General features: G+C 45.4%; 2 protein-coding genes across 5 annotated transcripts in view; one reads left to right on the top strand and one right to left on the bottom strand.

Moving 5' to 3' along the window:
- Window positions 1-17,843: 17,843 nt before the first annotated feature.
- Window positions 17,844-35,165, bottom strand: LOC309817411 (small integral membrane protein 10-like protein 3; the record flags this gene model as incomplete). Of its 4 annotated transcripts, none has more annotated exons than XM_082645710.1 (2): window positions 34,592-34,652; window positions 17,844-18,724 (listed from the first exon to the last, which is right to left on the bottom strand). In XM_082645710.1, exon 2 carries the CDS (start codon window positions 18,642-18,644, stop codon window positions 17,844-17,846), a length of 801 nt encoding a protein of 266 aa, XP_082501836.1. In that variant the 5' UTR covers window positions 18,645-18,724; window positions 34,592-34,652. The 4 variants fall into 4 exon arrangements, 3 of the variants coding, with proteins under 3 accessions (XP_082501836.1, XP_082501835.1, XP_082501837.1); XM_082645709.1 differs by lacking the exon at window positions 34,592-34,652 and adding an exon at window positions 34,475-34,577; XM_082645711.1 differs by lacking the exon at window positions 34,592-34,652 and adding an exon at window positions 34,723-35,024 and having other exon boundaries at window positions 18,574-18,724.
- A 21,592-nt stretch (window positions 35,166-56,757) lies between these two features.
- Window positions 56,758-71,778, top strand: part of RAC1 (Rac family small GTPase 1) — a 21,048-nt gene continuing 6,027 nt past the window's right edge. The window contains exons 1-3 of the mRNA XM_082645512.1: window positions 56,758-57,002; window positions 66,530-66,601; window positions 69,383-69,500. Coding sequence (XP_082501638.1) covers window positions 56,968-57,002; window positions 66,530-66,601; window positions 69,383-69,500 — 225 coding nt within the window. The 5' untranslated portion in view covers window positions 56,758-56,967. The remainder of the gene's footprint in view (window positions 57,003-66,529; window positions 66,602-69,382; window positions 69,501-71,778) is intronic.

Genomic DNA, 71,778 nt, shown 5'->3' on the forward strand with positions numbered 1-71,778 from the left:
CTGTGCACCACAACTACTGAGCCTGCGCTCTAGAGCCCGCAAGCCACAACTACTGAGCCTGTGCGCCTAGAGCCCATGCTCCGCAACAAGAGAAGACATCACAGTGAGAAGCCCGCACACCGCAATGAAGAGTAGCCCCCGCTCGCCGCAACTAGAGAAAGCCTGCGCACAGCAACAAAGACCCAACGCAGCTGAAAATAAATAAATAAATAAATAAATAAGTTTATAAAAAAAGAAAAAAGAAAGCTGAGGAGCCCAAACTCTAGCAAGCAGAAAGCAAGGACACTAAAAACTTGGCCAAAAACACAAATGCCGTTTAAAGTAGTTTTGGGGGGGGGGGTTTAAATGTTTTTGGCCGCACCATGTGGCATGTGGTATTTTAGTTCCCCAGCCAGGGATCAAACCTGCGTCCCCTGCATTGGAAGCAGAGTCTTAACCACTGGCCCACAGGGAAGTCCCTAAAGCAGTTTTTATGTGGGACTTTCCTGGCGGTCCAGTGGTTAAGACTCCATGCTTCCACTGCAGGGGGCACAGGTTCGATCCCTGCGTGGGGAACCAAGATCCCGCATGTCGCATGGTGCGGCCAAAAGATAAAGTAGTTCTGGGGTCTCCCAGCAGGCCTCAAAGTTACTGTCCAAATAAATTCAGCAGACTTTCTTCAAGATCATTTACAAGGTATTTCCCTGGTGGCGCAGTGGTTAAGAATCCACCTGCCAATGTAGGGGACACGAGTTCGTGCCCTGATCCGGGAGAATCCCACATGCCGCGGAGCTGCTGGGCCGGTGAGCCATGGCCGCTGAGCCTGCGCGTCCAGAGCCTGCGCTCCGCAACAGGAGAGGCCACAACAGTGAGAGGCCCGCATACAGCAAAAAAAAAAAAAAAAAGCAACCGCAGGCACTTCCTAAAGGAAAATACTCTGTTTACCTGCAACCTTTGAAGACAAAGCCTGACTCTGGGGGTTGCCATCAGAGTTGAAGGAGGCTGACACCTGCACCCCTAAAACAATGAGGAGAGCCCCAAGACCAAGTGATTCCCAAAGACACAGAAATGGATCAGACCCAGTGAGCTAAGCCAGCAGATGTACAGGGTTGACCCAAAAGAGGTTAGTGGACTCTTTAACTTACATTTTGGGGAATGCCTTTCTGGGTCGGGTATATGCTGTTAATCACTGATGAAGGTAAACTTTCTAGTTTACAAAAAAAAGAAATCTTGGTTCTAGGAAAGAATTCATTGTTCATAGAAATTCTCAGTTTTTCTTCTTTCCTTTTCACCCCGAGAGCTTCATTGAACAGAAGCAGCACCTGTCTTTCCCAGATTCAAGCTATTTAACAAGCAGCTATTTTTGCTAATCTTTTGGATTACTCTTTCTAATTGCCTGAGAAACGGCGCCTTAAAAAGGAAAAATTTTTGCCTTAGAACTTATACCAGGTTGAAAAGTCATGATCGGTTAAAAAAAATAATACTGCGTAAGTACCCAAACGATTTACCTTAAAAACTGGTCCAACTGGCTAAAAATAACCTCTAAACAAATAACAAAACCTGGACAAGGACCCGTGGAAGAACCAGAGCCAACAGATTCTTCAGAAGTGAGGCTGGAGGATCGACCAGCTCTTGGCTTAGTTTGATCGGGTGCAAAGATCAAAGGCTGGTGCAGGTCCCTAACGACAACAGCGACAAAAGCAAAAATAAACCAATGGGCCACATCTAACTCAAACGCTTCTGCACAGCAAGGGAAAGCATCCACAAAATGAAAAGGCAACCTCCAAAATGGGAGAAAGTATTTGCAATCGGCCATCTGATAAGAGGTTAATATCCAAAAGATGTAAAGAACTCACACAACTCAATAGAGTAAAAAAAAAAAAATCTGATTTAAAACTGGGCACTACCAAATGTAAAATAGATAGCTAGTGGGAAGCAGCCACATAGCACAGGGAGATCAGCTCGGTGCTTTGTGACCACCTAGAGGGGTGGGATAGGGAGGGTGGGAGGGAGGGAGATGCAAGAGGGAAGAGACATGGGAACATATGTATACGTATAACTGATTCACTTTGTTATAAAGCAGAAACTAACACACCATTGTAAAGCAATTATACTCCAATAAAGATGTTAAAAAAATAAAAACATAAAACTGGGCACAAGGGGCTTCCCTGGTGGTCCAGTGGTTAAGAATCCACCTTCTAATGCAGGGAACGTGGGTTTGATCCCTAGACAGAGAATTAAGATCCCATGTGCCTCGGAGCAACTAAGCCCGCACGCCACAGCTTCTGAGCACTCGAGCCACAACTAGAGAGGCTGTGTGCTGCAACAAAGATCGTACACAACTAAGACCTTACACAGCCATAAATAAATAAATAAATATTTTAAAAATTCAAAAACAAAGAAAACAGAAAACTGGGCACAAAAACTGCATATACATTTTCCCAAGGAAGACATACAAATGACCCACAAGTACATAAAGGGGGCTCAGCATCACCCATCATCAGGGAAATGCAAATCAAAACCACAATAAGATATCACTTCACATCTGTGAGCAGAGCGATTATCAAAAAGGCAAGAGATAACAAGCATTGGCGAGGATGTGGAGAAAAGGGAACTTTTGGACACTGCGGGTAGAAATGTAAATTGGTGCAGCCACTATGAAAAATAGTTTGGAGATTCCTCAAAAGAATTAAAAATAGAACTACCATACAACCCAGCAATCCCATTTCTGGGTATGTATCCAAAGACGTTTAAGCAGGATATTTTTAAAAAGATATCTTCACTCCCATGTTCATCGCAGCACTATTCACAATAGCCAAGATATGGAAACCTAAGTGTCCATCAACAGATGAATGGATAAAGAAGATGTGGTATATATACAATGGAATATTATTCAGCCATGAGAAAGAAGGAAATCCTGTCATTTGTGAAAACATAGATGGACCTTGAGCGCACTATGTTAAGTGAAATAAGCCAGAGAAAGACAAATATGGCATGATATCACTTATGTGTGAAATCTAAAAAAAAAAGTCAAACTCATAGAAATAGAAAGTAGAAGTGGTTGCCAGGGGCTTGGGGGTGGGGAAAATAGGGATCCTCCCCGTGGGCCTCTGGAGCAACAAGGTGGGAGGTGACAGTCTTGGCCCTTTTGTGGCACACCCTCTAGGAAGCACAAAATAGTCCTTCAAGGCGCCCTTCCCTCGACAAGCAGAGGGCTCAGAAATGGGGGCCCCAGGTCTGCAGACATCTCTACAGGTGATATGTCCATTGGGTCCAAGGGTGTCCACCTCATCTCAGGCTGCTACAACACAAGACCACAGACTGCGAGGTTTAAACAACAGACATTTATTTCTCATGGTTCTGGAGGCTGGAAGTCTAAGATCAAGGTGCCAGGAGATTCGGTTCTTGGTGAGGGCCCTCTTCCTGGCTTACAGACGGCCACCCTCTTGCTGTGTCCTCCCATGTCAGAGAAAGAGAAAGAGAGATTGAGAGAGAGAGAGAGAGAGAGAAATTCCAGCTTCTTCCTCTTTTTATAAAGACATTAATCCTCTCATGGGGGCTGTACCCTCAGGACCTCATCTGAACCTAACTGTCTCCCAAAGGACCCACCTCCAAATATCACATGGGGGTCACGGCTTCAACATATTGAATTTCAGGGGTACACAGTTCAGTCCATGATAGAGGGTTAAGGTCTGTGGCTGGGGAATCAGAGGGTGGTCAGAGTTTGGAGGCAATCCAAATAAGAGAATAAGGGCTTCCTTGGTGGCGCAGTGGTTAAGAATCCGCCTGCCAATGCAGGCGACACGGGTTCAAGCCCTGGTCCGGGAAGATCCCACATGCCGTGGAGCAACAAAGTCCGTGCGCCACAACTACTGAGCCTGTTCTCTACAGCCCACGAGCCACAACTACTGAAGCCCGTGCGCCTAGAGCCCGTGCTCCACAGCGAGAGAAGCCACTGCAATGAGAAGGCCGCGCACCGCAATGGAGAGTAGCCCCCGCTCGCCACAACTAGAGAAAGCCTGCGACCAGCAACGGAGACCCAACACAGCCAAAAATAAATAAAATAAATAAATTAAAAAAAAAACAAATAAGAGAATAAGAGAAAGAGGCATAGATAGAGGCAGAGGCAAAGCAGAGACAGACAGAGACAGAAAGGGCTCAAAGGTCTTCCCATAACCAAGTAAGAAAGGAAACCTGGGGCCACCAGCCACTTCATTGAGCTCTATCTCTCAAGATCCCAGAAATTTTGCTATTTCTCCTTTCAAAAAAATTTTTTTAAGTTTTTACTGTGGTAAAATACATAACACGAAATTTACCATGTTAAAGCACATAGTTCAGGGGCATCAAGTACATTCACACTGTTGTGCATCCATCATCTCCAGGACTTGTTCATCTTCCCAAACTGAAACCCCGCCCCCATTAAATAATAACTCCCCATTCCCCCACCCCCACCCCCATTTTCTCTTTCTTGCTACCTTGCGTCCTCCTTTCTCTTCACAGTAATTACCGTGACGTCTTCAAGATGACAAGCACTCATGTTTGGGGGGATGACCAGGAAGTGGGGAAACTGTGTCTGGTCTGAAGATGGGAATCTCAAGAAATCAGAGTCAGTGCTGGCAACTCAGAAGGGAAGGACAGCAGGCTGGATCCCAAGAAGCCTGGAAGGAAGTGGGGAAAAGGGGGTCAGCCAGCAACCAGCCGGAAGTCTGGGAGCCCCTAGGGGCCAGATGGGGTTCAGGGACCCGGAACCACGGGGAAAACGTCGGGCTGCAGCCACCCAGGGAGCGGGAGGGAGCGAGAGCTGACTGGGCCTCATCCCCACCACCTGAGACACTTCCATTCTCACTCAAAGTGCTCCCAGTAATTTTCCGTCCAGCTTAGTAGCAATACACCCACTTAATAGCAAATCCAATGAACGTGGCTTTCCCCCATTTGTCATCTTAAATGGGGTCCTGCTTCCATTAGAACTCATAATGAATTACTTCAAGCAGCAAAGCAAAAATCTGACTCTCATTTCTTATTCTCAGTTTGTTTTAAACAACTGGGTGGTGGTGATAAGGGTCTTTCTTGGGCAAAGAACCGAGGATGGCAAGGCCGCCTCGGGTGCTCAGGGCTGCGGTGGGAGCTGGCCGTCAGCCACAAAGGGGAAGACTTGGACTTGGATGATGTGGTGAGGGCACGGGAGCCACTGGGTGAGGAGATGGGTACAGGCCAGGGCACAGGCGGGACCAGACTTTCAGCCTGCCTGCTTTTATAGAGCAGAGGCTTTTTTTGGGGGGGGGGGCACGGTACGCGGGCCTCTCACTGCTGTGGCCTCTCCCGTTGCGGAGCACAGGCTCCGGACGCGCAGGCTCAGCGGCCATGGCTCACGGGCCCAGCCGCTCCGCGGCATGTGGGATCCTCCCGGACTGGGGTACGAACCCGCGTCCCCTGCATCGGCAGGCGGACTCTCAACCACTGCGCCACCAGGGAAGCCCAGAGCAGAGGCTTTTAATGGCTGGATTCATCTGCGACTGGAGGGCTTTGGGTCTTACGAGTTGGAAGGACGAGGGGTTTAGGGTGCTCTGGTCCCTGCCCAGGGCAGGGAGGTGAAATCCTGCTCCTCCAGCCCAGGGACCGCATCTCAAACGGGCATGTTGCAAACTGCAGCTCCTAGTGCAGGCCTGGCCGGCTCACCACAGGGGCTCGGCAACTCGTGAACCAGTTAGCTGGGCCTGAGAGGGGGCTCCTGTGATAAAAGCATCCATCCAAGGAGCTGGCGGTATAGTAAGCAAGAGTCTGAGAGCCGCTTCCAGCACTTTCCGGGATGCCTCCGTCCCCCTCCCCCACCCCGGGAGATTTCTCAGCCCTCACAGGCAGTCTGGCTTGAGTGTCACTTTTCTCCCCAACACATGGATGTGCCAGGTCGACTCCTGGCATGTTCATCCTTAGACCCCGACACAGTTGCAATGAAATGAAGACATTCGCGTCTTACTGCAAATCCTGGAAAACCAAAATTACTGTCGCCAAACGCTTGGAGCCCTGGCCTGCCGGCTTCGGTCTGCTGTACGAAATTCTTAATCACCCGTTGGGCCAGTGAACCAAATTCTGTTGTCTGTTCTAATCGTTTGAAGGCTATGAGTGTGTTTCCCTAATGAGATGCCCTCACCCCCTTCATGAGCCTCACGGAGCCCAGGACAGAGTTCAAGCAGATGGAGGGTAGTATTACTCATACTTGACCATACTTTGTTGATGACATATAAACATCCAGGATCACCCAGATCTAGCCAGTCTGACTATTTTGCTGCACAGTTTCGAAGAGATGCCGTGCTTTCAGACTGAAGAAAGTAGGCTTAGAATAAGTGCTCTGATGTTCTATTGTGAAATAGGAGGACTGTCCTTCCCAGCCCATCTCCCGGGGACATTGCAGGCCTGGCAGGAAAGCATTCACTTCCTGCCCACGACTGGGAGATGCATTATGTCACAGCGGGGATAACTTCCAAATCCTATTTTTAGAGGTGATGAGGGGGAAGCCAAGTCCAGCCTCGAGCTGGAAGGAACCCAAGGGTTCCTCCGTGAGCCCGAAGGTCCAGGGGGCAACGGCCTCCAAGACCCGCCCTCATCCCTCATGCCGCCCTCTCTCACGTTTCGAGTCCCCACGTGGCTCTGCTGGGCGCGGTACAGGATGTTCTCATGAGTCATCTCAAGTCCATTGAACAGTCCCAGCACCAGTGCCAAGGTCGAGCTTTAGACCTGAGTCTGTATTTCCTTCACAGTGTGAACTGTAGCACACACTCCTCTCCTAGAATCCCAGGCTGGGTGACAGCCTAATACAAGATGACATGTTTCCAAAGGTGCAAGATTGAAAGAGACTTTAAAACTCATTGCTATTGGACAATAAAATGCTTAGAATTCAGCAAAGGAAGGCCAAGGGACCTTCATTTTAAAATACAGTTTTACTCTGAGGGCTTCCCCTGGTGGCACAGTGGTTGAGAGTCCGCCTGCCGATGCAGGGGACACGGGTTCGTGCCCCGGTCCGGGAAGATCCCACATGTCGTGGAGTGGCTAGGCCCGTGAGCCATGGTCGCTGAGCCTGCGCGTCAGGAGCCTGTGATCCGCAACGGGAGAGGCCACAACAGTGAGAGGCCCACGTAACACACACACGAAAATAAATAAATAAATAAATAAAATAAAATAAAATACAGTTTTACTCTGATTCAAAAAACACATGCACCCCAACATTCATGGCAGCACTATTCACAATAGCCAAGACATGGAAGCAACGTAAATGTCCATCAACAGAGGAATGGATAAAGAAGATGTGGAATATATATACAATGGAATATTACTCAGCCATAAAAAAGAATGAAATAATGTCACTTGTAGCAACATGGATGGACCTAGAGATTATCATACTAAGTGAAGTAAGTCAGACAGAGAAAGACAAATATCATATGCTATCACTAATATGTGGAATATTAAAAAATGACACAAATGAACTTATTCACAAAAGAGAAACAGATCTACAGACATAGAATACAAACTTATGGTTACCAAAGGGGAAAGGTGGGGAGGGATACATTAGGAGCTTGGGATTAACAGATACAAACTACTATATATAAAATTGAAAAACAGAAAGGATTTACTGTGGGGCTTCCCTGGTGGCGCAGTGGTTGAGAGTCCGCCTGCCGATGCAGGGGACACGGGTTCATGCCCCAGTCCAGGAGGATCCCACATGCCGCAGAGTGGCTGGGCCCGTGAGCCATGGACACTGAGCCTGCGCGTCCGGAGCCTGTGCTCCGCAACGGGAGAGGCCACAACAGTGAGAGGCCTGCGTATGGCAAAAAAAAAAAGGGTTTACTGTACATCACGGGCAACTATAGTCAATATCCTGTAATAAACTAATAAACCATAATGGAAAGTAACATGAAAAAGAATATATATGTATGTATATATAACTGAATTACTTAGCTGTACACCTGAAACTAACACAACATTGTAAATCAACTATACTTCAATTTAAAATTTTTTAATTAAAAAATAAAAATTAAATTAAAATAGAGTTTTAAATTTTCAAAATCATGTGAAATAAAGACAAAGACAGGATGCCAGTCTCTGTCACAGAAGGCCTTCCATGCATGTGGCCCTTGTTCAACTTTCACGTCTTTCATTCAGAGAGAATGACGACTGGCCTCGTTGTGAAGGTGAATTTTATGTGTCAGCTTTACTGGGCCCAGGGATGCCCAGATAGCTGGTGAGACATTGTTTCTGGTTGTATCTGTGAGGGCGTTTCTGGAAGGTATTAGCATCTGAATCAGTAGACTGAATAAAGATGGGCTCAAACTGGGCTGGCATCATCCAATCCACTGAGGGTCTGGATAGGACAAAAACGGCAGAGGAAGGATATTTTCAACCCCTTCCTGAGCTGGGACATCCATCATGTCCTGCCCTCAGGCATCCGAGCTCTGGTTTCTGGTCCAGGAGTGTTAAGCCACCCACTTTCCCAGTTCTCTGGCTCACAGACGGCATATCATAGCAGATCTCAGCCTCCATAATTACATGAGCTGATTCCCATAATAAATCTCCTCTTCTGTATCCATGTATATCCTACTAGTTCTGTTTCTCTAGAGAACCCTGACTGAGACACTTGTGAATAAGATTAAAAGGCAGAGATTAAGACAATCCCTTTTTGTAAACACTTACAGAAAACCATGTGCAAACTCGTGATCTTTTTCCCCCCTCACTTCAAGAGAATGGGGTGTTTGCCTTATATTGCTGGGTGTTAAAAGTAAAAAAAAATCACACACCATATTATATTAAAGATCTTGAAGAAGGAAAATTGTCACATGTCTGTCTGTGACGGGCTATCCAACAGAACTCTCTGTGATGGTGGAAATGTTCTTTTTCTGCACTGCCCAAAGCAGTGGCCACTAGCCCCGTACAGCTGTCGAGCCCTTGAAAGGTAGCTATTGTATGAACTGAATTTTAGATTTTATTTATTTTAATTAAAATTTAAGTAGTCACATGTAGTAGCATCTACTCTATTTGGATAGGACAGGTATAATGTCCATAACTTTAGATCCATTCAAGATCTTTTTTTTTTTTAGTCTTTGACCACGGGTGGAAAAGTCTGAGGCTGGTGTGGCCGGTGCAGCCTGAGGTCAGTGAAGATTTAAGTATGATGTGGAAGGTTTGATGTTCATCCTTGAAGACCCCCATCAACACCAAAAAGTGAACAGCGTCGTCTTCTCCAGACAAAACTTAGATTCTCTGATGTAACACCTGTCATTTTCCCAAGCAGGAAGTCAAATATCAAATATCAGTACTTTTGTAAGAGCTGAGAGTTCCCATTTCCCCATTCACGCCCCTTGTACCTCCAGCCTTTCACTTCATTACGTAACGAGGAACCAAGATCTGGGCTCTCCAATCTGAAGGGCTTGGTTTCATTCACTCGTTGTCTCCAGCACCTACTAGGATGCCTGGTATACAGTAGGTGTCCAATCAGCATTTGCTGAATGTTGAATGACTATCTTGGAAGGAAGTGACAAGGAAAAAAACAAAACAAAACAGCATGAACAACGAACTGTGTTCTTCAACTGTTTAAATCACGTCTCTGCCAGTTACCAGCTATGCCGTCTGGCCTCCGTGGCTACTCAAATGGAAGAGATCGTTCTGACTGGGAGAGTTGCTGCCCCTTCACGCTGCAGGGGTGGGAGGTCAACGAATGGATGTTATTAGCTATCCAAGTGGTCTGCTGCCTGATGGTGGTTGAAATATTCTTAGGAGTTAGAACATTATCGTTAGTTTCTCTTTTAATAAACATCCTCATTCTAACACAACTTAAGAGAACAGTAAATATGGGGAAAAACCATGTTCATAAAGATAGGAGTTTTATAACATAAAGACGAAAGAGTTTCATGAGAAACTCAGGCCAGATTTTGGGATCTTGCAAAATCTCTCTGAGGAGCTTTGCATATTGCGTGTCTGAATCGAGCAGGAGAGAGGGAGCAATATCCGAGCAATTTTTCCCCAAGAGACCCAAACGGAAATATCCCACAAAGAGGAAGCCTGGAGTTTATTCAAACTGCTTTTATTTTAATAAGTCCTAAGTGGTCCTGAGAACATTTCCAAGAAATTAAATCGCTTGTAAGCTATTTATATATACTCTATTTTCACAATTTATCATTTTAAAAAATTCCAGTAGATCTTTTACCAAAATGCACCAGAAAGAGCAATCATTCATTGACATTACAGAATAATAGCCGTTCCCAATATTTTAACAGATTCTGACGTTTTAAGAATATTTCACTATGAGCCACCAAAGAAATCTAAAGTTGTGATTTCTGTAGTGAAAAAAACGACTCATTGGTGCAGCAGATTTCCCTTTAAGGGTCTCCAAGAGGCTCTTACACATGGATCAGGCTCAGGACAAGCTTACTGTGGCCCAAGCTGGATCAGCACAGACCCCAGGCCCTTCTGAAGTGGCCTGTCAGGGTTTAGCCACTCTGGGCAGAAATGAATACTCTGACGAAACCACTGCTCTTGTTTTTTGTTTTGTTTTTTTAGTTAATTTATTTATTATTTATTTTTGGCTGTGTTGGGTCTTCGTTGCTGCATGCGGGCTTTCTCTAGTTGTTGTGAGCGGGGGCTACTCTTTGTTGTGGTGGGCTTCTCGTTGCGGTGGCTTCTCTTGTTGTGGAGCACGGGCTCTAGGCGCGCGGGCTTCAGTAGTTGTGGCACGTGGGCTCAGTAGTTGTGGCTCGAGGGCTCTAGAGCGCAGGCTCAGTAGTTGTGGTGCACGGGCTTAGTTGCTCCCGCGGCACGTGGGATCTTCCGGACCAGGGCTGGAACCCGTGTCCCCTGCATCAGCAGGCGGATTCTTAACCACTGCGCCACCAGGGAAGTCCCACCACTGCTCTTGTTGATACGGTGTGAAAATGCAGTTCCATACTGAAAGTCGCTCTCCCGAATAAACACAAAACCACCAAATTCATTTTTCTAGCACATGGACCTTCTTGTTTCAAAGCACCAGCTAAGGGTATTGATTTAAAGAGTCACAATCTTATCGCTCTTGCTGAGCTTAACAAACCACAATGAACTGAACCAGTGCCAGCATTTTTACGTTCATTTTTGCTTAAGAATTTGGATAAACAAAATAACTGGAAAAAAAATCCCAAGACCTTCCCTGAAACAAGACACACCCTAAGTGAACACGTGGCTCCCTCTTGTGGCAAAAGCAGACCTCACATGCCCACTGCTGGGCTTGCTTCACACCCCACCCATTCATTCCCCTCAAATTAGCCAGCTACATTCAAATTACCCTGAATTAGTAAGATTACTAAAAACACACAGTCTGGGCAGTAGCGTCCCATCCACTGGGGCTGGCTGGCTTCAGTTGTTCAGAGGGAGGTGAGAATGTTCTGTTGAAATATGCCCAGAGTGATAAAGGCCACTTAGTAAAGTAGCTACTCGACCTTCCCATCCTACATTTGACCTCATCTGCCAACTTAAAACGCAACATGCATATGTACCCTTAGCGTCAAAAATAAGCATTACCTTCAAAACACATCCTAGGGGCTTCCCTGGTGGCGCAGTGGTTGGGAGTCGGCCTGCCGATGCAGGGGACGCGGGTTCGTGCACCGGTCCGGGAGGATCCCACATGCCACAGAGCGGCTGGGCCGGTGAGCCATGGCCACTGAGCCTGCGCGTCTGGAGCCTGTGCTCCACAACGGGAGAGGCCACAACAGTGAGAGGCCAGCGTACCGCAAAAAAAAAACAAAAACAAAAAAACACATCCTATACTGATGGACAGATTTTTTAAAAGAAAAATCAGGTTTCTTCAGTCACACCAAGAGCCGTTATCAAAGTGTTTCAACTATGAAAAAGTCGGGTTTTCCCACTGAGAGAAGGGGGCTCTCTGTGAGTTAACCCCCAGTCTCCCCCTCACCTGGCAGGTCCCTTGGCCCGAACGATTCTCATCCAGAACGAACCAGGCATTTTCATCCCTTGTTCTGGATCCCACTTCCTCCTCCCAACAAACTAAATCCAGAGCCAGAAGAGTTAAGTCATTTTTGGTGTCATACTCACCATATTAAATGATACAAATGTTAAAAAACAAAACAGCTGATTCCAACCTTCCAAGACCTTTTGTAGAGACAGTGTGAAAATACAGGCAATAAAGAGGCGGATCAGAGAATATAACACATCCAACCCAAATCAATATATACGCAGAACCAAAGGGAGGTGTCTGGTAAGATATTCTTGTTGGGAATCCCTTATTGAGGGAAAAAAGGAGAAGCTGATTTTAACAGAAACTCTAAATGTTTAAATGTTTTAAAATTCACGTATCTGCCAAACTTACCCTGCCTACCACTCAACTGGATGCAGGGACCAGAATGTGGTTCAATCTCCTCTCCCAAAGGCACCACAAGGCTGGAAAATGAGTTTGTTTCCCTTACCGCTGCAATCTCAGTTTCTAAGTGAATTCAGACAAGTGTATGTTTGCCCCATAGAGAACAAAGTACCTGCATGGAAAAGAAGCCAACTCCCCTCTTTTCTCAGATCACTGTCACATAGTCGTAGGTGTTTCTAAACAGGAATGAGTACTTATCAAGTCATGGGAGGGAGGTGGGGGGAAGTGACAAGGAACAGCGCTATGTCCTAGCTATGATATCCCCTTACATGTCCTACAAAGAACTAGACTTTTTTTTTTTAATATTTATTTATTTATTTGGCTGTTCTGGGTCTTAGTTGCGGCTTGCAGGATCTTCGTTGTGGTATGCAGGACTTTTTTTTTTTACTTTGCGGCATGCGGGATCTAGTTCCCTGACAAGGGATCAAACCCAGACCCCCGGCATTGGGATCGTGGAGTCTTAACCACTGGACCATCAGGGAAGTCCCAGAACTAGACTTTTCGATGCATCTGAGAATTTGGTTGAAAAGAGGCAGCAATGCAACTGTGATGGTTAATTTTACCTCACCTTGACGTGCTAAGTGATGCCCTGATAGCTGGTAAAACATTAATTCTGGGTATGTGAGAGTATTTCTGGAAGAGATTATTAGCACTTGAATCGGTGGATTGTGTAAAGATCACCCTCATCATTGCAGGTGGGCATCTAAAACGTTGAGGGCCTGAATAGAACAAAAAGGAGAAAGGGCAATTTTGCTCTTTGCTTGAGCTGAAAAAATCCACCTTCTTCTGCCCTTGGACATTGGTGTCCCTGGTTCTCAGGCCTTAGGACTTGGACTGAATGACACCACCAGCTTTCCTGAATCTCTTGTTTGCAGATGGCAGATGGTGAGACTTCTCAGCCTCCATTATCACGTAAGCCAATTCCTATCATATATCTCCTCATATCTATATCTGTATATCCTGTTGTTTGTTTTTTAAATATTGATTTATTTATTTGGTTGCACTGGGTCTTAGTTGCAGCAGGCAGGCTCTTTAGTTGCAGCTCTCAGGCTCCTTAGTTGCGGCATGCGTGTGGGATCTAGTTCCCTAACCAGGGATCAAACCTGGGCCCCCTGCATCAGGAGCTCAGAGTCTTAGCCACTGCTCTACCAGGGAAGTTCCTATCCTATTGTCTGTTTCTCTGGAGAATGACTAATACAGCAACTTAAGTCAAAGGAGCACAGAGACTTGCTGCTTTCTCCAAGTCATCTTAGATAAGCAGCTGTGGCAGAGTGCTTGTAATCTTAAAAATAATAGAAGACAAGCTTTAAGAGCTAGAAAACTGAGCCTGTTTCCAATCTTGAAGCAAACTACTTGTTTCTGATAGAAACAGAACACTTAGTAGGTGGATGGGGAAGGAAAAACAGGTTAAGCCCACTTCCATAAAAAAACTAAACGCATTGGGATTTCCCTGGTGGTGCAGTGGTTAAGAATCCGCCTGCCAATGCAGGGGACACGGGTTTGAGCCCTGGTCCGGGAAGATCCCACATGCTGCGGAGCAACTAAGCCCATGTGCCACAACAACTGAGCCTGCGCTCTAGAGCCCGCGAAGCACAACTACTGAGCCCGCAAGCCACAACTACGGAGCCTGCGTGCCACAACTGCTAAGCCTGCACCTAGAACCCACGAGCCACAACTACTGAGCCCACGTGCCACAACTACTGAAGCCTGCGCGCCTAAAGCCCGTACTCCGCAAGAGAAGCCACCACAGTGAGAAGCCCGCGCACCACAATGAAGAGTAGCCCCCGCTCACCGCAACTAGAGAAAGCCCACGCGTAGCAACGAAGACCCAACACAGCCAAAAATAAATAAACTAATTAAAAAACCAAAAAACGAAAAGCATTAAAGTTAACTGGAGAATTCCACTCTAATACTGTGGTGAGGCACAGCTCCCCTATAAAAATTCCTTGTCATGTACCTGAACAATTTAAAAAATGAACTGTAAAGAATCTACTCAAAATACAGGCAGAGCAGAACTACAGCCATGCCTGCTCCTACTCCTTAAACAAACCGCTGTTTACCATAAGTAACCAGCCCTCAAAGATGCCTCACACCCAATGGCACACGCTACAAAGATGAGGTGTGTGTCTGATCCGGCGGGGCCACCTCACACCCTCCCAACTCAACCCACAACACTTCAGTTAAAACACCTTGGTACGCCTCTATAAAGGAAGATCATTTGTTTCAGGATAAAGGAAACTTTATCCTACGAAGTTGACCTTTCCTAAGCAGTCAGGCCCTTTGCAAACAATATTCTCTAATTAAATTTCAGCTGAGCATATATACAGCTCAAGGGATAGTTTGCAGAGTTTGAAGTGCAAATAAGAGTGAACAGATGCTTTTTTAAAAAATAAATTTATTTTTGGCTGCATTGGGTCTTTGTTGCTGCATGCGGGCTTTTTCTCTAGTTGCGGCGAATGGGGGCTACTCTTTGCTGCAGTGTGCGGGCTTCTCATTGTGGTGGCTTCCCTTTGTTGTGGAGCACGGGCTCTAAGCATGCGGGCTTCAGTAGTTGCAGCACGTGGGCTCAGTAGTTGTGGCTTGCGGGCTCTAGAGCACAGGCTCAGTAGTTGTGGCGCATGGGCTTAGTTGCTCCACAGCATGTGGGATCTTCCCGGACCAGGGCTCAAACCCGTGTCCCCTGCATTGGCAGGTGGATTCTTAACTACTGCGCCACCAGGGAAGTCCAGAGATGCTTTTTTTAAAATTGATCCAATTCATCCAAGTTTCCACAAAATTGGAAAAAAGAGGTAACATTTTGGAAGCAAAGGAGAGCCAAGTAGAAGCAACCATCCTGTGAAATCTTATTTAGGCCTCTAACTTCAAATGGTTACATTGAATGTACAGATTATCACTTGGATGAGGTGTGTTTCAAAGCTTCCAGCACTGGCTGGTGTTTAAAGGCCATTTCCAGCTCTGAGTTCATATGGTTTAGGAGATCCCTTAGTTCTATTTCTTCTCCTTGGAAAGTTTAAGAAGAATTTAAAAATTATCTATGGCAAAGTGCAAAAAGAATCTTGTAGCACATTTCTTTTCCCTTTTTTTTTGGCGTGCCAAGAGGCTTGTGGGATCCTATTTCCCCGGCCAGAGAGCGAACCTGGGCCTTCAGCAGTGAAAGCACAGTCTTATTCACTGGACTGCCAGGGAAGTCCCCACATTTCTTACCCTCTGTGAAATTATAGTAAATGGTCTATATGCATTTTAGAATACACATGCCGAGCTCCAAAATACGCCTTGCTGCCTAGCTATAAAATCAAGTCACGTAAAGAATGATCGATTTAAACACAAGAGTTTCTTAATTTTTTATTCTCTATAGGCTTGCAACTTCATAATCACTTCAAGATCTCAACATTCATTCTAATGTTTTAAAAAAAAAAGATTTCATGATTTCCAAATGAGAATAACCGAGTCCAAGATTTTGTGCTATACTCTTTCTAAATTTAAAGTGATTGTGCTGTTCAATCTTTAAGAACAGAATCCATAAAGGCAAAAAAGAAGAAAATGCATATAAATGTCAGAACTTTTAAAACAGGCTTCCCTTAGTTTTCATTGCCAAAATGATACAACTTAAAATATTTCAAATGAGTGATCCCTTTTATAATTCAATCATGGAAATAATTTATTCAAAAGAATATCTTATTTCTCTGCTAATTGCCTCAAAAATTAAAATGTTTATAGAAGGCCTTCTTTCACAGTCATGAAACTTCATACACTATAGTTATCATCACCTCTCTACCCCAGAACTTTCCACAGGAGAGGCCACCTTCAGACAGAACTGGAACCAATATAGCACCAAAGGGAAAAATTTCAGCTTAGTATTAAGTGTATTAAAAAATTAATGTAAAAACAAAATATTGTGAGCTTTTCCACAAAGCTTTTAGAAAAGACACACCTTATTCTGATATAACCATATGAAAACACTTCAAGTTAATTTAGTTAATGCTAAGCAGGAAATTCTGTATTTGTTGTTTGCAACTAGTTGAAAATTTACAGACTTGGAATTTACAAAGCAAAATTTGAAAAAAGTTGATGAGTCATAGAAAGTTCCATCTCAAAGTAGCAGACTGAGATTAAAACAAAAAGGCCGGGGGGCAGGGAGAAGGTGTTGACAAGAAAACAGTTCCCACTCCGAAACACTGAAATGTGTCATCTCGTTTCACCACCCATGGGTGACCCCTAGGCGGAGTGTCCGCTAACCAGGGCTTTAATCGTTCAGTCAAGTCGGTGTCCTTTTAGACCGGCTAGAGATCGTTTTTTCCACAAGGGTTCTTACTTTGGGGCTCTCTGAGCGCACCCCCCGTAACCAAGGAGCACAATACAGCATTCCGTTACATCCGGGGAGGAAAGTGAGAGTTGAGTTCCAACGTAACTTGACGTTATGCTTTTCATTCTCTGCTTCCAATCTTCTAAATCAGCAAATGACTTTGTGCTAAAAGACTTGGGTATGAGGAGGGCAGCGTTAATAATGAAGACAAGGGAAACCAAGACTACACACGTAAAATCAGACATTTATTTGCTAAGGAACAGGTTTTATTTTTCATTTCCCCAGAACACTGAAATAGCACACGGTATAGTAATTTAGCACACAATATAAACTGATAGATGCAGTCAATAATTCCGAAAATGGTTAAGCCTTACTTTCGGACTCTTTAAAAACTTACGCTCTTAAGTGCCTTTTATCAAAGTGATCAACACACAACAAAAGGTGTTCTCTCAGAAAAAAATCTTAGTGTAAGAGATACCTCGACTCCTAGAAACTGGAAACCTTCTCTAAGGGAAATGCTTGATTTTTCTCTCTAACTGAGCCCCGGCAGACAGGCTCAAGCTCATTTTTTATCGTGAGTAACACTGCTAGGGTTCCTAGCTTGAGAAAGCGTTATCTAAAGGTAAGGTTAATATTGCAACTTTCACCGTAGGGCCTCCGTTTAAATTGCATGTCAAGTGGAAGGGAAGGGATGTGAGAAAAGAAATCAGATTTTGCTCAAATTATTCTGCAACATGGTAACAGCTTGCCATCAACTCAGCCTGGCTCAGAGTCGACTTTACAAATATCTACTTCCATTAGATGGTCAGAGACAGTCTAGAGAGACAGTGTCTGGGACAGTAGCCCTTTAGGATAGGCGCTGAAGGTAAATTAAAAACTTTGTTAAATCTTTTGATTCTAATCTGATATTTATATAGGATATATCAATATTCTCCTTGACATGGCTTCCCAATTCTGAGTGTCTTTCAAGCACAATTTAAAACTCAAAAATTTCCTTCCGTTATCAACCAGCTTTTCATGAGTTTCAATTCCACTGACTTTAAGTATGTCTGGTCATACAGACCAAAGCAGGAGCTTCATGGCTGCAACCTGTGCATCCAGACTTAATGCAAAAGAAATCATTCTAGGACAACTTTTTAAATTAATCTATTTTTATTGTTCTGCCTTACCTTAACTATGGCATAAGAGATTTGCTAATTCAGAAGCTTGTAGAGCCAGTAACGCCAGTGTTTCCTGCAGATCATCTGAGGTACTTTTTACACGTGACAGCATTTTCTTGTATTCTACTCTTTGCTCTGAAAACATGGGCTTTGAATGGCCAGGGAAAACACATTTTGTCTCATCATTCAAGAATATTTGGGGATGTGCGTGCAGCAGTGCAGACAGGATGGAACGCAGGCAAGAGGGTTCCAACTCAGAGTCCAGCTTCTCCAGAAAAGCGCTTGGTGGTTCATCCTCAGAAATCCCCACTTCTAACCATTTTTGATGGCTCGGGAGTCCTGACCCCCAAGGCTTCCCTCTGTGGCTCCGTCCCCCGTGGCTGTCAGTGGCCCTGGGCCCTTCTCCCAGCCAGTCCCTACCATAAGCTCCCCCGATGCCACAAGATGCCCCAGCAAAACGCTCTTCTGTGGGAGCAAAGAACAGATCCACAGTCTTGCTCTGAGCAGCTGCCAAAGCTGAATTTCTTCGTACTGGTTCTTGCAGATATGGAAGCACTTTGTTGCCATCGTGAAGCAAGAGGCTGACCTCACTCAGATCATTTTTCACTTCCAGTGATAACTCCTCGTTTTGTGAATTTCCATTGACATCGACCGCAGGCTTATTCATCCTGGAAGTTACATCTGATGGGCAAGCGCTCTCCTCCCACATTCTCTCACACAACAGTTCTCTGTACAGCAGTTTGTCCGAGTCATCGCCCGCTCCCTTCTCTTCCGCGAGGCAGGTGCTGAGAGTCCCCCTTCGGTCCCTCATGCTGTGTGTTCTCTGACACCCTGAGCCCCAGGACACGCCTGTCAGTCCACGGAAGGCCTTCAATGGATCTCAATATGAACCTGGAAAAGACCAACAAATTAAAGTGTAATCATGAAGACAAGGTCTTAAGAGAGTCCACACACAGCTATTTCCCAACAAATGCAAAGATCTCTTTGACAGTCTCCGGTACCCCAAGGATACCTACACTGTGAAAGAAAACAGGATATCAACCTACCAACCTACCAATTAGAAACCACAACAAAAAGAACAGTAGTTTATTAATGCAGTGTTTCCTAAAAATGCTTAAAAATAATACAAGTATACATTCTGAGGCTCTGCACTTTTCGTGGCAATAGTTATTCCTGTAGGTTCGATAAAAATCTGTCCTCCTGGGGGCTTCCCTGGTGGCACAGTGGTTAAGAATCCACCTGCCAATAGGAGACACGGGTTCGATCCCTGGTCCGGGATGATCCCACATACTGTGGAGCAACTAAGCCCAAGAGCCACAACTACTGAGCCCACGGGTCGCAACTACTGAGCCCATATGTCACAACTACTGAAGCCCACATGCCTAGAGCCCATGCACCGCAACGAAGAGGAGCCCCGCTCGCCACAACCAGAGAAAACCCGCACGCAGCAATGAAGACCCAACGCAGCCAAAAATAAATAAAATTAAAAAAAAAATCTGTCCTCCCTTTAACCAGGATAAATTGGATGACACAATTAGGCAACCAAGGTCTTACCAAAGTGTCCTATTTGAGAATGAGTCTCAGTGACTCAGGCACAACAAGCCACTTTTAAGGAATCCAGGGCAACTTTACTTATGGATCTGATGTCTACAAAGCCCTCCCAGGAAAACCAGCCTGGAGGGGTCCTGGGATCCAAGATTCCAGCCTCAGATCACTCGCCGGCTGGTCAAGAATCTCAGCAAATTTTGGAGCCTCCATAAGAGAAGAATTCACCCAGATTTTTATGTACTACAGGTAAAAATATGGCGGAGAAAGCTTCTTGGGCTTAGCTCCCCACTCTCAGATTCCACATGAAAACTTCTGGACAGAAGTTGATCTGTGACTTCACCAGCTGTTCAAGAGCAAACTCGAGGTGGCCCATGTGGTCACTGACCCTGAGGCACCTGCAAACCTACTGAGACCAGCCTTTTTTCTGTGACCAAGAATAATCTTTCTGTGACATTATGCTCCAAATGGGGAAGATGTAGGAAAAACTGTGAAAGGCTCTGAAATGGACCCCAAAACCAACATTACTGGGTGTGCTGTCTAGTGCGTCCTCTGCGTTATCTAATTTAACAGGGCTCCACAACTTTCTCTTTGATGCTTCACAGCTCTAAGTTGTAGAAAGCTTAAAAGGCAAGTGATTTCCTGTCCAAAGAAATGGAAATTAATATTGTCCAGAAGAATGCAACGGATTACTGCCCTAGGCATATTGACCAGTTTTACATCTATTTGTAAATTCACTTTAGCATTCCTGATTGTACCTATGTGTTTTGTCTAAATTCTGCTTTATACTGATTATAACATCTTACTAGTTCCCTCCTTAACTGATGACTTTTAAAAAGTGTCTGACACATGTTCCTTTAAAAAGGACATATAAATGTTTCAACTTAGAAATGTTTCAACTTAGAAAATACATACTTTGTATTCAGTAATTTTTCTAAGAGGCTAGCCTACGGAACAGCAACCTAACTAAAATGCAGTAACTCTTTTTGGAAGGAGGAGGGATGGAAATGTGGGTTCAGGTAGAAGAGAGCTGCATCCGACTCTTCTCCCACAGTAGGACAAAGACTAACTCAAAAAATGAAAAGTCAAGAAGCAACACTACGAGCGTGCAATTTAGAGACAGAGAAGTAAACACTAAGAGAACCAGCTGTAGCTGCAAGCAGTCGGCTGGATGGAGAAATGGGAGACAGGAAACTGCTGTTTCTCTTAACTAATCTTATGGCACCAGGAGACTCATTAAGCTTTATGACTGTGTAAGTTTTTTTTTTAAATTTAAAGAGTACACTGGGAAGAAAACACAGCAGGTAAGTATTATTGGAGGCTGAGGGAGAAAGCAAAGAAGGCTGAGCAACGGGGCTCAAAGAAGGCGGAGCCACTGAGGAGCAGGGCCAACAGTGAGAGGCAGCCCCCACCCTCACCCCCCGCCACCGTGCGACGGAGCTGGGCTGCATCCAGCAGGTGATGGGGGCCACAGGAGTTTTCAGCCAGGAAACGATGGCTAGATTTGCTTTTTAGATTAACTGCTCCAGCTGCAACGTGGTGGCTAGACTGGAAGGTATCACCTTAAACAGACCAATTAGGAAGCTATTCTAATACTCCAGGGGCAAAAAGGAAGTAAGCCTGTGAGAGTAAAGAGGGGAGAGAAACTGAAGAATCTTTTTTACGTTGGTGACTGACTAGGTGTAGAAGAAGGTGAGATGACCCGCAGGTTTCTTGACTTTCAGTCCTGGGTAATGAAGGTGCTATTAACCGCAAAGCGGGGGGGGGGGGCGGGGGGGAGCAGCAGGTCTGGAAGGCAGGGAAGGTGCTCAGACTGGGCAGCAGAGTTGGGCTGCGGGGCTCTGGCGAGCAGGTGGATCAGTAAATCCTTTACCTCAAGAGAGGTGTCAGAGCTGGGGACCCAGACTCAGAAGTCGCCAGCTCTGGGGAGGCAGATAAAATGACGGCCCGGTATAACAGGTCAAGAGAGAAGACAGAGGTACAGAAGGCAGGGGTCTCCAGGATCTAAAGACCAGATGGGCGAGGGGCCCACCAAAGCCTCTAAGGAGGGAGACTCAAAGCACCTAGGGAAAACCCAGGGTCGCGGACACCAATTGCGTTAAGTGCTTCAAAAAGAGGGCGGTTACATACATTTCCTGCACGAACAACTAAGTTAGCGTCAGGTAAACTCTGAAGAACTCTTCACTCACTCCACTAGGCCAGCGGCTGTTCAAGCGGGGTGCCCCCAACTCAAGGAGCATGGGAGAAAATATCAGAACACCTTTGCCTAGTTCATTTTTACCTTGTTCCCCTTGTAACTTTTTCTATGTTTTATAATATATACCATATTTTGGTAGAGCAAAATACATATTTATAAAAATAGTATATATATGCTTATTTATACCACAGAGATATATATATCTCCACAGGGCATGCTCAAAACTTTTTATCTGTACAAGTGTGACCATTATTACATATAACAACTGATACAAATATATTTGAGCAGTATGAAGCCATATTCAAACACAAGGTGCAATTCTTTTTTTTAAATTGAGATATAACTGACCTAAAATGTATTCATTTCAGGTGTACAACATAGTAAGTCGATATCTGTATATATTGCAAAATGATCACCACAAGTTAACATCCATCACCTCACATAGTTACGCTTGTACTTTTAAGAGGTGCAATTCCAGCTACGAATCAAAACAAACACTTTCAAAGTTCACCGAGTCCAATCTAATTAACTTCCCTTGACAGTTCTCTCAAATTAACTCTCCAAATCATGTTATTTTAAACCTTACATTTATTTTACTGATCTGAAATGTACTAAGAATGAACATTTTCCTGAAATGGAAGCATTCCTAAATATATTTTTAATACATATTAGAACAGGTTTTAAAAAAGTTCTTAAGAAAAACAGGTCACTTAATGTGGGCCAACTCTCAGGAAAATTAGTTTCTAACTACTTTTATTATGTCCTTGTATGAGGACTTAGTACCACTCAGAAAGATGAAGTGTTGCCAGAATTGTGTTAAAATATTTTGAATAAGATACTATTAATGTAATCATACATTCAATAATGATAGAATAAAATGCTTACTGAAGATCTCCTAGTCCTTTAGTAAATGCAGTAATAAACTACGTATTCAATTATCTTAACAAAAATACTTCAGTAGGTCAGGAAAACATTTTGGCTCTGAGCCCTCAACCAGCCACCTCTTTTGATATTAGACAGTTACATACATTACTTATATTTTGAGAGCCAGAAATAATTTTCAAGTAATTTCCAAACACGCAGTCATCTGTGAAATATTTTTTGTGGTTTATTCTCACTATACTTTTGAATACATACATCTTGGCACACTGTATCGTACCAAATAAAACATGCACAGTTATATAACTAAACATCCTCGGCCCCAGCTCTCCCATCATTTCCCACCCCTCAACCCCCATGTTAAGTCTACAAAATAATAAGCAGCATAAATTATGGCAAACCATCTTATCCACAAAAACTGACACACCCCCTCCCTGCCCCAGAATGAGGGAAGTCTATTCTGAAATTCAAGACAGTATGATTCAGGAAAAGCAAAGTGCAGGACTGGGAGTCAATTCCTGAACTTAAACTCTGTACCTCCCCGACAGGGGCCTCCCCCTGCCCCTCAGAGAATGACAACGGTTGAAAATGGCACCACCGAGGCCACAGGGGGTGAGGTGCAGGGAGACGAGGTTCTCTGGTGTGTCCACGATCCTCGGGGCGGACAGGAGCAGTCTCTCCCACCAGAGTCCCCACCTGTGGAGGCAGCTGACCTGCTGCATGACAACAGGCCTGACCCAGTTAGGCAGCTGTGCCCTCTTGGACGGCCTACACCTTACCTTCCCTAACCTGAGCTATTAATGGCCTCAGGGACGTGATGGGCTGGATACCACTGCTCTGGAAACTAAACATATCCCAGCCTCTGTGCTCTCAAAAGCCAGCTGGCAAGGCTATTCGCAAAGCGGGCTGGCGTGGGGCTGGGGGCGCAGACACAGCTAATGGAGCAGGGGCTGCCCGGCCAGGTTAGACAACAATGGGCTTGACGGGGGTCCTGCCTGGTGACAGCTCACAAATGCGCTCCAAGGCCACCTGGCTTCACGGCCTTTTTTTTTTAGTCGAAGTATAGTTGATTTACAATTTTATATTAATTTCAGGTGTACAGCATAGTGATTCAGTATTTTTACAGATGATACTCCATTAAAAGTTATTACAAGATGATGGCTATACAACATATCCTTGTTGCTTATCTATTTTATACATCATTGTTTGTATTTGTTAATCCCATACCCCTAATTTGCCCCCCACCGGTAACCACCAGTTCGTTTTCTGTACCTGTGAGTCTGTCTCTGCTTTGCGTGTACATTCAGTTGTGTTGTGTTTGGGTCCCACATATGGGTGATACGACACACTCACAGCTCCCAGAGGTGAGCATTAGCAGACCTGACCATCACTGAGCTCACCACTGAAGCATCAGCCTGAGGAGGCAGCTGACACACACAAGCTGAGTAACAAATTGCTCAAGTTGCTACACAGTTAAGAGGATGAGAAACAGGAAGGGCTGGGTCATCTCTGCGTTACACTGAATCATAAGCACAGGAAGCAGACCATAGGGACCGACTTCCTGCTGCAAACCACTCAGCGCATCCAAATCACACCTGTGCTCTAAGCTGGCTGTGCAGCTCCTGCGGGCCACTACTCTGTCCCCTGCTTCGGTCACCCACAGGCTCAAAGGTGCGCTCGCACGTCCGAGGGCCGAGAGGCGAGGAGGATGGCTGAGCTAGGCTGTGTCCTCTCTCCTCAGGATGTGTGAGGACTCTTCACGTGAAGGCACCCAGCATGTTCTCTGACCAGCAGCCTGTGGCATCCAAGAAACAGCTGCTGTTAGCGCCATTATCAGCAAGAGCATTAGAGGGAACCAGTGACAAAACGCTGCTGAGGGGTCTGTGAAGCAGAGAACAGAGGAGTGACCACTGGATGGCAACACGGAGGTGGCCTAAGCACGGACCAGCACACTGCAGTGGGGGACAGAGGCCAAGGTCCAGGCTGGAGTGGCCACAGCGGACGGGGAGCAACCAGAGGGCTCCCAGCACGGCCAGAGGGACCACGTGGTGCAGCACCTCCGTGGAGGGCAAGTTGGCAATGACTTTAAAAATCATTTACAAATGAATATAACCTTTCCTTTGGGATTCTACACCTATGATTTTTTGCTACAGATTCAATCAGCGAGCGTGCACCGAGCCCCTAAGCCAGGCGTTGTTCTAGGCGCTGGTATCAGGACAGTGCACCAAGCAGACAAAAAGGGCTCTGTCTTCTCGAAACTTGCTTTCTAGTGAATGTACGTACAAGGACAAGAACGTCACACACACGAGGTTTCTCCCGGCAGTGCTGTTCAAAGAACGGTCAGTTCAGATCAACGTCATACACCATATACCAGGATAAACTCCAACACTCTACATTTAAAAGTAAAACATGATATAATAGTACCAGAATAAATAACAGGTGAATCCCTTATATCTTTAGCATTTGGAAGGCCTTTCTAACTATGACAAAACCCAAAAGTCAGAGAAGATTGTTAAATTTGACTACATAAACTTCAGTATGGCAAAAACACACTATAAGCAAAGTCAAAAATATACTAACTGGAAAAAAATTTCAACTCTTATCCCAGACAACTGATAAGGTGTCTGCTAAGTCGGTGGGTTTCTTGGTGGCTCCAAGAAACCCACCAACAACCCACCAGAAAAATGGGTAAAGAACATGTATAGTTCACACACAAAGAGATGCTAACGAGCTTTTCTCTCACACCGCCTCTTCCTTTAAGGCAGGCAAGCCTGTTGGCTCAAACACCAAGATACAACCACAGTGCAACCTCCTCCCACCACCTCCCCTGCTGCGCCCTGAGAAGCCACCAGCATCCTCTCCTGTAAATCTAAGGGTCTCCCTGCTTCCACCCTCCACTCTACCGTGAAGTAAGGGTGATCTCTTTGAAACGGCTGGACGCAGAGTTACTATATGACCCAGCAATTCCACCCCTAGGTACATAACCAAGAGAAATGAAAACACATGCCCACACAACACCTGTATGAGCACACCTCGCTTTATTACGTTTCACAGTGCTTTTTACAAACTGAAGGTTTATGGCAACCCTGCATTGAGCAAGTCTATTGGCGCCATTTTTCCAACAGCATTTGCTCACTTCGTATCTGCACATTTTGGTAATTCCTGCAATACTTCCAACTTTTTCATTACTATTGTATTTGTAATGGAGGTCTGTGATCAGTGACCTCTGATGTTACTACGGCAAAATGATGACGACTCAATGGAGGCTCAGATGATGGTCAGCGTTTTCTGGCAATCAAGTATTTTTTAATTAAGGTATGTCCACTTTTTAGACATAATGCTATTGCACATTTAATAGACTACCATATAGCGTAAACATAACTTTTACATGCACTGGGAAACCAAAAAGTTCACATGACTCGCTTTAGCACGATAACCGCTTTATTGCAGTGGTCTGGAACCAAACCCACAATACCTAAGGTGTGCCTGTAGAATGTACATGGCATTACTCATAACAGCCAAAAAGTGAAAAACATCCAAAAGTTGAAGAAACAACTGACGGACATAAAAGACAAGACTAAGGAAATTACAGATTGGATGAGACTAAGGCATGGCAACTAAATGCACTGTGGGATCCAGGGACAGAAAAAAATTCACTGGTGGAAATAACTGGTGAAATCCAAATAGTACTGCACCAACGTTAACTTCTTAGTTCTGATGCCTGTACTCTGGCCAGGTAAGATGTCAACATTAGAGGAAGCTTGGGGAAGGGTCTATGGGAACTCCCTGCACTGATTTGCAACTTCTGTAAGTCAAATTACTTCAAAGTAAAAAACTAAGCAACAAACCAAAAAAGTGATCTGTTCTGTCTGGGATTTATTTAGAATACTCCAGTGTGGGGTGATTAGATGGACACAGTGCAGGACTGGGGAGAAGAGATAAAACAGGATTAGCAAAGAGCTGATCCTTACTGAAAAGAAGTGATGGATACATGGGGTTCATTAGACTACAGGTGGCCCTCCATATCTGCAAGTTCCGCATCTGAGGATTCAACCAAGAGGAAATAGAAAAAAACAGAATTTGGGGGGGGGGGGAGGGAAAATTTCCAGAAAGTTCCAAAAAGCAAAACTTGAATTTGCTGTGTGCTAGCAACTATTTACATAGCACTTATGTTGTGTTCACAACTATTTAGATAGCATTTACATTGTATTAGGTATTAAAAGTAATCTAGAGATGATTTAAAGTATAAGGGAGGATGTACACAGGTTACATGCAAATACTACAAGGTTTTATACAAGGGACTTGAGCATCCGTGGATTTTGGTATCCCCAGGGGTCCTGAAACCAACCCTTTGCAGGTACCAAGGGACAACTGTACTCCACTTCTGTGTATATTGAATATTCCCATAATAAAGGTTTTTTAAAAATATGATCTTTAGAGAATTCCCTGGCGGTCCAGTGGTTAGGACTCGGTGCTTTCACTGCTGGGGCTTGGGTTCAATCCCTGGTTGGCAAACTAAGATTCCGCAAGCCATGCTGCGCAGGGGGGAAAAAAAAGAGATCCTTAAAAGAAAAAATAAACCTTTTTTTTTTTAAAGAAGAAAAAAATGATCCTTTATAAAAGCAAATCAGATTAGGTCACATCTCAGTGAAATGTTTCCCATTTCACTCAGAGTAAGCCAAAATCCTTAAAAATGTACAAGCCACTGGACCCTGGCCACACCCCCAAGTTTGTTACTGTGATCATACAAGAACAAAGTTGAGAATAGGCTCTTAGAAACCTCTATGGCAACTTAACTCTGCCGCAACAACCAACAGCATAATCACTTTTCTAGCACTTTTTAAAAAACTGCAGTAAAACACACATAAAATCTACCATCCATCCCCACCACACAGCTCCAGAACTCTTTCATCATTCCAAACGAGAACTGTTTCCATTAAACAGTTCCATTCCCCCTCCTCCAGCCCCTGGCAACCACCTTCTACATTCTGTCTCTATGAATAGTGTCCCTAAGGTTCATCAAGCTGTAGCAGGTATCAGAACTTTATTCCTGGGACTTCCCTGGTGGTCCAGTGGTTAAGACTCCTTGCTTCCACTGCAGGGGGCACGGGTTCGACCACTGGTCAGGGAACTAAGATCCTGCAAGCCGCACGGTGCAGCCAAACAAGAACTTTATTCCTTTTCAAAGATGTCCAGTTTTGCACTGGAAGTATAAAGCGTTCTGTTTACCCACTCATCTGCTGATGGACACTTGGACCGTATCTACTGTTTGGCTGCTGTCCATAGTGCTGCTATGAACATTGGAGGCCAAGCGCCTGAGCCCCCGTTTTCAAATCTTTGGGGTATACGCCCACCAGTGAACTTGCTGAATCATACAGTGATTCTATGTTTAACTTTCTGAGGACTTGCCAAACGGTTTTCCATAGCAACTGCACCATTTCACATTCCCACCAACAGTGCACAAGGGTTTTAATCTCTCCACATCCTCCCCGTTCTTTCCCTCCCCCTCCCCCCATAATAGCCACACTAATGGGTGTGAAGTAGCATCTCGTTGTGGCTTTGATTTGCAGTTCCCTAATTCTTCTCTCCTAGCGCTGGATTTTATTACCGCCCTGGCAGAGAGGCATCCTAGGGGCTGTGCCAGGCCAGGCGAGGGCTGGGCAGGGAGAGTGTTTCTCAGCCTGTGTGGCTGGGCTCAGATTTGGAACTGGAGCAGTTAGTGAGGGCTCTTGGAGACTGAGCCTGGCGTGGGGGTCCCCGGGTCTGGGTGGGGATATTCTGTCAGTGAGAAACGAGTGCTCACTCACCCTTCAGGTCCATGAGTGTCCCTGGAGCGGGATGGGGAGAGATGGGAGGAGCCGAGTCTCAGGGAGAGAAGTTGACCCGGTGGGTCTGTGAGAGCCCAGAGGCAGGGGGACACTGCGTCCACATCTTGCAGGGCTGGTATGGGGAGAGGAGCCTGGCCACCAGGGCCCCTCCTCTGGGCATCCCATGGGGCCACAAGGCTGAAGTGGGCAAGCTGGGGCTCAGAGGTCATCATAATGATGTGCCAGGGCCTCACCATAGTTGGTGGACTGGCTGCCCACAAACATGTTCCAATTGCCCATCTTTTCCTGGGTTTACTTGCCACTGATATATCTTCTTTGGAGAAATGTCTATTCAAGTCCTTTGCCAATTTTTGGATTGGGTTTTTTGTTGTTGTTGAGTTGTAAGAGTTCTTTACATATTTTGGACATTAATCCTTAACATATATATGGTTTGCAAACACAGGTGACCCTTGAACAACTTGGGGGCTAGGGACATTGACCCTCCGCACAGTCGAAAATCTGAGTACAACTTTAGAGCAACCCTTCCTATATGTGGTTCCTCTGTCTTTGCAGTTCCACATCTGAAGATTCAACCAACCTCAGATGACGCAGTGTTAGTATACACTACTGAAAAAATTCTGCGTATTAGTGGACCTGCACGGTTCAAACCTATGTTCTTCAAGGGTCAACTATACTTTCTCCCATTCTGTGAGTTGCCTCTTTCACTCTCTTGATAGTATCCTTTGATGAACCAATGTCTAATATTCACAAAGTCCAATTTATCTTTTTCTTTTGTTGCCTGTGCTTTTGGCAAGAAATCATTGCCAAATTCAGTATCACGAAGATTTTCCCCTACATTCTAAGAGTTTTATAGTTTTAGTTCTTATGTTTAAAAGCAAATCATTTCTATTGGATCTCACAAACCTATCAGGAGGTGCTATGGTCTGAATGTTTGTAACCCCCCAAAATTCATATGCTGAACCCCTAACCTCCAAAGATGATGGTATTAGGAGGTGAGTGAGATTATTTTTTTTTAAATTATTTTTGGCTGCGTTGGGTCTTTGTCACTGTGCGCGAGCTTTCTCTAGTTGCGGCGAGCGGGGGCTACTCTTCGTTGCAGTGTGCGGGCTTCTCATTGCAGTGGCTTCTCTTGTTGCAGAGCATGGGCTATAGGCACGCAGGCTTCAGTAGTTGTGGCACACGGGCTCAGTAGTCGTGGCGCACGGGCTTAGTTGCTCCACGGCCATATGGGATCTTCCCGGACCAGGGCTCAAACCCGTGTCCCGTGCACTGGCAGGCAGATTCTTAACCACTGTGCCACCAGGGAAGCCGCAATTAATGTTCTTATCAAAAGATGCCACAGAGATCCCTAGCCCCTTCTACCATGTGAGGACACAGCAAGAAGGCACTGGCTACGAACCAGGAGGACGCTCAAGAGACCTTGACCATACTGGTGCCTTGATCTTGGACTTCTCGGCCTCCAGAACTGCGAGAAATTAATGTTTGTTGTTTACAAGCCATCCAGTCTGTGGAGGTGAAGAAACACTGGCCCTTCTGCACAGATCATGTGAGGAGGAATGCCCAGGCTCTCTCCTGAGTTAGGGCTGCCTCCTGGTCCTGGAATGCTTCTCCCTGCTCTAGGTATTGACAAGTGTATTTATGAAAAAATTTTTAAATGTGGTACTACTTAGATGGTTTTTAAACTTGCTTTTCTTCACTGTATACTTGGTGGATACCTTTTAACATTAGTACATATAGACCTAATTCATATACTTTAACATCTGCTTGAACCATTATGTGAGAATTTATTTCTAAGACTTTTTAAAAACTTGAGTCAAGGATACAGGTGTTCACTGTACTATTCTTTCAAATCTTATGCAGGTTAAAAAATTTTTTAAATCTACTTCAACCGATCTTTATAGGTGGAACTTTTTTCAAAAGTTTATGAAAAACCATGATTATGAATTCCCTTGAAAGATAGGAAAGATTCCATGGTATTTTTATGTGTTCTACATGTTTGGAATTTTCCATCTCAAAGTATATAGCTGTTCAATACCCCAGAAGCCAGAACAAACTCCTACGTTTAACTGAGCTCATGCTTTTGACTTTGTCTCTTAAGGTTTTATGATGTTCCTTAATAGTCTATAATTTCCTCCAACTTTCTTCCAGGAGCTTGATGTAGGTCAAGCAACAAAATAAAACTCATTTCAAGCTGCAGTCGACCCTTAAACAGGGCCTTGGAATCTTTACTACTTTTTGAAATTGTCTGGCCATAAGATGATTTCAATTAGTCAAGGCCAACGTCCTGGCAGTCCAAGGCACACGAGCCTCTCAGTCCCAGCCTCCGGCCACCTCCCGCTGCCCTGGGACACGCAGAGCTCTCGCACGGGCTGCAAGGCTTCTCTGCTAAGCCGGGCATCTCCGTGGCTAAAGCCCTCATCCCCTTCACGTTTTGCTCATCGCTGAGGCCCACTCTGAATGCTCTATTTGGAACCGCACCCAGTTTCCCCAGCCCTGCGTGCATTCCTCAACTCTTTTTACCTGGTTGGAAGGAATGAATATAGATTTTCAAGTGATAGGTGAACACTGAAACCTATGGAGCTATGGATCTAGAAAGTCCTCTGGAGAGAGGAGGCTGTAGAAGAGCAGTTAGAAACAAAACAGGGGGCTTCCCTGGTGGTGCAGTGGTTGAGAGTCTGCCTGCCAATGCAGGGGACAAGGGTTCGAGCCCTGGTCTGGGAGGATCCCACATGCCGCGGAGCAGCTAGCCCCGTGAGCCACAATTACTGAGCCTGTGCGTCTGGAGCCTGTGCTCCGCAACAAGAGAGGCCGCGATAGTGAGAGGCCCGCGCACCGCGATGAAGAGTGGCCCCCGCTTGCCGCAACTAGAGAAAGCCCTCGCACAGAAACGAAGACCCAACACAGCCATAAATAAATAAATAAAATTTTTTTAAAAAGCAAAAGAAATCTGAATGAAGTATGGTCTTAAAAAAAAAAAAAGAATAAATAGCCTTTAAAAAAAAAAAAAAGAAACAAAACAGGGAGACAGGCCGTAGAGGACGGGCCAAGAGAGGTTCTCGGCCTGGCAAGCTCAGCACAGGGCCGTGGGGCTGACTGCTCAGAGAGCCAAGGCCACAGCTTGGTCTGACAACTATCCCTCATCTTCACAATGTCATCTTCTCTAGCTGTTCTCTTCCAGGCCTCCTCTTTTAATGATTACGCGAATCTAGGTGAACTGGGGCTAAGATACTTGATTATTTCCACAGGCAACGTAACTGAAACATTGTAGGCATAACTTGTTCAATTATAGCAGGTTCTCAGAGCACTTTTTTTCATCTTCCTTTTACTACATTTAGTATTTGGTATGGATTCTCATTTTTTCACTGCCTTGTATTTCAGATTATATATAAATAAGTAGGATGCTAACGACTCTAGGAGATTAAGCCTTGCTTGCAAACAGTATTTTTAAATCATAGCCCTTCTCAGTTCACAAAGCCCCTTTGCATCTATTTTCTCATTTAATCACTCTCAAATTGAAGAAGAGGTACCAATCTCCTGAAAATGCCTGGCTACCCCACTGACAGCTGGTTTGGGGGTCCTGAGTAAACACGTGGGACACAGACTCCTTTATTCATTATTACTCACAAAACAGCCTCCAGCGCCCCTGCAAGGAAGAGGATGGACAGAGTGTCCTGAGTAGGCATGTGGCGGTGAGCTGGCCTGTCCCCTGACTCCTGTCCCCTATTTCCTGTTGCACTTCTCTTTACCAGAAGCCAGAATCATTAAACCCTCAAGTCAGGTAAGTTAATGGTCTTCCACCAATGAACAGAAACTCTAAACCTGCAGGGGAGTTTAAAGCAGCAGATGGAAATGTTACAGTAAAGAGACACCCCAACTCCCACCCTGCCCCCCTCAGCATGCGACAGGCTGCTGCTGCACTTGATCCAAGCCCAAGATCACACCTAAAATCCTCACGTAGTTCTCAGACAGCCCTCCCCCAAGGAACCCGGCGACCACCTTGTCTGGGTCTCCCCACCTCCCACTCACCCCTGAACTGACCAACAAAGCCCACACTCTACAGCCAGAGCGTCCGAATTCCCCAGTACTCTAAAGCTGTGCTGTACCTGGACGATGACCTGACATCAAGTCCACCAAGTCACCCATTAGCCTGGTGTACCCAGCTCTCCCTACTGCCCACGCCACTCCTCACAGAGCCAACTCCCCGCCTCCAAAATGCATTTACCCTCCATCATGACAGTGCAAACTCCTTGTTATGAAATCTGTATTTGAACAACCTTTCCAGAGATTATCCTACTGCCTTACAAGCAACTGAGCGATCTGGAAACCCTCATCATTATAACAGGAACGGACTCCAATGCTCCTTGTTGATTTGAAACAAACAAGCCTTCAGCACTCCTGCCGTGAAGAGAGTAGCTGCAAGATCATACCGATTTGGTGACCCCAAAAGACCCCTCTGAAAGGAGAAGCCGGGTGTGAGAATGTATCAGCATTCAAAGAGCCAGGGAAGAACACTCGAGGTGGAAAGAACAGCGAGTGCAAGTGCCCAGGGGCTGGAAGGGGCTCGGTGCATGCTAAGAGTAGATAGGAAAATAAGAGACACAATAGCAAGCAAGGAACAGGCCAGGGGAGAGGTTAGAAAGGTGGACAGAAATCAGATCTGCAGGACAGAAACATGTGAACTGCAGTCCACATGCAATGGGAAGCAGTTTTTGTTTTCTGTTTTTTTGTGAGGAATGACACAATCTGATTTATATTTTTAAAAGACTTCTCTACGGGCCCTGTGGAGAATAGATGGAGGCACGTGCAGTAGTCCAGGTGAGTGATTATAGTAGCTTGGACTAGGGAAGTGGTCATACATAGCTAAGTAAGCATATGAGAAAGCTAATTTTTTTTTAATGGTACAAAACTGCGTATTCTCAACATTACGTAGGTTTTCTCTTACAGTCATTCTTGTGATTTTTACAGACGACTGCAAATTATAAATGTAACACTAGAACAAGAGTTTCCAAAGTGGAGCTTGGGGTCAAATATTTTGTTTTGCCCACAGTTTATTTTTTGTTAAGTTGATATTTAAAGATCAGGATTTCCAAGTTCTCTTGTAAATTGCTATATCTGACAAACAACAGTTGGCTAGTGACAAGTGGATAGAGCACAGGCTTTCTGATTTATCCCAGTCCCCACTCCCAGCGCCCTTCTTTACACGATGATACCACATGCTGGAAAGGTATCGAGTTTTCTACTCCTTCTGTCAGGCACCACTTAAGAATGCCACAAGTCCCTGCTCACATAAAAGTATCTCAGTTTGGACCCTGAAATAGAGAGGCAGGTTCATCCCAACTCACCTGAACACAATTTTGATGAACAGTGGGTTTTAAGTTTTATGTGGCCTGCCAGCACCAGTGAGAGGCACCCAAAACCTGACAGTTCAAGCTTAGAGACAATTATATTCTGATACAACTAAACCAAAGGGAAAAAGGAAAACACCTGCCCCACCCATGTCAATACTGCGGAGTCCTACTGCTCAGGCTTCCTCATTTTGCACACCAGGGAGCAACACAAATACTGCCAGACTGTAAGCTCTCGATGGACAGGGACCCATCCCTCCATCACAGAGCCCGTGCCTGGCACACAGCAGACACTCCACCATGTGAAAACGAAATCCAAGACACGCTCAGCACTTGGCCATCTATGACACACTCGGAAAGGAATAATTCTCAATTTGATGACTTTCCATTCCACTAGAAAAAGGCATCTGGAATTTGAGGGATGTAGAAATGTCAATCATTTATAGCAAAGATGATCTCCAAGGTGCTGGGTGTGTGTGTGTGTATACTATTTCACACCTGAACTGCTTCGAACCTCTGAACCTTTGCCTCTCTACCTCCTTCCACCTGGTTTTCTCTCATCACCCCCACTCCTTTCACCACCACCCACCCCCGCCAGGATAAATGAGATACCTCCAGCAGAACACTGGTTAACATTAATTAATCTCTCTTTAAGTTTTAATTCTTTTCAAAGCTTCGTAAAGTTTGGGAACTAGAAAAGTCAACCATAAACGCACCCCCCACCCCCGCGCCCCAGAATTTGTAATTTTCTGGGCAAAATTTCCTCTTCAGGGCCAGGGCCTTTGGTGCCCGTGGCAGCATCCACCTGCCTGGCCGCGGACCCCACGCCCCAGCCGCAGGCCCTTACCCGAGGCAGGCCGCTCCACGTCCCCACCCCGCCTCGTTTGCGGAACAGGGATAACAATAACCTCAGCGGGTTTTTCCCCCGTGGGGTTGCGAGAGAAATGCACGGCGTTTGGCATACATTCAGCATCCAGCTTGGCAGCTCCCGGCGGCATCTTCATCGTCCTGGGCGAGGTGGGCCGGGCCGCGCTGGGCGGACCGGCGCTAGGGGAGGGTCGGGGGACAGGGGCCGGGCGGGCGCGGCTCACCCACCTGCAGGCGGACGTTGAGCATCATGGAAGCCACGATGTAGAGGTAGGGGAAGTTGATGCGCAACCGCCAGGCCAGGTCGAAAAAGATGAGCAGCGTGCGGGTCAGCCCCTTGCAGAAGACCCCATAGGAGCGGGCGGCGGCCGAGCGCGACAGCCGGACAGCCAGGCCCGACAGAGCCGCCGCCATATAGACCGGCGCCCGCCGCCCGCCCGCCGCGCACCGACCGGCCGCGGACCCGGCCCTCCCGGCGCTCCGAAGCCCGCCCGCCCGCCCGCCCTCTGGGCGCCGCGACGCCTCCGGGCCTCTGCCCCGGCCGCTGGCCCGCTCTGAGGGAGCGAAGGAGGCGGCGGTGAGGCGGGCGGGCGGGCCGCGGGGAAGGGAGTCCACGGGGAGGGGAATCAGCACGTCATGCTCGGGAAAGCGCCTCTGCGAGCCAGGGCCAGGTCCCAGCCCGGCCGCGCAACCTAACGTCACAATGCCCGCGCCGCGCCTGCGTGCCCCGGCCCCGCCCCCGAGGCTCCGCCCAGGCCCCGCCCCCGCTTACCTTCCCCAGGTGAGAAGCGCATGCGTGGACTAGGTGGCGCGAAGAGGCCAGCTGATGCGCTGTGTTCGTCCGCCCCCTAGTGGAGGAGCTGAGGAGCTGAACAGTGGGTTTAGGGTGGCACAACGACGTGAATGTACTTGATGTTGCTGAACTTTAAAATTATTAGAATAGTAAATTTTGTGTTATGTGAAAAAAGTAAAAAAGGAAAACTTGGAGCCAGCAGGCATAACTTACTCCTCGTGTAGATTATAGTGTCAACTTACATATAGTTTAATCTTTTAATAATTATGATATTAATTATAAAGCCTCTGATGTAAAAATTAAAAATATTGAAATTTTAAAAACTTCTAGGGCTTCCCTGGTGGTTCAGTGGTTGAGAGTCTGCCTGCCGATGCAGGGGACACGGGTTCGTGCCCCGGTCCGGGAAGATCCCACATGCCAGGGAGCGGCTGGGCCCGTGAGCCATGGCCGCTGAGCCTGCGCGTCCGGAGCCTGTGCTCCGCAACGGGAGAGGCCACAGCAGTGAGGGGCCCGCGTACCACAAAAAAAAAACTTCTAGTGTTCTGTGGTTTTAAGGGGATTTTTTTTACAGTGAGTTTTTACATTCCTGCTTAAGCATATAGGTTTCTATTAAAGATTTGTGGGCTGTGTTTGTGTTTCTCGTTTCAGACACAGTATTTCATGTCATTACTCAAGCCCACCCAAGAGAAAGTCTGGGAATTTAGTTCAGGTGGGAAAAAAGTTTCACTGGTTAAATGAAAAACAAGTCAAGTCCTTTAAGAAAGAGACAATGGAAAGCAACAGTGTAAGATGGATTTAAATGTATTTAAATTTAAAAACCCTTTGTCCCCAAATGGATTTGTGATAATAATTGTTTTTAAAAATCATTTAAGGGGCTTCCCTGGTGGCGCAGTGGTTAAGAATCCGCCTGCCAGTGGGGGGGACACGGGTTCGAGCCCTGGTCCGAGAAGATCCCACATGCCGCAGAGCAACTAAGCCCGTGTGCTACAACTACTGAGCCTGCGCGCCTAGAGCCAGTGCTCCACAACAAGAGAAGCCACCACAATAAGAAGCACGCCCACGGCAACGAAGAGTAGCCCCCGCTCACTGCAACTAGAGAAAGCCTGCGTGCAGGAACGAAGACCAAACGCAGGCAAAAAATAAATAAATAAAAAGTAAAATAAAAAATAAAAAATTTAAAAATCATTTAAGAGAATTCCTTTGTGGTCCAGTGGTTAGGACTCCATGCTTCCACTGCAAGGGGAGCGGGTTCGATCCCTGGTAAGGGAACTAAGATCCCACAAGCCTCCCGGTGCTGCCAAAAAAAAAAAAAAATCATTTAAAATTTCTCTACCACAAAATGAATTCATATTCAGAATCTTTTTTTTTTTTTTTTTTTTTTTTTTGCGGTACGCGGGCCTCTCACTGTTGTGGCCTCTCCCGTTGCGGAGCACAGGCTCCAGACGCGCAGGCTCAGCAGCCATGGCTCACGGGCCCAGCCGCTCCGCGGCATGTGGGATCCTCCCGGACCGGGGCATGAACCCGTGTGCCCTGCATCGACAGGCGGACTCTCAACCACTGCGCCACCAGGGAAGCCCCTCAGAATCTTTTTTAAACATGCCTTTTTTTCCCTCTGTAATGCAAAGGGGAAGATTACAAACTACATAGGGCATTTCTAGTATTGTCATTATAACTATTATTTAGATTATCATTTTTCTTTATATGTCTACTGTTTAAAAATAATTGTACTTTTTAAAAATAAATTTATTTATTTATTTATTTTGGCTGCGTTGGGTCTCTGTTGCTGCGCGGGGGCCTTATACGGTTGTGGTGAGCGGGGGCCACTTCGCTGCAGTGTGCGGGCCTCTTGTTGCAGTGGCCTCTCTTGTTGCAGAGCACGGGCTCCAGGAGCATGGGCTTCAGTAGTTGCAGCATGTGGGCTCAGTAGTTGTGGCTTGCGGGCTCTAGAGCACAGGCTCAGTAGTTGTGGCACACGAGCTCAGTTGCTCCGCGGCATGTGGGATCCTCCCGGACCAGGGCTCGAACCATGTCCCCTGCATTGGCAGGTGGACTCTCAACCACTGTGCCACCAGGGAAGCCCAAGAATTGTACTTTTTGATGTTCAGTGTTTTGGGCCAAGAGATAGATATTTGAGGGGTTTTAGCTTTTGGCTAGTTTTTTTTAATATATAAATTTATTTATTTTATTTATTTATTTTTGGCTGTGTTGGGTCTTCGTTACTGTGTGTGGGCTTTCTCTAGTTGTGGCGAGCGGGAGCTACTCTTCGTTGCAGTGCATGTGCTTCTCATTGCGGTGGCTTTTCTTGTTGTGGAGCACAGGCTCTAGGTGGACGGGCTTCAGTAGTTGTGGCACATGGGCTCAGTAGTTGTGGCTCATGGGCTTCAGTAGTTGTAGCGCACAGGCTCAGTAGTGTGGCTCACGAGCTCTAGAGCGCAGGCTCAGTAGTCACAGGCTTAGTTGCTCCATGGCATGTGGGATCTTCCCAGACCAGGGCTTGAACCTGTGTCCCCTGTATTGGCAAGTGAATTCCTAACCGCCGTGCCACCAGGGAAGCCCGCTTTTGGCTAGTTTTGTTATTATGAAAATAATATTTTTTCAAATAATTTGCACAAACTTTTAATTTCCCTTATTTTTGCAGCTTTGCATTTTGCCACATTTATCGCTGACTTTAAAAAGTTCACTTCACTTTTTTTGTGAGCCATGTTTTCCTTTCGGGGCATAGTGGTTGCTGTCTTTGAGGACGACAGAGCACATGCTGCTGAATTATCATTGTTTTTCAAACCATCCCCTCCCAAAAGCAAAATGAACTATTCTTTATACAGGTTTTAGGAGACTAAATGTTAAAGGCTAGGGTCTTCCATGGAAATTTTGCCAAAAGACACAAAACCAGTCTGACAATGTGCAAACAAGTTTGGAGATCAGCTAAATTTATTCTTGGGCCTATAAAGATTTTCATGGGTGGAGAATTGGCAGTCCTATTCATTAGAACTATGTTGAAGAACCAGATGGGCTTCGGAGATGTGAGATATATATATATATCTCCTCCCTGGTTACTCATTCTTTGTCTCCAAATGCCACTGAGGCAACGAGGCATTTTTAACAAGCTCTTCGGTTGCCATAAACAATGGCAAACAAAATTACCATAAAGCTTAACTGAGCAAGGTAAGAAGCCTGTTGCAGTTAGATGTAATGAGAAGTCAAAGAGAAGACATGGGAACACTAACAAGATTTGAAGTTTACTATATATCAAGGTTAACTAGTTCCTTGCTACAAAGCAGGCGGGTAAATCAGTTTAGCCTCATGACTTAACGTTTAACTCAGCCCCAATCTGCTGACATCTCTGGGAAAGACAGTCTGCTAATTATAATTTGAGAAACAAACAGAACTAATTATGTCAGTGTGAAAAGTATTTTCATAGACGTACAATGGATTATGAGAGGAAAGAGGAGAAAAGAGGCAGAGGCAAAGAGGAAAATAATTTTATTAACAATCCTGATTGTTGATCAACAAGATCCAGGTGATTTGCCTGTAATCTTCCCTCTTGCCATGAGAGCAGCATCTCAGGTGAGGAAAATAGTAAAGCCTTTTTTTCTTTTCAGCATGACCCGGTGAGAAAAGCACAGAGAAGCCAGGTTCCAGGTTCAGCAACTGCTCGATGCCCTGTGAGCTGGTTCTGTAAAATGAGGATAAGGACACCCATCGTACAGCATATTTGTGAGAAATAAGTTAGATCAGGGATGCACAGCACCTGGCACATCCTAGGCAGATAGAGGGCACCCAAAAAGTAGTAGCTATTTTCATACTCAGAGCCCTTGAGTCCTTAGAAAGCAAGTTCAGTGACTTATAACCATTATAATTAATAATGTTTAACTATGGATCACAAGCACCCCGAGGAGAAGATGGACACAAACGATCCAAAATGTGGGTGAGAAGTAATTAAAATTCTTGTGCTCAGTCCCATGGAGACTTGGAAAGGTGGGGTAGATTTCAACACACTACCTTAACTGTCATTTTGAGAAAATGCAAGTTTCCAGTCTCCTGCTAAGGGGTTCTTTTTCAGGCACCTGACTTATTACTTCAACAGATCAAAGTCAACATGAGTTGCTGAGTCAGTACTAGTATGAAGCATTCTTACATGAAAAAGTATTCATAGAATGCCACTGTTTAGTTAAGAAAAGGAGAGGAACGCATACACATATACACACACACATATATATATCTAAATATACACATATTTTAAAATACATATTTATAGGGTTTAAGAGGGGTCTTTTGTTTGTTTATTCTTTAAGTAAAATGATAAACCATAAATTTCTTTTAAAGTGGTTAAGTATCAGAAATAGTCTCACAGACATAGAAAAAAAACTTATGGTTACCAAAGGGGAAAGGGCAGAAGAGCGATAAATTAATAACTTGGGTTTAACAGACACACATTGCTATATATAAACTAGATAAACAACAAGGACCTACTGTGTAGCACAGGGAACTATATTCAATATCTTGTATATAACTGAAAAGAATATATATATATATATATATATATATATATATATATATATAACTGAATCATTTGGCTGTATACCTGAAACATTGTAAATCAACCAGACTTCAATTTTTAAAATTAATTTTAAATAAATAAATAAAATGTTTACCTATAGTGAGAGGGAGGGAATAGAGTCAAGGCTACAGAGATAAAAGCTATTCTTCTCTGAATATACCTTCTTTTCTAGAATTTGAGTTTGGAACCATGTAACTATCTTACACAATTATAAAAAAATTTTTTTTTAAATTTAAAACCCTTGAAACAGAAAGCAAAATGAAACAAATGAACCTGTGTATCCAATTGGTGGCATAATACAGAGCGAGCAGCTGTTCCCAGAAACAACACAACTGTAATTTTACTATATAAAAAAAATAAAAAGCAAGATAAACTCCTAAACTGTTTTCACTAACTGTATTGTGGGTAGAGGCTTCGGTATTGTTGCTCTGAAACTCGTATGTATGTATTGTAATGAGTAATTATGTGGGTGTTTCTGAGAACAAGGAATTTTGGCATGGGAGAAGGGAGTTGCCCATATAAACTTGATGAGTTTAAATAAAATACTGTAATTCTGAATTTGAATTGGAGGTATGCTGTGAATTCATATGTATTTATCTTAAAAAGATGAGTGTATGTTTATCTGAGTAGGACCCTATGGGGCCTTCCCAGGACAGACCTCCAGCCATGTCCTCTGCCTGCCTCTTGTTTGTAGAAAAACTTTAGCCTCCTAGGCTTTCCCTGAGTTCCAGAGAGCACATTTAATCCGAGAAGTAAGAAAATGCAGAAGCAAAGGAAAACAGTCAAGCAAGACAAAATAATAGTTTAGCCATAGAACAAAGTCAAGGACCTTTGATTCATCTTCGAGGGCTGTAGATAATATCTTGAGCCTTATCTTTGAGCTGTTTTGCAGACACTGAAACCCACCTGATGATGCCAACTCCTGATGACCTCACCACCAACCAATCACAAGAATGTCCACGAGCTGATCACACACCCCTTTACCCTCTCCCTCGCCCTGTCTCTAAAAACCCTTCCCTGAAATCCACTGGGGAGTTCAGGTCCTGTGAGCATTAGCTGCCTGTATCCTGGCTTGGCCTTGTAATACATGCTGCACCTTCCTTCACCACAGCCTCGTGTCAGGAGATTGAGTTGACCGCGCAAGGGCAAACGGACCCAAGTTTGGTTCAGTAATGTACGTATGTTTCCTAGCTCTATTCACCGGAAAAGCCTAGGAGTGGTGACCAACCTGGTAGCAATGAGTGCCCCTAGTGCCCAGGTTAGAGTCTCTAAATACTACTTCCTACTCAAAGGCAGATACCTGATCTGGGGCGGACAATGTACAAGATGAACCTAGAACTTCCTGTCACACCAGACAGCAGGGAAGTTCTCGTAGATGCTAGGGTTGTGTCAAAAAGACTCAGGAGTCAACTTAATGAGGATCTCACTGGCCGAAATGGGACAGTTTGAGCACCAATTAGGATAATAACTATGATGAACTGAAACACACTGAGTATGGGCAAATCCCTGAGTTCATTATGGTATTTGTGTTAAGTCTCCTAAGGCTGCTGTAATACATTAACAAGCCAGCTTAAACAACAGAAGTTGGGCTTCCCTGGTGGCGCAGTGGTTTAGAGTCCGCCTGCCGATGCAGGGCACACGGGTTCGTGCCCCGGTCTGGGAGGATCCCACATGCCGCGGAGCGGCTGGGCCCGTGAGCCATGGCCGCTGAGTCTGCGCGTCCGGAGCCTGTGCTCCGCAACGGGAGGGGCCACAACAGTGGGAGGCCCGTGTACCATAAAAAAAAAAAAAAAAAAAAACAGAAGTTTATTCTCAGTTCTGGAGGCTGTGAGTCTAAAATCAAGGTGTTGTCAGAGCCACATTCCCTCGAAGGCTCTAGGGAAGAATCATTCCTTGCCTTTTGCAGCTTTTTTTTTTTTTTTTTTTTGCCGTAAGCGGGCCTCTCACTGTTGCGGCCTCTCCCGTTGCGGAGCACAGGCTCCAGACGCGCAGGCTCAGCGGCTCACGGACCCAGCCACTCCGCGGCATGTGGGATCTTCCCGGACCGGGGCACGAACCCATGTTTCCTGCATCAGCAGGCAGACTCTCAACCACTGTGCCACCAGGGAAGCCCGGGAGTGTGTTCTTGGTTGAGGGTGAGATGGTGGTGGTTCCATTGTGATAGGTGGGAACATTTAAAAATATTAAATGTGGGGAACGATGTATGCATGTGAGTACTGGGCAGCCAGATGGTGGCTACGGTAGGACCTGGTCACAGTCCTGGATCCAGGCTTTTCTTCCTTAGGGGCAAAAGAATTCTTAGCAGGGACGATATTTCCCAGCCTGCACTGCAGCTTAGTGTGGTCGTGTGACAAACTTCTGGCCAATGGGATGCAAGGAGAACCGTGACGTTTTCCCAGGACCGTGTGGAGACCCACTCTGCTCCCTTTCTGCCCTGTTTCTCCATCCTGTGTTCGGAACTTAGACATGCTGGCTAGAGCCCTGTCTTGGTATGTGAGGAAGGAGCCGGGCCCGAGGCTTCACAGATAAGAGGGACATACCAGCCTGAACTACTTACCTCTGGGTTTTGACACACACAGGAGGAGTCAACTTTGATCTTGTTTAAGCTCTGGGTTTTGACACACACAGGAGGAGTCAACTTTGATCTTGTTTAAGCTCTGGGTTTTGACACACACAGGAGGAGTCAACTTTGATCTTGTTTAAGCCGTTGTCACTTTAGGTCTCTGTCACTGGCACGGAACCTACTCCTATGAATGTTTTTTGGCTTTGCCTGCACAGCCACAACTGCCCGTTGTTTTGGTGGAGGGGGACTTCCTCTACCTCATTCCTTGTGGTTCTGGTGGGCTGTGAGCACTGGGTCCCTCCCTTTTCCCCAATAGGCAGGCAGGTAACCAGACCAGCCACCAGAATCCCCCCTCCCCTTCACCAGGAAGGGCAACCTGGGTGGAGTAGCACAGGGTCCTCAGGCAGGTGGGTCTAAGTTATTGGGATGTCTGCCCCCAAAAGAAGATCCTTGAGGGCCCCAGAGTGGTCCTGAATCATGTCCTTTTTGAATCCTGGTTACTTATCATTTCCTTTGATTCTCTGAGCTCCCAGAGTATTTTTCCTATTAATCTTTTCTCTTTTTCTTAATTCAGAGTAGGTTTTGGGGGACTTCCCTGGTGGCACAGTGGTTAAGACTCTGCGCTCCCAATGCAGGGGGCCCAGGTTCGTATTCCTGGTCAGGGAACTAGATCCCACACGCATGCCGCAACTAAGAGTTCCCATGCCGTAACTAAGGAGCCAGCAAGCCACAACTAAGACCCAGTGCAACCAAATAAATAAATGTTTTTAAAAACCCCAAAAAACAGAGTAGCTTTCGGTTACTTGCAACCCAAGAGCCACAGCTGCTGATATTCTCCCACATGCCCTTTGTTCTCTTTCTTCCACCTCTGATGGTGCCAAGGTCTCTCCCTGGAATCCCTGATATTCCACAGTCACTGTTGTTCCATAACAAATAGCCCCCTAAGCGGCTTAAAACAACCACAACCATTCTGTTATCATCTCTCACAGTTCTAGGGTTGAGTGGGCTCTGCTGAGTCGTTCTCACTTGGGGTCTCTTATGTTTTTGCAGTCAGATGGTAGCAAGAACTGCAGTTGTCTTGAAAGCTTCCTGTATTTTCCAACCAAGCAATTCCTTGAGGCCAACTGGGTGTCCAATAATTCAACTCCAGTCTGACACTAGACTCCACAGGTGTAAAGGCTCAGTCCCACAAGACAGCCTTCACTTTGGACTCCAGCCACAAGTCCTGGGGGCTGCTCGTAATTCTGACAGGTCGGCTGTAAATTTGGGGGTTTCCACCACCCCTGTTCAGGTTTGATAACTCACTGAAATGATTCATAGAACTCAAGATACCGCTATTACTTATGATTATTGGTTTATTATAAAGGATACAAATGAATAGCCAGATGACGAGTCCAATAGGATACAATGGAATATTATTCAGCCTTAAAAAGGAAGGAAATTCTACCATTTGCGACAACATGGATGAACCTGGAGGACATTATGCTGAGTGAGATAAGTCAAATGCAGAAGGACAATTACTACATGATACCACTTATATGGAGGAACCTAAAATAGTCAAACTCCAGATGAGTAGATAAAGAAGATGTCACACACACACACACACACACACACACACACACACAACTGCTGAGCCTGCACTCTAGAGCCTGTGAGCCACAACTACTGAGCCCATGTGCCACAACTACTGAAGCCCATGCTCCCATGCTCCTAGAGCCCATGCTCTGCAACAAGAGAAGCCACCGCAATGAGAAGCACACATGCCGCAACGAAGAGTAGCCCCCGCTCACTGCAACTAGAGAAGCCTGTGCGTACCAAGGAAGACCCAATGCAGCCATAAATAAATAAATAAATAAATAAATAAATAAATAAAATTTAAAAATAATAAAACAGTCAAACTCATAAAAGCAGAGAATAGAATGGTAGTTGCCAGGGGATGGAGGAAGAGGGAAGTGGGGAGGTGTTAGTCAAAGGGTGCAAAGTTTCAGTTATACAAGATGAACAAGTCCTAGAGAGCTAAGTACATAACATAGTGCCTGGAATTAACAACACTGTATTATACGTGTAAAAACTTGCTAAGAGTGCAGGCCTTAAGTGTTCTTATAACAAATAATAATAGTAAGTAAAGGAGGCAGGAGAAACTTTGGGGCTGATGCATATGGTTAGGGCATAGATGGTGGTAATAATTTCACAGGTGTATATTTATCTCCAAGCTCATCAAGTTACATATACTAAATATGTCTAGCTTTTTGTACGTCAATCATACTTCAATGAAATGGTTAAGAAAAAGAAAGAGGGACTTCCCTCGTGGTCCAGTGGTAAGACTCCCTGTTTCCACCGCAGGGGGCATGGGTTCCATCCCTGGTCAGGGAATTAAGATCCTGCATGCTGCGCTGTGTGGCCAATAATAATAATAATAAATAAAATTTTAAAACAGTTGAATAGGGCTTCTCTGGTGGCGCAGTGGTTGAGAGTCTGCCTGCTGATGCAGGGGACACAGGTTCGTGCCCCAGTCCGGGAAGATCCCACATGCCACAGAGCGGCTGGGCCCTTGAGCCATGGCCGCTGAGCCTGCGTGTCTGGAGCCTGTGCTCCGCAACGGGAGAGGCCACAACAGTGAGAGGCTCGCGTACTGCCAAAAAAAAAAAGAGTTGAATAGGACGAGCTCCAAGGTGGAGGGAGGCACAGAGCTTCCATGCCCTCTCCTCATAGCATCTAGACACTCCGCCCTCCCGGCATGAAGGTGTGCTCACCACCCCAAAGCTCCTCCAGCCTCATGGTCTCAGGTTTTTATCACACAGGCACAACTGATTAAATCACACTCTTGAACCCAGTCTCTCGTCCCTGTCCTGCCTCTGGAGGTTGGGGATGGTGCTGAAGGTTCCAACCCTCTACTCATGTGGGAGGTTTTTCTGGTGCTTATCCCCACCCTGAACACACCTAGGGACCCAGGTCTGAGTCACCTCATTAACATAAACTCCGGTATGTGGAAAAGTTCTCCTTATGAGTAACAAAAGACACTCCTATGGCTCAGGAAATTCCAAAGGTGTTAGGAGCTCCGGGCCAGGAACTGGGCACAAAACCAGGTATATTTTTTGTTATACCACACTTCCTGCTCACGAATCCAGCAGCTGATGCCAGCTATTGGCTGGACCCGTTGAAGCTGTCATTCTGAGCACCTGTCTGTGGCCTTTTCAGGTGGCCTAGGCTTCCTGACACTGTGGCGACTGGGTTCCAAGAGCAAGAGATCCCAGGCAGACCAGCGGAGCCACTTCTGGCAGAGACATAATCCTGCCCAGCCTCAGGGGTGGGGACTGTAGATCTCATCTCTCAGTGGGAGATGTGTCAATATCACTTTGTAGGCGGGGCCTGTAGGATAGGAGATGTTCCGTGGCCAACTTGGAAAATATAACCTGTCACAAGTATGGAGACCTTATGGACACCTGTCCTTTTAGATCCAGGCCATGTCTTCCTGTGGACACGTCTGATGCATCTCCCTGGCATCATGTCTATCTTCCAAACCACAAATGGTTTCTTTTTGTGAGCATATTCATGGCCTTGCTATCCTGGAAGCTTCTTGAGGGCAGGGACCAGACCTTTAAGAATTTATAATGAAAGAATGAATAAATGAAGAAGCTTAGTGTAGTGACTAAGACAGAAGGCACTGGCATCCAACTACTTTGGTTCAAAGTGCCATTTGCAAGAGACCTAATCTTGTACAAGTTACTAAATGTCAATATGCCTCAATATCCTCATCTGTAAAATGGGTATAATAGTATGGTCTCATCCACAAGCTGTTTTTTTTGTTTGTTTGTTTGTTTGTTTTTTGCGGTACATGGGCCCCTCACCTCCGTGGCCTCTCCCGTTGCGGAGCACAGGCTCCGGATGCGCAGGCTCAGCGGCCATGGCCCACGGGCCCAGCCGCTCCGCGGCATGTGGGATCTTCCCGGACCGGGGCACGAACCCATGTCCCCTGCATCAGCAGGCGGACTCTCAACCACTGCGCCACCAGGGAAGCCCGTAGTTGCTGTTTTAACGATGTGCATGTGTCTTTACTTACCAAAAAATTCCAGTAACGTAATGAGTGATCGGTACAGCTTGTTCCTCCTCCTCATGGTTACAGCCCTTGCTGGAATTGTGGACTCATAGAACTGAGAGCACAAGGTTCATTGTCATTGTGCGGACCAGTAAAAATAGGTTTGGTGACTCAGCAAAGCCACAGAGCCCATTGGTGGCGAAGCTGGGCATTCTCAGGTTCCTGCTCCAGCGTTCCTTCCACTGTGCCAGGCTTTCAGCATCAAATGTCAGCAAGTCTGACATGATGAAGACAAGGCAGCCATTTCTTTGGGCCATGGGTGCCTCTTACTGAAGGAATCTGGATCATATCCTGGGCTTTTGCTTCTTTGCATCAAGATAGCAAAGTACATTCACACCCTTGAGATCTTTTTGATTTCCTTCTTGCAATCTCTTACAGCAAGTTTAATTTTTATTCTGAGTTTGAGCTGGTATTCCGTGCACATAGGATAAAATATGAAAGGAACAAAAGGGTAAACAGTGAAAAATCTCCTTCACAACCCTTTCCCCAGGTACCGAGACCCCTCCGCAAAGCCAGCACTGTCACGTTTCCTGCGTCTCCTTCCAGAGAGAGTCTACACATAAATAACCATGTCTATATGATAGAATTTTTCTTATTGAGGCAGATTTGTGAATTTTTTTTCTGCATTACTGTCCACAAAAATCAGAAGACTCTTGCTGAGTTATTAGTTAAAAGAGAGGCATGGTGATAATCAAACACACCAAAGTGTTCAACATCATTTGCATTTCCACTAGGAAAAGGCAAATTAATGAGATGCTGCTAGAAACCCACCAGAATGACTAAAATGAAAAAGACTGATTAAAAAAAAAAAAAAGTCGGGGCTTCCCTGGTGGCGCAGTGGTTGAGAGTCTGCCTGCTGATGCAGGGGACACGGGTTCGTGCCCCGGTCCGGGAAGATCCCACATGCCGCCGAGTGGCTGGGCCCGTGAGCCATGGCCACTGAGCCTGCGCGCCCGGAGCCTGTGCTCTGTGACGGGAGAGGCCACAATAGTGAGAGGCCCGCGTACTGCAAAAAAAAAAAAAAAAAAAAGTCAATAACACCAGGTGTTGGTGGGGATACATTGATGATGGGAATGTGAAATGGAACAATTGCTTTGGAAAAAAATGTCACAGTTTCTTTTTATTTTGAGCACAAAACTACTTTATTTCCCTTCAGCCACCCCTGTTAGTGCAAGCTGGGTTTGGTTCAGCAGTTGCCCACGGCGGTGAGGAACAGTGGGGGCAGTGCCTTACTTCCAGCTTGAGATGATGCAAATTGTCCTCTTCTCTCTCTCACCTTCCCAAGCTGAACAGAGTGTAAAGCATGTTTCTGTAAAGCTTGTTTCAAGTCCAGAAGCTGGCCCTGATGTGAGCGGCTAGAGGCCACCGTCCTGGAGGTGGCCTAGGGAAAGCACATGAAGCCCTCTTTCTAGGGTTTGGGCCACACATTAACACAGAACTGAGCATCCTTTTTTGGACTTTCCCACTTGGGGTTTATTATTTTCATTACTATTATTCTTATGACTCATCTAATGTTCATGTCTAGTCAACCTCGTTAGGGTGAAGTCCAGTCTGCTGTGATAATTTGTAGGGACCAAGTATATATATATATATATATTTTTAAATATTTATTTATTTATTTATTTATTTGCTTATTTATTTCTGGCTGTTTTGGGTCTTAATTGTGGCACACAGAATCTTTCGTTGTGGCTCGAGGGCATCGCATGGGTTCTGTAGTTGTGGCACACGTGCTCAGTAGTTACGGCACATGGGCTTAGTTGCCCCACGGCATGTGGGATTTTAGTTCCCTGACCAGGGATTGAACCTGAGTCCCCTGCATTGGAAGGTGGATTCTTAGCCACTTGGACCACCAGGGAAGTCCCAGACCAAGTATTTCCATCAGAACTGACTCGCAGATGCCAAGTGAAGCTTCTGGCGCCTCCATCAGGGGGATGGACTGTGAGACCCAGTTCTTCTGACATCCATCGCCTTCTCCACTTGGGCCAGATTCGGTCTCAGCTGCATCTCAAAGATCCTTTCCAGTTTGATTTTGCTTTAGTTCTGGAGCTTCTGAACCAGGCCATCCTCAACCAACTCACTTCTCCTTTTCTGCTGAAACAAGAGGACGGACTTTTCTCTCTCCCAATCCTGCAATAGGGTCAGACTGTGCACAGTATCTGAAATCCCCTGCTGTTGTTGGAGAAGCTTTGAACGCACTGATTAGGGTTCTTTCGGGATGAAATGGGAGGGAAGACGTGTTCTTTTTGTTTACCAGTTTATTGTGAAAGGATATGATAGGGACTTCCCTGGTGGTCCAGTGGCTAAGGCTCTGTGCTCCCTATGCAGGGGGTCCGGGTTCGATCCCTGGTCAGGGAACTAGATCCCACATACATGCCAAAACTAAAGATCCTGCGTGCTGCAATGAAGATCCCGTGTGCCACAGCTAAGACCCAGCGCAGCCAAATAAATAAATATTAAAAAAGAAAAACTGCCCTAAAAATAAAATCTATTATTTTTAAGAAAAAGGTATGATAAAGGATAGAGGTGAACATCCAGATGGAAGAGATGTGTAGGGCAAGGTACGTGGGAAGGGGCACGGAGCTTCCATGCCCTTTCTGGGTGCTTCACCCTCGCAGCACCTGCACGTGTTTACCAACCTCTCACAGTTTCTTATAAAACAAAACACACCTATCCTATGACCCAGCAATTCCACTCCTAGGTACTTATCCATGATATGTGAAAATACATGTCTAAAGAGATTTGTACAAGAATATTCTTAGCAGCTTTATTCATAATGGCCCACACTGGAAACACCCTAGGTGTCCATAAACAGGAAATCCATAAACCATGATATACAACACAAATGAATCTCAAAAGCATGATACTGAGGGGAAGAATTCAGATGCAAAAGAGTATATACTGTATTATTCCTTTTAGATGACTTTCTAGAACAGGCCAAACGATTTCATTTCACTTGTGTAAAAGATCTCAACAGAAGTTGCCTTTGGGAGTTGCGGCAGAGATCAACTGGGCAAGGCATGAAGAAATTGCCTGGGGTGATGGAAATGTTTTACATACAGAGGGTTTTTGCATTACACAGGTGTATATACCTGTCCAAACTTGGTAAATGGCAAACTTAAGATTTGTGTATTTCATTGTATGTAATTTTTACTTTAAAAAAGCAAACTATAAGCAATTGTAATTAATGATATGCATGCTGAATTGTTTAAGGGTAGAATGTCCTGATTTCTGTAACTTGCTTTGAAATGCATAACATTCGATGAATTGTTGAATGGATAAATGGTCAGATAGCAAGAAAGCAAGTATAGAAAAATGTTAACTATAGAATTTCGACGGATATATGGGTGTTCACTGTATATACCTTTCAACTTTTCTGTGCGTTTGAAAATTTTTACAATAAAATATGGGTGGGGGAAAAAGAAAAAAAAAGAAGTATGGGTGGGAGTATACTTCGTATCCAGAAGTAAGTACTTTGCTTTTGTTTCATTGTTACCGACTCACTGGTATCACATCCTTGCCCTGTCATCAGAGCTGAGCTGGTCAACACAACTGCAGTACTGTTTGTCTTTCACTATCTCCAGCTGTTCACCCTGAGGGAAGTGGCCAAGAATAGGACCGTGTGCGGTTTCTGGCCACGAAGTTTCCCTGCTCCGAAGTGGGCTGATCATACAACAGTCACTGTGCCCGGGGTTGGGGGGTTGGGGGGATTGCCCTCCACTCTGCTGTGCTGGATCTCCCATTTCTGCCTCTTGTGGTTTATTTCCTTCTATTGGAGGAACACATGTGCCAATAGCTTCCTGAGACATGATGTGTGGGAATGTTCCTATTTTACCCGCCCACTGGATCCATAGTTTAGCAGTGAGTAGAATCCTTTGTGGAAGATCATTTTCCTTCAGAATCTTGAAGGCGTGGCTCCACCAGTGTAACTGTTGGGAAACCTGAAGCTGTTTTATTTCCTGTTTCCTTATGACTTGTGTTTTCTCTTTGGAAGCTTGTGGGATCTTATCTGTTCCCATTGTTCTGAAGTTTCTCAACGATGTGCTCTGGGGTGGGGTATTTTTGTTTGCTGGGCTGGTGTTTTCCCTCTGTAAACGCCTGTCCTTCAGATCTGGGAAATTGCCTTCAATTTTTTCATGGATGTTTTCCTTCTTTGCTTTTTCTTTGTTCTTTCTTTTCTATTACAGGATATTATTAGGATGGTTGGACCTCCTGGGCTGATTCCCTGATGTTCTCACCATGTCCTATTTTCTCTCACTCCATGTTTTTGGGTCCTCTGAGAGATTTCCTCAACTTGCTGTTGCAGCCTTTCTGCTGAGTTTTTCCAGCTGGCTTGTTTTTAATTTCTGAGGGTTTTTTGTTGTTGTTTGTTTTAATCATCTGAACGTTCCTTTTTCTAAAAATAAATAAAAGCACTCCCTTCTTATTCATGGATGAATTATATTATCTTGAGTTATTGATAGTTTTTTTTTAAGTTTCCTTCTCGCTGCCCTGTTTTTGTTTTCTCCAAATTTACTTATTTTGATTATTTTGATTTCTACCTGCCATTCTGGAGGTTTTCCTCATGTCTTTTAACCCATGGTTCCGTTGCTGATCAGAGGTGGGAAACTATGGGGTAATGGGAAGGTCTAAAGGAGTGGGAGGCTTCCTGGAGACCCTCCCCTGTTTGGTCTTTCCTCCTAGACTGGACAGTTTCCCCAGAGAAGAGCTCCCACCCTCCACCCTCCTACTCTGAAGTAGCCTTCCAGCAGGAGCCGAGAAGGAGGGGGTTAGGGAGGTCCAAGATTCAGCCTAGGCTACTCAATCCTCTGGTCTTTGTTTGGTTTTCCAGGCCCTATGCCTGGAATTACCCACCCCTGCCCCCCATACCCTATGGTTTACCCTCTCTAGAGAGGGACCTCCAGTCCTTTGCAGGGGAAGGCGGTCACCCTGCCTGATGCATGATAGGAAGCCACACAGGCTGCCCGCTCTTGCTTCTCAGCTCTCATCCCATCTTCCTTACTGTACGCACCCAACACCCCCAGTCCCAGAGGTGCCTGGGGCTGCCAGTTCCCAAGCCTTTGACGAGTCTCTGCTCTCGATCTGCTGTTGGTCAGCTTTTCCCGCTGCTGGTCTAGGTGGCTAAACCAGTCCGTCCCCTCGTTCCACCTTCCACTGTCTCTTGTCTTCTCCATACTTTCTGTTCTAGAATTACATGTCTTTTTTATTGAATTTCCTTTTCTGAAATTCTAGTGGAATTTTGGACAGAAGGGACATTAGATACAGTACTTGCAACTAATCATGTCAATGCGGAAATGAATACTGGCTGTTCATTTGCTGTTAAACATCTTCCCCAACAGACTGTAGGTTCCCTGATGGCAGGGATTCGTTTTGTTCATTTCACACTATCAACATCTGGACAGTGACTGGAGCGGAATAAATGACTGACCTTGAATGAAGGACCTAAGTAGGATATATGATTGCATACATAACAGGCACTTGAGAAACAACTATGTAGCACATTCAGAAACACACAAACTAATATTTGCTTATTTAATTTTTTTTAATTGAAGTATAGTTGATTTACAATGTTGTGTTAGTTTCAGGTGTACAGCAAAGTGATTCAGATACACACACACACATTCTTTTTCAGATTCTTTTTATTTAGTTTTAATTTTTAACTTTTTTGGACCATTCGTTGCCATGTGGAACATTGTAAATGGCCACTCAAGGCCAAACTTGGAGAAGTTTTAAATTAAGTTTTAAACTAACTCAGTTTTCATTTAAAGCTGATTTTCATATGTGGCGTGTACATTAACTTTATTATTTTATATATATTATTATTTTATATTCCTGGTCAAACTTCTCATACGATGGAATTTCACTTTATCAATCTAGAGAAATAATGATCTCAATGTGGTCAAGTCACATGTTTGCTCAAAAACTCCTGTCTTATCAGAATAAAGTCCACACCCAGTCTGTAACTCAGCCTGCAGTTACCTCCAGGATTCTAGTCCTGGAGCAGCACAAGGGCCTCTGTGTCAGGACTGAAGACGGCCCTGGGCCTCTGAATTCCTGGACTTTGTTCTTTCTGTGGAAAACTATTTTCTTCTTCTTTTTTGTTTTTAATTCTTAAAATTTATTTATTTATTTATTTATGGCTGCTTTGGGTCTTTGTTGTTGCACGCGGGCTTTCTCTAGCTGCGGCGAGCAGGGGGTCCTCTTCGTTGCGGTGCGCGGGCTTCTTGCTGCGGTGGCTTCTCTTGTTGCAGAGCATGAGCTCTAGGCGCGCGGGCTTCAGTAGTTGGGGCACGTGGGCTCAGCTATTGTGGCTCGTGGGCTCTAGAGTGCACTCTCGGTAGTTGCGGCTCATGGGCTTAGTTGCTCCGCGGCATGTGGGATCTTCCTGGACCAGGGCTCGAATCCGTGTCCCCTGCATTAGCAGGCGGATTCTTAACCACTGAGCCACCAGGGAAGTCCAACTGTTTTCTTCTTATTCCATCAAGACCCATTCTACCCAGACCATCTTTCAACTCTCATCTCTTTGAGGAAAGCCTTTTTATTAGCATAACTACAGTTTTTTGCCTCCTGATAAGCACAATATTGCACCCCACTTCTGTAACCGAGCAGGACCCTATGAGGCTTTCCCAGAATAGGTCCCCCACGCATGTCCTCTGCCACCTTTTGTCCGTAGAGAAACTTTAGTCAAAGAATAAATTTAATTAGAGAAGCGAGAAAATGCAGAAAAAAAGGAAAACAGTCAAACAATACAAAATAATAATACTTTAGCTATTAAACAAAGTCAAGGACCTTTAATTCCTCCTCAAGGGCTGTAGATACTGTTCTGAGCCACGTCCTTTGAGCTGTTCTGCACAGACTGAAACTCCCACCAGGTGGAAGAAGTTAACTGCATGCTGCCCACAAGCACGTAGACCCCAGACCAGCTGGAACCAGAAGGCTGGTGATGTTGAGTCCCCGTTACCTCACCACCAACCAATCAGAAGAATGTCCATGAGCTGACCACGCCCTCCTCCTTGAACTCCCTCCAGGGAAGGACACAGTCTTGAGGGCATTATCTTGCTGTGGGCCCTTGTGCCTGGCAGAGCAATAAGAGCTACTCTCTTCCACTTCACCTAAGACAGTGTCTCCATGTTTCTATTAGGCTGAGTTTCGGCAACACTTCCGGCGCTGAGCACAGAAGGCCTGAAATCCTGGCAACTGTGTCCCTGTCTGGTTCATTTCCTATCAGTCCATTACGCAACGACAGCACTGGTATATTTGTTCAGTTAAATGGTTGACCTGAGGCCCCACCCTTTTACTTGCTCCTGGTCTAAAGATAGAAAGGTAATTACACTTAGTAGTTGAGGTTTTTCATAGACTCGCTGGACATTTCTATCAGCAAAGGGACCACAGTTGCTCTACAGTCCTTGAAATCGCAACTCCTCTTTAATGGGGATCTTTTTTGTTTTGTTTTGTTTTTTTTGAACAACAGAAATTTATTTTCTCAAAAGTCTAGAGAAACTGTGACTAGAAGTCTAGGATCAAGGTGTCAACAAGTTTGGCTTCTGAGGCTTCTCTCCTGGGGTTGCAGATGGCTACCACCTCACTGTGATCTCACGTGGTCTCCCCTCAGTCTACGTGTTGTCTGTGTCCTAATCTCCTCTTCTTAAAAGGACACCAGTCATGTTAGATTAGGGCCCACCCATAGGACCTCATTTTACCTTATTTATATCTTTTAAAATCCTATCTTGAAATACTCACATGCTGAGGCATTGAGGGTTAGAAATCCAACATACGAATTTGGGACAGACACAGTTCAGTCCGTAACACCCCTCTTCCTTGGACTAGTATTATCTCCTCCTAATCAGCCTCTCCACACGTCCAAAACCTTCTAGGGGGATTTTTTTTTTTTTTTTTTTTGAGCAGAGAAAGGTTTATTGCAGGGTCAAGCAAAGAGAACAGGGGGTGGCTCGTGCTCACAAACCCCGAACTCCCTGATGGTTTTGGGGGAAAAGTTTTTATAGGCAAAATTTGGGGTGAGGGCTGCAGGGTGCGTGGCCTTCCTCTGATTGGTTGGCTGTAACAGGGCATTGTTCCAGGAACCTTGTGCTCAGCCTGAAGTTGCCATCTTCCACCTGGCCGGGGGCCTTAGTTCCCATCCAAGTTGTCAATGACTTGCCATGCGCAGTCTTAATTTGGATGTCCGGTGCTCATCTGGGTGGATCTTCTCGAGTCCAAAGAGATAGAGCGATAGGATAATGAGAAAGATCGAGAGGAGAAAAGCCTTGGCCTCGGCGGGCTCCTTCACGGCCAGAGAACTTGTCTCTGCCAGATCTTGCAGGCAGTGTCAGTCACAACCTAAGGGCCTCCTTGAATCTACACGGCTCAGGAGAAGTCCCAGCCACCCTTCAGAGGGGAAGCCGCAGCCCAATAGGCGGATCGAGATTCTGCCCTTTAAGTTCCCACGCTGGGCACCAGAAAAGATGCTGCAGGAAAGAGAGTGCGGCGCGAGAGGATGGTCACGTCCCAGGTCTCAGGCGAGTCCCTGGGGTGGCCGCCAAGGGTGGGTTCTTGGCTTTGTGCAGGAAAGAATTCAAGAGCGGGCCACAGTAAAGTGAAGGAAGGTTTATTCAGGGAGATACACGCTCCACACACAGTGTGTGGGCCATCTCTGAAGGTGAGAGAGGCCTTCAAGGGGGTCTTAATGAATAAAGAAGAGATGCTCTTTGCTCTGGAAATGTTTATTTTGAAATAATTGCAAGACAAAAATGCTTAAAAAATTGTATAGAAAAGTCTGATTTCAGAAAAATTGTTAATACTGAATAACTGAATGAGTTACAGGAAGAGAAGACCTACAAGATGAAAATATTATTGGAAATAACTCCTCCGGAAGATCCGCTCTTAAACAGGGTAAGGGGAGTGTGAACTGGTTATCACCTTGCAGAAGGGCATTGCAGCAACATGTATCAAAGCTTTAAAAAACATTCACCTTTGTTTTTGTTTTTTTTTTAACATTCACCTCTTTTAACCCAGTAACTCCATTTTGGGGGCATGCAGTCTAAAGAAATAAAGCTACAAAGATTCTTGTACATACATGTTCATCCCAGCATTCTTTCTCAAATAGGGAAATATCGGCTGTCTGATAATAGAGAAATTGGTTAAATTAAGGCACATGCACATAATGGAATGAAAAGTAAGCAGTCATGAAAAATGTTCTAACAATGATTCAGCATGATTTCCCAATTTTGTTTAAAAACATGTTCATTATATATATACAGATGTAACTAGGAGATATACCAAAATATTCTCACATTAATGGTCTGCTAAGAGGACATTATCTCCAGAACTTGGTGCAAATCAGTAGGACGTAGTAAACGCTCAACGCATTAAAAACAATTAAGGGGACTTCCCTGGTTGGTTGAGAATCTGACTGCCAATGCAGGGGACACGGGTTTGAGCCCTGGTCCGGGAACATCCCACATGCCACAGAGCAACTAAGCCCGTGCGCCACAACTACTGAGCCTGTGCTCTAGAGCCCACGAGCCACAACTACTGAGCCTGCACTCTAGAGCTGGCAAGCCACAACTACCGAAGCCCGCGTGCTTAGAGCCCGTGCTCGGCAACAAGAGAAACCACCGCAATGAGAAGCCAGCGCACCGCAACGAAGAGTAGCCCCCGCTCGCCGCAACTAGAGAAAGCCTGCATGCAGCAACGAAGACCCAACGCAGCCAAAAATAAATTAATTTAAAAAAAATTAAGAATAACTATAAAATTCATATGAAAAGGAGGAAAGTTCAACCTATTTTTGGCTGAATGAACATTAGTTATCTCTGATTAATGGTACCGTCTATGGTCTTTTCTTTATAGTTCTAGGTTGCGAATTTTCTAGAAGGGCCTTGTCATCACCTAAGTTATGGGGATCACAAAAAACAGATGTCCACCCCTTGGGCGGCCTCCGACAGGAGTTGGTCGCCGGCTCCGGGAGCCGGCTCCTGGAAGCCGGGGCTCCCCTCGAGGCCGACCTGGGCGGGCGGGGCGGGGCCAGGACCGCGGCCGAATCGCACAAAGATGGCTGGCGGCCCGCCCCGCGCCCGGCTCCCGGAGTCCGGAGCCGAGCGCTCCCGAGCGTTCCCGAGCGCTCCCGAGCGCTCCCGAGCGTCCCCGAAGCCTAGAGAAACACCGGGAGCCGCGCGGGCGGGAGCGGCCCCGCCCCGGGGCCTGGGAGCGGAGGCGCCGGGGCGGGGGAGGGGAGGCCGGATGTGAGTGGAGCGGCCATTTCCTGTTTCTCTGCAGTTTTCCCCAGCTTTGGGTGGTGGCTGCTGCTGGGCTCCGGCTTCCCATCGGCGGAGGGCAAGGCGGCGTGGACAGCGGCCCCGGCACCCCGCGCCCCGCCGCCCGCAGCCGCGCGCCCGCCCGCCTCGCCCCGAGCTCTCCGCTCCTCGCCTCAGCGCCCGGCCGCCGCCGCCGCGGCCCAGAGAGCGGCCCAGATGCAGGCCATCAAGTGTGTGGTGGTGGGAGACGGGTGAGTGCGCGGGCCGGCGCGGGGGTCGGGGGCCGGGGCTAGGGGCCTGGCGGGCGGGCGGGCGCCGCGGGCTGGCGTGGGGCCTGGCCGGGCCTCTCCCGGGCGGGGGGCGCGGGGCGGGGGGCGGGGGCCGCCACCCTCCCCGGGACCGGGCGACGCGGGCCTGGTTCCGGCTTTTTTTTGGGGGGGTGTGTGTGTGGTGGCGGGGGGGATCTGCGGCCGGAGGGAAAGTGAACTCCACCCTCCCGCTTTCTCCCCGGCCCGCTGACCGCTCGGCAGGACTCGCCCCGGGCCGCCACCCTCCCTCGTTTGCCTGTAGTTTGGGTGGGTTTAGGGAGTTGCCTTTCTTAAAAAAGGACCCCCTCTTGATTTTCCCATTAACCTCTCGAGTTTCATTGAGACCTTTCGTGGGTCCCGGCGGTCCCAGCTCGGTCGTAAGGGAGGAATTTGTGCACGGGCTTGTTGGGGGTGGATCCTAAACTGATTCGCCAGGGGGTGCCTTCCGCTTGTACTTAAGCCACTTTTCTGATTTTTTAAGGGACTCTCTGTTTGCTATTAAGGTGGGGAAACTTTTAGGATTTCTAGCTGCGAGGAGCTGGGTGTGCTTAATTAAGACGGTTCCTTTCTCGGAACGTGGTGTGGTCATACATTAAAAAAAAAAAAAAAGGAAAGAAAGAAAAGAAAAGAAGAAGAAAAAGCTGACCTTCGCCTCATGCGTTAGGTTTGGGATGTAGCAGAACAGCCTTCCTGAGTCGGGCCGCCCTGTGACTCAAAACAGTTCTTTAAAAAAAAAAAAAAAAAAAAAAGTTCTTTTCACTACTGTCTGTGGTGGTTCCCGGCCCTAAAGGAAGACTTGTCTTAGGCAGTTTTTTCCTCCCCTGGAAACAAGAATCTCAGTGTAATCCGAGGAAAATCGTGCGTCTCAGCATGGTTCGAGTACATGAGCGTTAACAAGGAAGCTCCAAGAATTACTACCAGTTGCAGCAAAGTCAGAATGCAACTGGTACCTATTTGGAGTCTTGTAAAGTCGAACGAAGAGTTCTGGCATCCCTGTACCCTAAACTTGTTATAAGGGCTGGTTTGCTTTTATGCCTCTCGGTGAATTTATCAGTTCTCGGTTTCTTTAGATCATTGTAAGTTAGACATTTGACTTGTTTCTATAATTCAGACCCCTGAAGGACAATTAGACAACTGATTTTTTTAAAAAGATGCCCTCTGTATGATTTGTCAGGCTCACAAATGTGAAACGTTATTAACACTTCATAGTTCTGTCTATATAATTAAAAAGTGTAAGTTTCTATTTAGGAATATGTATAGTAGTTTTGTGTTTTTTTAACCCTTTAAAAGAAAGCTTTAATTTGGGGGAAAATGTTCAGTTAATTGATTTAACAGTGAAATCACTAAATTCATTTAAATGAAGTTTTGATCCTTTTGCTACTGAATTAACTGAGCATATGTCACTGTCTTAGGAACATTTTAAATTATCTGAACTTCCTTTAAAAAATAAGAATGCGGAATCAGTAATACATACTAGTTTTTTTTAAGTCATATTGCTGATAATCCATTACCTAATCCTAGAATGTAATATTCTTATTTGAAAAATTTAAAAACATAAGCACAGAAGACATATTCAGTTTACTTAATTATACTTACAGACTATGGACCTCTACTGTTTGCCTTGGCTTGTTTATCTAGTCAAATACTTGTTGAATGCCTACTGTGGGATCTGGATCCTTCCTTCATATCCCCACCTCACCACTTATGGGGAAACCCTGAGCCTATCACTCATCCCCCAAGAGAGGTGCCTCAAGGGGAAATTGTGAGGATTAAACAAGATGCTGGATATTAAGTGCCTCACAGGTGCCTGGCCCCTACTGAGTGCTTAGTGAGTGCCAGCTGCCAGTATTTTTATTATTATTGCTGTTTCTATTACTCTGAGGCACCGCTAGGCTCTGTGGAAGGAGTGTTAGGCATAAAGCACGGTGACCTAGAGTTTTCTGTCCGTTTTTTAGTACTGTATTTGACATTGATGTTGACATTAGAAGTGAAATGTACCTTTACGAAAAAAATTGATCCGTATTACTTTAAATCAGGGCTAACATGTAGCAGATATGGCTTAAGTGAAAAATCTAGATATATACTTTTTCCATCAAAAATATTTTCCTGGTTTTATCTGAATAAACTATATTCCTGGTGGGAATGTTTTATTAAAAAATTGTTACAGCTGTAAGTGCGGGTCTAAATTTTGTGGCGTGAATGTTGCTTAATGTTGTGGAATTTCAGGCAATTAGGGGCAGTTTAAGCAGGGAAGGCAAACTGGTTGAGGTTCCACAAATTGGAGGCTTCCTTATTTTAAAAATATTCTTGGGAATTGTGGTTAAAGGCTCTGTTGTAACTGTATCATAATTAGCACCAATTAGCCTATATTCTTCTTTTTCTTTTAGAACTTAGCTTCTGCCTCTGACATTGTTTTTTTTTAATTAATTAATTAATTTTTGGCTGCATTGGGTCTTCGGTGCCATGCGCGGGCTTTCTCTAGTTCAGCGCGCGGGGACTACTCTTCCTTGCGGTGCGTGGGCTTCTCGTTGCGGTGGCTTCTCGTTGCAGAGCACGGGCTCTAGGCGCGCGGCCTTCAGTAGTTGCAGCACGTGGGCTCAGTAGTTGTGGCTCACGGGCTCTGGAGTGCGGGCTCAGTAGTTGTGGCGCACGGGCTTAGCTGCTCCGAGGTATGCAGGATCTTCCCGGACCAGGGATGGAACCCCTGTCCCCTGCATTGGCAGGCGGATTCTTAACCACTGCGCCACCAGGGAAGTCCCCAGGCCTATTCTTCTAATGGATTATTTCCTATACACCAATTCAGTTGGCATTGAGTATAAAATGTGAGGTAAGTTTTGATGCTTTTTTTGTTAATCCTTCTGTTGATCCTGATTCTGTTAGTCTTTCCTGAACATGGGGTTTGTCACTTTAATTTGGGGAACCTCTGCCCCACGATTTTCTCTCAGCTTTACTTAGGTAAGACAGCATCTCACATTTATGATCAGCCACATTTTAAATTGGCTGCACTGTGCGGCACGTGGAACTTCCCCAACCAGGGATCGAATCCGTGCCCTCCGCAGTGGAAGCGCAGAGTCCTAACCACTGGACCTCCAGGGAGGTCCTGAACAGCCACTTTTAATCGTGCGTTGTTTTGGCTTTGCTTGACTGGGAGGCTGGGGGTGAGTGACTTGAGCCCCCGCCCCCCATTTCACTCCAGGTGGCGTTAGTGGTCTCTCCGGCCCAGTGTCTGATTTAGACATTGCTGTCCAGGAATTTTTTTAGTTGAGCATGATAAATGCCTTCCATGATGTCATCTTGATAGGAATGTACACCAGTTCCTGCCTGCTTCCATGGAACAAGCAGTAATGGCGTGATCCATGAGTTTAAGTTTCTGCATTGCCTTCTAAATTTATGTTTAGTATTTGAATCTGATCTTGGTTGGTAAAATTCTGTGTAATGTGTTTTTTGTTGTTGTTTTAATTTCAGGTGATAATTCCAGCTAAAAGTTTGGGGTTGGGTTCAGTGAAGGAGTATCAGGAGTCCATTTTTAGAAACCTTAAAGCCACCCTTTTATAACTGTCTTTTGCTTTAGTCAGTTAATGTCTTTGTACTTCCTACTTTTCCACCTCTGCATCATCAGGTAGGTCTAACTTAGAATTGTAGTCTTCCTAGAAAGGAGATGTTTTACCAGGGATCCTGCTACCAGGGCAGTTACCACATGTCACCAGACGGAATTTTTTCTTCCAGCATCTTAATGTGAAAAATGTCAAACATGGGAAAGTTGGAAGAATTGTGCAGTGAACACTCATATACCCACCACTTAGATTCTGTAATCAAGAGTTTGCTCTATTTGCTTTATCACATGGGAACATGTTCCCATTTGGGGGAAGTAGTTTAAGAGGATTTGATACAGAAGTTGATTTTGGAAGGAGAATGGGGGTGACACACAGTTAGATAGAAATTCTTGGCTTTGAACTCTGCATCTTTAGCTGACCCATATAATCAGCTACCCCAGGGTTAGGCTTGGTGGTTCTAGAACGAGTCTGGAGTAACGGCTGCTTCAGATTTGAACTCTATCGTAGGTGGCATCTTCAGCCTTGAGTGTTTTAGTAACTTAAGTGTTGAGAATCTGAACTTTTTGAAGCCTCCAATGGTGATAATGACTGGCTTTCTCTAAGTTGGTTGGAATGTCCCCTGTTGGTGGCAGAACATCAGAATTTCAATTAGGGTTTTGTGTTTTTGTAGCACTAAATTGCTCTATTAATCCATACATTTTCTGAACTTACTCTCTGCGTAGTTATACATTTACTGAAGGGCTGGTGTCTTCAGTAAATGTATAACTGAAGTCCCCAAAACCCATTTCTTGGCATAAATTGAGGACTTTCATTCAGGGTCTTTCATTAATGCAATAAGTATAAATATATATTTGATACTTATAATTAACATTCCACTACATTCTATTAATTTGTTCTTAAGATCCTAGGTACTTCTAGGGATTAGGGGAGGGGGAATTAGAAGGGAGTCAGAAGGAACAAAATTCCAGTTATAAATAAGTACTAGGGATGTAATGTACAAATGATAAAGGTAATTAACACTGCTGTATGTTATAGATGAAAGCAGTTAAGAGAATAAATCCTAAGAGTTCTCATCACAAGGAAATAAATTTTTTCTACTTCTTTAATGTTGTACCTTTAAGAGATGATAGATGTTCACTAAACCTATTGTGGTAATCATTTCATGATGTATGTAAGTTGAATCATCGTTAAACGCCTTAAACTTATATAGTGCTGTATGTAAAATATACTGCAGTAAAACTGGGGAAAAAAGATCTAGGTAATTTTAGACAGCAATACAGGCTCCTTATTTTGGTTTACAATAGTCATTGGAGAAATCTGGATTTTCTGTCCTACTAAGATCAGTTTATTTATTAATTTTTTTAAGGCAATGCAGAATCTTCTTCTTTTTGAGTTTCCTGGATCCCTTTTTTCTTTCTTCTTTTTTTTTTTTTTTTTTGGTCTGCTCTGGGTGGTGTGTGGCATCTCATTAGTTCCCCCATCAGGGCTCGAACCCATGCTCCCTGCAGTGGAAGCACAGAATCTTAACCACTGGACTGCCAGGGAAGTCCATCCCTTACTTTTTTGTTTTGTTTTGTTTGTTTTGTTTTGTTTTGTTTTTTGTTTTTTGGGTTTTTTTTGCGGTACGCGGGCCTCTCACTGTTGTGGCCTCTCCCCTTGCGGAGCACAGGCTCCGGACAGGCAGGCTCAGCGGCCATGGCTCACGGGCCCAGCCGCTCTGCGGCATGTGGGATCTTCCCGGACTGGGGCACGACCCCGTGTCCCCTGCATCGGCAGGCGGACACTCAACCACTGCGCCACCAGGGAAGCCCCATCCCTTACTTTTTTTAAAAAATAAATTTATTTATTTTATTTTTGGCTGCATTGGGTCTTCGTTGCTGTGGGCGCGGTCTTTTCTCTGGTTGCGGCAAGCGGGGGCTACTCTTCGTTGCCGTGCGAGGACTTCTCATTGCAGTGGCTTCTCGTTGCAGAGCAAGGGCTCTGGACTCATGGGCTTCAGTAGTTGTGGCACGTGGGCTCAGTAGTTGTGGCTCACAGGCTTTATTGCTCTGTGGCATGTGGGATCTTCCTGCACCGGGGCTCGAACCCGTGTCCCCTGCGTTGGCAGGCACATTCTTAGCCACTGTACCACCAGGGAAGCCCCATCCCTTACTTTTTTAACGAGGAAATTGCCAGTGTTTCCAGATTTATCGATTTTTATGTGCTTTTAAGTTTTGGTTTATAGGTTTCAGGAAGTAACACTGAAGTTTACTGAAAATTTTTTAAGGAAAAGTTTCCCTTGAGGTTCTCCTGATGGAAAAATAAAGGACATAGTAGGAACATAATTTACTGGCTTTGGTCTTGATTATTTCTACAAGATAGAGCAGGAGCATAGATAGGTTTAAAAAATGTGCTCAATTGCCGTTAGATTAAAATGTTGTGTGATGACTCACTGTCACTTAAAACTTAAATAAATATTTTCTATGTACATTGTCAACTTTGTAACCCGTAAAAGAACTAGTAACAGTTGCGATTATTTATCACAAATAAGATACTTCTTAAATTAAAAAAAAATGTGTTGATGTGAATGTTCTTCTAGTAGACTCATGTTCACTTTCTAGAGTTACAGCATCTTTCAAAGATTAAAAAGAGACCGAACCGAATAGTTAAATATATAAAATTGGAAATTCCAAAGCAAATAGTAACTTCCAGAAATTATGCAGCAGCATCAGTCAAGACTGACCAAATAACTGCTTCCATTCTTTCTGTGGAGAAAAGCTGTGACTTTGTCTAGAGCCGATGTTGACTTTGGCCTCTAGCATTTATTTGTGGAGTGTGTTTAAAAGCGGTGAATAAATACACTAATGGGAGGTAAATAACCTTTTCTTTTTATCTGTTTTTTAAAATTAAGTAAACATTTAAATCAAAGGTTGGACATGTATTTATTTAAAAAGTCAGAATTTTATACTTTACTAATTTTCTTATAGAATACAGCTTTTTAGCAAATGATTGGTAATAAAATTTCATTTAGTATCAGGTGATGCCAGTACCTTGAACTCCTTTACAGTTAAACCTTTCAAAAGATGAAGCCTCAGCTGAAGGTGGAGTTTCAGGAAAAGAAATTTTGGAGCATTTAAAACACAGTTGGTGGTATTTATAGTGATGGCTTTGTTCCTCATACATATAGGAGAGACTCAGGACAGGGTCTTGAAGTGAAACTGTGATATTTTAACATAACAGTTAAAACTTTTAGAGCTTCTCATCTTTGACATTAAGAGGCAATAACTATTCACATTTTTACACAGCAACATTTGTAATTTTGGAAAGAGATTCACTTATCATGGCCTTAGAGTCCACTCTCTTCCTCAGCTACCACGTCCAGCCCCTGGCCAAGCCACGCTTCTTCAGCCCCATGTCTCGGTAGCTCTTGGAGTGGCCCACTTCTCTGCACCCTGAAACCCCCTCCACGGTCCAGGCCACCAGGGCTGGTTCCTGGAACACAGTGGCAGCTGCTTCCTTGTTTTCAGCCTCCAGTTTCAGCTTCTTTGGTCCTCTTTCCACGCTGTCACCAGAGGCTTCTTCTAAAAATGCAAATCTAATGGTTTCTTGGCAACAAGAATCTTCTGTTACTTCCCAAGTAGCATCGAGTTCCAGGCCCTTAGGGAGAAGAGAGGACAACGTCTTCAGATTCCCCTTTGCCACTTACCCCTTCTTTCTTCATCCTTCGGTTCTACTGGGCTTCTTGTAGCCCGGGTCTCCCCACGTGCTGTAGTGTTTGCCTAGAATGTCCCTCCTTGCTGTGTACCCACGCCTCATCAGTCTCAGTGACATTGCTGCCTCCAAGACTAGGTTAGATCCCTTTGCTGTACATTTCCAGAGCATCTTTAGTAACACTTAACCACACCTATAATTTTAGGTAATGACTGCACTTTTCATTTTTTAGTTTAATAACTGCGTAAGTTCCATGAGATCTTGTTCGTTGCAGTATCTTTAGCACCTAGTGTACTTCGGGCATAGCACCCAGTTTGTTGGTACAGATTGAAATTGCATCAGTGCTCACAGTAGTTTGGTGATGGAGTTGGTAGTTTTGCATCCATCTTACAGTTGAGAAAACTGAGGCATAAGGAAGTTGAAACTGAAACAGTTCCAGCCAGTAAGTGGTAGAGTTGGCTGTGGGTCGCACATCGGTGACAATGACTTCAGATATCTCAGACTCCTACTCATTCAGGTTGGTTTTTTTTTTTTCTTTAACATTCTAAGCTTTTAACAAAATGTATGGCCGATGAGTCATTTCTGTTTAGAAAGCCTTTAGGAGTTGGACACTAGCTCCTGATGAGGTCATGTTTGACTGTGAGGCCTTTGGGGTGAGGGAGTTCCAGCTTTTGTTAAGCCTTAATACTGTTACGAGTGCGGCAAGTATTGGCAAGACCGCCTGGGCGTGTAATCTGCTCTTGTTGAGAGGTTTTTGCTAAGAGTGCGAGGAAAATAGAAAAGCACTTAACTTCTTTATCGTGAGTCCTAATTTATAGTAGTAGTTGAGATTGAACAACAAAATCTTACGACTCAGAACTCCAGTGTATCTCGTGACCTTGATGAGCCAACAGAGGACAACAGGGAGATGGACCCGTGTAAAGAGCATTTATTTGGTGAGCCCTTGGGAGGCCAGGGACTCTGAGAAGCCCCTGAAGCCACCCTGTGAATGTTGGAAAATTTGGAGAACGTGTGTTGGCTACTGGTGCAGTGATCGTCTTAATTTTTAGGTGACACCCCCCTGAAAAAATTTTCAAGTGGTTGGGAGACCTTCATCACCGCCCCGGCACACTGTATCTGCTTCCAGTTGTGCGGGAGGCCCTCCTGTCTCGGGAGTATTTCTACATTCTTCTCTGTTACTTCTCCTCTTTGCAGCTGTTTGGGGAGTTTACTCCAGCGTCCCTGAGCCATTAATTAAGATGTCTGGAACGTAATGTGTTAGCTGCTCTTAAAGTTTTTGGTGGATGTGAGGATGTGGCAAGTGGCACGTGAATGCAGATGAATTAAAGTGGGAGCAGTTGTGTGTGGTGGTTGGTGACTAAGCACTCTCTTTAGAGAACAGTTGTCACTGATGGCCAGAGGGGAGGCTTTAGGAAGGTGGTGGGATTTTGAGCTGCCCCTCGGAGGCAGCAAAATATATTACTTAGCAACAAAATGGAAGCTGGAGAGGAAAGCTATGTTTGCATATTAGTATTCATCAAAATAATTTGAGGATAGATTTGTAGAGTCTTGGATGAAAGCCTTCTAGAGATCTTCACAGAAGAGACTTTCAGTTTAAAAATACTTTTCCCGGGGACTTCCCTCGTGGTGCAGTGGTTAAGAATCCGCCTGCCAATGCAGGGGACACGGGTTCGAGCCCTGGTCCAGGAAGATCCCCCATGCTGCGGAGCAACTAGGCCCGTGCGCCACAGCTACTGAGCCCGTGTGCCACAACTACTGAAGCCCATGCGCCTGGAGCCTGTGCTCCGCAACAAGAGAAGTCACCAAAATGCCGGTGCACTGCAACGAAGGGTAGCCCCCGCTCGCCGCAACTAGAGAAAGCCCGTGCGCAGCAACAGACCCAACACAGCCATCAGCCAATCAATCCATCAATCAATTAATTTAAAATACTGTTCCTGTTCAACCTTGTGCGTATTAACAAGTATTTCTTGACTATTAGTGCTAATACCGAAAGCCAGAACAGAGTGAAGCCTCTGGACTCTGCCTTTCTGAGTAGTTCTAGTTTGTTTACCTTAAATTTCAGGATGAAACTGTGTAGTGTTAAATAAAAGGTTATAGAAACTGTTTAGGGCTAAGTACTTGATGTATACTTCTTGATTTTTCTATAAGTTATTTTCACCCAATAATGAAATCTAAGACCGCATTCATGTTGACTAAGCAACTTACACCATGTTTTTCTCTCCTTAGAGCTGTAGGTAAAACTTGCCTCCTGATCAGTTACACGACCAATGCCTTTCCTGGAGAGTATATCCCCACTGTGTAAGTATCCTGAGTTAAACTGGAAATTAACTTGTCTGTGATGTGTTGCTTTGGATTCTGTTGACCTTTGTTCTGCTCTGTCTTTCTTAATCCTTATGCAAACAGATGTGATTAATTTTCCTTTCAATCACTGAGGTCTCATTATAAGGTATTTGGACTTTTAAAAAATACTTAATCTGGGGGCTTCCCTGGTGGCGCAGTGGTTGAGAATCTGCCTGCTAATGCAGGGAACATGGATTCGAGCCCTGGTCTGGGAGGATCCCACATGCTGCGGAGCAACTAGGCCCGTGAGCCACAACTACTGAGCCTGCGCGTCTGGAGCCTGTGCTCTGCAGCAAGAGAGGCTGCGATAGTGAGAGGCCCGCGCACCGCGATGAAGAGTGGCCCCCGCTTGCCACACTAGAGAAAGCCCTCGCACAGAAACGAAGACCCAACACAGCCACACACACACACACAAAAAAGTAACATGTTCAAGTACAATTGGTGTCTTTAAAAAAATAATAATAATCTAACGTAAAGTTTCTGCACAGTGATGAAGCACACAGCTTTCCTAATTGCTTTTTAGATATTCAGGAAGTGAAAGTTAAACCAACTGTGAAGTACAGAGACTGGATAATATAAGAGTTTCAGATAAGTTTGGCTTTCTGGGCTGTGTGTGTGCAGGGTCAAGGAACTGGAACAAAATACTCCATTATGTTTTAACTGGCCTTTCCTGGCGAGTAATCCACAATGGTTACGTGTCACTGTTGAGTTATTGGGCTTTGGAATTGAAACCAGGGTGTGTGTGCGTGGTGGGGTGTAGAGTGGGGGGATGGATGGGAGGACAGAATCAGCTACTGAGCTGCTTATTCCCTGTTGGCAGCAGAACTGGGCAGGGGTGGAAAAGTGCTTTTCTGATGATGGGGCGACCGGGGAGCCTCGTAACGCACCGCCCTGCTGCCGGGAGCTCCGTCCTCATGGCTGCGGTGCTGCTGGAGAGGAAACGCCTCACTTCCCACTGTGCTCACCCCCTCAGACACAACAGGCACATCTCGGTGTCCTGTGTGTGTTTTAATATAAGTGGGATCACACTGTCCTGAATTTATGGTGGGGACTTTCTTAATGTCCACATGTAGCTAGAGCTAAATCATTAACAGCTGTTACTGACTGAAGTGCTGTAGTGGACTTAACCACTGGTCGCTTGGCATTGCACAGACAGGTCTGGCTAAACATCATTGCACGTGTCTTTGTGCACATGTGATAGATAATTAGAGGAATTGTGGCAAGGCAAAGGAACGGACACTTTACACTTTGATAGATGCTACACAGTTGCTGTCCCACAAGCTGTCACTTTGAGCAGCTGTGACTGAAACACCCCCTTCATACATACTGTGGTTAACATGAGTTGAAAAAAGTGACCTCCTCATTTGCATTTCTGGTCACCGGTGAGGTTAAAATCTTTTGAATGTTTACTGTCCGTGTATACTAGTCTTCTGTGAATTGCCTTTTGAAATCCCTTGCTTGTTTTTCCACTGAAAATTCTTACTGGTGGAACTTGTGTGTATGAGAAAGATGTACCCCTCTGTCTCTCGTTTGTCTTTGAACTTTGATATGGCGTCCTCTGCTGCTTTATGTAAACATGCCATTCTGCCTTTTCCCTGAGTTTAATGTCTTATTAAAAATGTTCTGTAGGATTTTTGTAGCTGAAGTTTTTCTTTTTCATTCAGAGTTTATTTTTTGGTATGGTATGAGGCAGGAACCTGATTCTTCTTCACAGGTTGAAAAGAAAAAAAATCCCAGTACCGTTTATTGAATAATCTGTCATCTTCCCACTGAAGCAGAAATACAACATATGAGACCTTTTCTTTATGAAAGCTGGTTTGGTCATTAACTTTTATAAATCACAATGGAACTTACTCAGACCATGACTTTGCTGTCACAGTGTAGTAAGATTCTAAGTTTTAGTCTTAAGTATGCAAAAATTAATTCTGGAATTCTATTTTAAAGGCTGATGTGTTGTATTCTGCTTGGCACTTGCCCTGGTTTACCTTGTGATGCCAGATTTTAATGAGCTACTCCATGGTACTCGCCGTAATTTTTTAATGTCAACCTTATTTTCCCCCCGTCAGCCTGTAGGCCTTCTAGGCTTCCTCTTCTTGTAGTTAAACTAGTTTGTGTGTAGCAGCCTCAAATTAATTTAAATACCTGTGTGAACTCACTTTGAAAGCGTTACACAGTAGCTTCTCAGATCCAGTTTGCTTTGCGTTACCCTGCACTTTGGCCGCAAGGTGGATGACCAAGGCTCAGCTTGGGGGGGTGTGTTCTGGAAACACTGCCAGTGAGCCGTCCTGGCGTGCCCCCTAACTGAGAATGACTCACACGTGTACATGGAAAAGTCAACACGTGGGGTTTGAAAGAGGGATTAATTTTATACTTTATTTCTTCCTGGGGAGAAGACCCTTAATGTTCTCTTCATTAAAGGCAAGCAGGTTTTTATTGCTGACAGCGACTTGTTTTGGTTGAATTTAGTAGCTTGTTCCTGTTTTTCGGGTGTTTTTCTCAAGTGCTGCCTTTGTTTCCCTTACGCTCCAGTTCCTGTTTTCCCTCTGCTTCTCAGCCCTTGGGAGCCTCGCCTCGCACCTGCAGGCTGGGCTGGGCACCTGCTGGCCTGGCCGCCGCTGGGCCTGCCTCGGCCTCCTCAGCTTTCTGCCTCTGCGACCCCAGCCTGGGCACCAGTCAGCTCCCAGTTCTGTGCCTTGTGCTCCACGGCTAGAGACTAACCATTTTCACTCTGTTCCGCAGCTTTGACAACTATTCTGCCAATGTTATGGTGGATGGAAAACCGGTGAATCTGGGCTTGTGGGATACAGCTGGACAAGAAGATTACGACCGATTACGTCCCCTGTCCTATCCGCAGACGGTGAGGAGTACGACTGATTTTCAGCTTGTCCTTTACAGCTCCTGATGAGTTAATTAATTCATATCACCTCTGGATTTGCTTATATTGCCATCTTTGGGGTATATCGAGTAATAACAAATAACATTAAATTAGTTCAATAGTGAATATCCGCCTAGATGCAAACCAGGGTTTTGCTTGTTTTTATTTTTTGAGCATTAGCGTTATTAACTATGGCACTGTGGGTTTTACATTCCTCCGTGTAGTTTTAGGACAGCCGTCTGAAATAGGTATTGTTTTGTTTTGGCTAAATAGTTTTAAGAGCAGTTAGTTTCTAGATTAGTTTGCTTTGTGACGGTTTTGTACCACAGAATCAAATTAAGCAGTGAAGATTAAGGTTTCTTTAGATCAAGTTAGTAACTAATCTTACAGGTTTAATACTGTTTTTCTATAAAATCCATGTTCGTTTTTTGCAGCTTTAGTACCTAAATCTCCTCAATGTAGGTTGAGGTTTTAGCTTTATAAAAATGTGTCCACTGTGTCCAGTCAGAAAACTGTTAGATTGGGTTTGCTTGCCTACCAGCTAGTAGTAGCGCGTCTCTTTACCAGAGCTAATTAGATGGAGCCGTGGCTGGTGGACACATGGTCAGAAGCCACTTTTCTCTCAATAAGCAGTTGTCTTACTTGTATCACTTGCTCCTTGTTACATGTCTGTTCTTTGTTTTAAAAGTGCTTTTTAAAACAGCTTTGGAGCGTTAGTGACTAACTGGCCAGGGCAGTTTGCACGGAGGCAGTTGAGCGAATTCCCCGGGTTCACATTCCGCCTCCCGTTCCTCGCCCTGTGACCGGGCAGGTTTCTTCACCTCTAGTCCTGCCCCGTTCCTCGCAGGGCTGGATGAGTACAGATGGAGAGCGTAGAGCACGTGGAACAGCCCCGGGCGTGTCGCTGCTGTTGGGACCCCTCCTTGCGTTTGTGTAGCTGTGCTGGTAGCTGTGGGGAGGCCCTCGGTTCCGAGCTGCATCCAGAGGGGAGGAAGATGCGGGACTGGCTCTCCGCGGGCCGGGCAGCCAGAGGGGTTGGGGTCAGGGAAACGTGCCGGAGAAGACAGGCCTCCGCCCTTGCACTGATTTAATTATCACTTTGTTTTGGGCGGGAGTGTGAGTGAAAAGAAGTAATTAGTTCTAGTCTACCCAAATCTTGTTTTTTTGCTTTTGAAATACGGCTTTTTCCAAGCAAAACTTACTGTCTTTTGCATTTGCTTTCTGCTAGAGGAATTGCCAAGTTTCTTTCATTCTTTCTTTTTTTGGTCCACGGCATGTGGGATCTTAGTTCCCGACCAGGGGTTGAACTTGCACCCCCTGCATTGCAAGTGTGGAGTCTTAACCGCTGGACCGCCGGGGAAGTCCAGGCACAGTTTCTTTGAGCTGTAGATTTTTGTTGATTGTCCTTTAGCCAAATTCTGGGAAGAGTGCTAAACAAAGACCAAAACCATAAAATGGGAGACTTGAATTGGCTGGCTTCTCAGTTAATCTCCAGGTAAAAGTTAACTGTGATTACGTATTAAAAATCAGCCCATAGTCACCAAATGGTTTGAATTCTTCAGTATTTTTCAGTAGAATAGTTTAGGAAACCGTTCCATCCCCAGTGGGTGCTTGCTGAGTCCAGGTTTCAAAGGCATCTGCGTTGAGTGGTAGAGTAGGAGTCCCCAGCCAACTGGATACATCTGGAGGGCGGCGTGTCACTCCTGAGAAGTGAGAGCCGTCTGCTGTGACGCGGGGGGTCCGGGAGGGTGGGGTCCAGGGCAGGGTGCGGCTTCTTCCTCTGAGGCGGTCGCTCGCAGTAAGTCTAAGGTGACTTGGCGAGACCCCCGCTTTGCATGCTGAAGAACACCTAGATAAGTGACACATTGAATCAGGCGGTAGTGTGTGAGGCCTGAAATCCAAGTGGGTGTTGTCCTTTCGGGGCCAGGACTGGAACTTTCCACATCCCATCTGGGGAAGGCAGTGGACTTGCACTGCAGTGTGTAACCCACCCCTCGCCAGCTTAGGAGCAAAGAGGGGCGGGCACCCAGCCAGCAGTTAAAGCTGTGCCTGCCTGGACTCCTTTGGAGACGAGAGGGTCATCTTGGCTACCGAGGGCCGCCCCGAGCGCTGAGATGCGGGGCCTGGAGGGTCTCCTTCCTCGGGCCATGCTGTGCTGCCAGGAGGAGCAGACCCTGGAAGGGACAGGCTGGCACCTGGATTTCTTCTTGGCAAAGAGAAACCTCTGAACTTTGTATTAAATGAAACCCGGTGTCTGGTT

This window comes from Mesoplodon mirus (assembly GCF_964341445.2).
Source record: "Mesoplodon mirus genome assembly, chromosome: 15".
Classification (NCBI taxonomy): Eukaryota; Metazoa; Chordata; class Mammalia; order Artiodactyla; family Ziphiidae; genus Mesoplodon; species Mesoplodon mirus.